General features: G+C 45.3%; 4 protein-coding genes, 2 non-coding genes and 1 pseudogene across 6 annotated transcripts; 2 read left to right on the top strand and 5 right to left on the bottom strand.

Annotated features, from left to right (window-relative positions):
• Window positions 1-5,836: 5,836 nt before the first annotated feature.
• LOC141042551 (polyubiquitin 11-like) lies at window positions 5,837-7,889 on the top strand. Its single transcript, XM_073511304.1, has 2 exons — window positions 5,837-6,449; window positions 6,951-7,889. The coding sequence occupies exon 2, from the start codon at window positions 6,952-6,954 to the stop codon at window positions 7,627-7,629; it is 678 nt and encodes a 225-aa protein (XP_073367405.1). The 5' UTR covers window positions 5,837-6,449; window position 6,951; the 3' UTR covers window positions 7,630-7,889.
• A 2,176-nt stretch (window positions 7,890-10,065) lies between these two features.
• On the bottom strand, window positions 10,066-14,381 carry LOC109763161 (polyubiquitin 11). Its single transcript, XM_020322017.4, has 4 exons — window positions 14,248-14,381; window positions 12,998-13,110; window positions 12,771-12,879; window positions 10,066-10,958 (listed from the first exon to the last, which is right to left on the bottom strand). Exons 2-4 carry the CDS (start codon window positions 13,095-13,097, stop codon window positions 10,277-10,279), a joined length of 891 nt encoding a protein of 296 aa, XP_020177606.1. The 5' UTR covers window positions 13,098-13,110; window positions 14,248-14,381; the 3' UTR covers window positions 10,066-10,276.
• Window positions 14,382-21,239: 6,858 nt separating this feature from the next.
• LOC120962072 (polyubiquitin 11-like) lies at window positions 21,240-24,390 on the bottom strand. Its single transcript, XM_040385968.3, has 2 exons — window positions 24,307-24,390; window positions 21,240-22,269 (listed from the first exon to the last, which is right to left on the bottom strand). The coding sequence occupies exon 2, from the start codon at window positions 22,257-22,259 to the stop codon at window positions 21,585-21,587; it is 675 nt and encodes a 224-aa protein (XP_040241902.1). The 5' UTR covers window positions 22,260-22,269; window positions 24,307-24,390; the 3' UTR covers window positions 21,240-21,584.
• A 10,712-nt stretch (window positions 24,391-35,102) lies between these two features.
• On the top strand, window positions 35,103-38,866 carry LOC109763160 (polyubiquitin 11-like). Its single transcript, XM_045233945.2, has 2 exons — window positions 35,103-35,229; window positions 37,878-38,866. The coding sequence occupies exon 2, from the start codon at window positions 37,888-37,890 to the stop codon at window positions 38,560-38,562; it is 675 nt and encodes a 224-aa protein (XP_045089880.1). The 5' UTR covers window positions 35,103-35,229; window positions 37,878-37,887; the 3' UTR covers window positions 38,563-38,866.
• A 20,698-nt stretch (window positions 38,867-59,564) lies between these two features.
• Window positions 59,565-59,643, bottom strand: LOC120962198 (small nucleolar RNA Z199; annotated as a pseudogene).
• A 173-nt stretch (window positions 59,644-59,816) lies between these two features.
• On the bottom strand, window positions 59,817-59,901 carry LOC120962194 (small nucleolar RNA Z199). The gene has a single exon (XR_005753040.1). It is a non-coding gene; the product is annotated as a small nucleolar RNA Z199 (small nucleolar RNA).
• An 85-nt stretch (window positions 59,902-59,986) lies between these two features.
• LOC120962202 (small nucleolar RNA R64/Z200 family) lies at window positions 59,987-60,083 on the bottom strand. The gene has a single exon (XR_005753045.1). It is a non-coding gene; the product is annotated as a small nucleolar RNA R64/Z200 family (small nucleolar RNA).
• Between the last annotated feature and the right edge of the window lie 11,535 nt (window positions 60,084-71,618).

The following is a 71,618-nucleotide window of genomic DNA, read 5'->3' on the forward strand; positions in this document are numbered from 1 at the left end:
ACATGGATTGGATTGAAGTAAAGGCAACATGCATGTGGTGCATGTCGAAAGTAGTACAATCCAAACTTGATCAAGTTAGGATTAGTATTACTTTCGACATGCACCACATGTTGCCTTCACTTTAATCTAAGCCATGTTTAGGCATAGCAGTATCGTTGGTAAACCAAGCACGGAGATAAGAGAGGACACTTCTCTCTATTAGCTAGCTAACAACCTAAATTAACCCCAAAACCCCAAAACCACCCCCTTTCAAAAAAACCTCAGATCCTATCAGCTGCTGACGCGTGGATGCCTATTGGTCCCGGTTGGTGCCACCAACCGGGACCAAAGGCCCTCCTGCCTGGGCTCGCCGCAGCGGCCACGTGGAGGCCCATCTGTCCCGGTTCGTGTAAGAACCGAGACTAAAGGCCTAGGGCTTTAGTAATGACACTTTAGTCCTGGTTCCTCAACCGGGACAGATGGGCCTTACGAACCGGGACAAATGGCCCTTTTTCTACTAGTGCGTCGGCGCATGGGAGTTGGAGGGGGTGCGACCGGATCTAGACCAGTGGTGCCACGGTTGGTGCTGGTGTTGGTGGTGCTCGGGGTCGAGAGTGAGGCTCGGCGCGCTTATCTCTATGTACATCGGTGTGCCTGGTCTGCACATCATCAAGGTCATGGCTGCTACGTGGCTGTCCGTCAGAGTGGTGTGACTAGTTCCTGGTCATCAGTGCCGACAATTCCTGGTCTTGCCGGAGCTGAAGGGGGAGGGGGGGTGAAACTGCAGCTTTTGGCCATGGAGGAGGTGGAAGATGGGCTGCGTGTTCTCGGCCGTGTGGGGTGTCGGTGTTCTGCGACGTTATGGGCTCGATGGTGAGGTGCTGCTACAGCGGCGGTGTGACCCAACATAGATTGTCGCCCCAATCCGGTGGAGGGGTTGGAGGTGTGTGACGTTACAGATGAAAATCATGTCCGTCTTCAGTCGGTGATGCATCGGCGGCGCCCGTGGGCGTCGTTCCCCTCCTTGGAGGTGTCGCTCAGGTGTATCGGCATCTCCCCCTCTTACTTGGGTTGAATCTCCGGGGGAAAGCCTAGGTCCGTGCTGGATTGTTGATGGCAGATACTCGTATTAGTTTTTTTAGGGAATACTCGTGTTAGTTTTTTTAGGAAAACTCGCAAAGCTCTTATTAAGTTGTCACAACATTTACAGGGACTATTAAAAAATCACCGGGTTGGCTAACCAAGCATGGCGGCCAGCCCGTAGAGAAAGTACGTGCTTTGCTAGGTTGTGAACCTCAACTCGACATCCTATATATACTCATCATGACTAAATAAACAAGAAGTAAAATTGGTTTGGTATTTTTAGAAGAGCCAACCTCTGTTAATTAAAGTTTACAAGATTTGTGATACATAAAATATCATGGGTTTGACCCAATCAAACGTTGCGTTCTTGATCTTTTCTTTGGCACAACGTGCCCTTGATATAATGAACTAGACAATATCCCGCATGTTGTAGTGAGATGGCAGTGTAAATAAATAACTAAATCTTATGATTTTGAAAAAAAACTAAATCTAATGAATATAAAGTATAAGCTTGAAAAACAATTAAAAAATGTGTCTAAAAATAGAATAAAAACTTTTGAATTACAGTTAAAAATGTCATTTAAAAAAAGTGAAGAATGGCTAACATGAATATGCGATGTGGTAGCATTACATGCATAGACAAATGAAAAAATAATTGTAAATGCATGACTTGCTTATGTGGCAGATTTTGCTTGGCTTAGTGGGAGAGAAGACTTAAATGCATTGCTTAGTGGGACGTTGAGGTGGACAATTTGCATGTTGAGGGAATTGTGACCAACTTCTTAAAAATATACTTGGCTAGCAATTTGGTTTAGTGCCAAAACCCGATATTTTTCCACGGACCAGTATCGGCCCACTGGCTAACGTGGCTTGGGCCACTCCCTTTCGGCCTGCCTATCGTCGCCGATATGATAAATGCAGGCGGCCTAAGCTGTTATCCGTCCTAATGACAACCGATCAACCGCGGGACCTGATTGCCAAATAGCCGCCACGTCGCCGAGGAGTTGGGGACGAACCCCTCCTTCTCCGATGAGGAGCTGTCCACCGCCGCGACGCGCCGCGGGCCTGGAGCGCGGAGTTCTTGGCCGCCTCCACCGGGAGCGTCGCCTCGCCGTGGCTGGGCTTCGCTCTGGAGGCGCTGCCGGGCCGCGCGGGGAGCGTCGCTAATCCACGCGCCGGGGGCGCCGGCCTTTAGTCACGGTCGCTAATTGCCAACGGGAGCAAATGAATCAGCAGCGTAATCTTCACTGATGATGAATCCATGAGCATGGATTAGCTCGGATGAAGCTAAGCCTAACAGTAATCAATCGCTTCTGTTTCCTGTAGCTGCAGGCAATCTCTGCGAGGGGAGTCGGCCCACATTGCCGGCGCGGAAGATTTCACGAGCCCGTCGCTCTGGGCCTCGGGAGAGGCTTGCTCTGCTCTTGCGACCGACTGGGCGGACCAGCTATAAAATGCCGGCGAATTCCCAACCCTAACCCTCGTTCCATTTCCGATCCTTCTTCCGGCGGCAGCAAGAAGCTTCTTTCAAGGTACGGTGCTGTTTTCCTGCGCCCCCAATGGTTCATTTTCGGTGATCTTGTAGCTAGAGCTCACTCCCTTTATCAAGTAGGACTACATTGGAGTGGAATCACAAATATTGTACTAGTTCTTCGCCATTTATCTTGTGGGTGAGAGGGGGGTTGTGGTGGGGGACAGAGTGCGTGGCGGCCATACAGGGGAGACAGAGCTGGGGCCGGGATAGGCAGACGACCTGTTGGAAGCTAGTCGTTGAGCTTTTTGTGTAAAGTCAGTGTCTTGTTAGCTGATTTCATTTGGGATTCGCCTGTTGTTGGTTCCATACCAGTAGAAAATGGAAACTGAGGATGGGCAGGCGACCTGTTGGAAGTTGCTTGTTGAGCTTTTTCTGTAAATAAAAGCTAGCTCGTTGATCTGCTGTTGAAGATTGCTCCAAAAGTGGATTTCCCCTCCGACAAAGCACCAGAACAGGCCTTCGGATTACCGCTAGAAATAAGCGGGTAGCTATCTCAGAAAACAAAAACAGGCCTTCGGATTGGATCTTAGTGGAATGGAGATGAGGTGAGGCGGCAAAAAAAAACTTGATCTGAAATTAGAGGGTTTCGGAGCAATATATTAAGGCCTAGGCGTCAAGAGACGGTAGAACATAGCATTGGGGGGGGGGGGGGGGGGGGGGGGGCGGTCACCCCCCTCGCCACACCGCCTGGCCGCGTGGGGCCCATAACCATAAGGGCTCGCCCAGGTGGGGCCAAGGCCTTCCGGAAGCTTCCCAATGCAAATCTTTTTCTGGATTTTTTCCGAGCCTCGGGAAGTTGATTTTTCTGAAAAGTCCAAAACAGCAGAAAAACATAAACTATCTCTAGGCACTGAGTTAATAGTTTAGTCCATAACAATAATAAAATTGATATAAAACGTATGCAAAACTGTTATTATAATAACATGGACCAATCAAAAATTATAGATACGTTTGATACATATCAGCATCCCAAGCTTAATTCCTGCTAGACCTCGAGTAGGTTGACGATAAAACAAACACTTTTTTTATTATTAATGCAACCCAACATGAATTTGATCAAATGATGCAATAAATGTTGAAATCAAAGTAAAATGATTCAAGAAAAATGTCTATAGTTAACACTGAGAAAATAATAGAAAAACACACAAGTAAACAAATCTATTGTCTTTCATGAATCAATGTGTTGGAGATATGTTCTCGTACCAAGGGCAAGAAATATGTCAATATTATGTAAGAATCTAGCATTGCTCCATCTTTCATGGCAAAAAGCAATCTTATCATAAACCAACCAGGAGTAAAACCGAATTCTAATGATATGCTTTTCTCTCGTCAACTATTCAACATCCACACAATACTTGAGATTGAGTCCTGGCTTTAGCACTTAAATGACAAAAGAGAACAATGATGAAAAATTAAGAGAAGACAAAAAGGAAGAAAGTCTCACATCAACACAGTTGATCATTAGGCAACAGAGAGGCCTTATAATCGATGTGAATGTCAAGAGTAGGGATTGCCATACAACAGATGCACTAGAGCCATGGAATGTATGAAAGCTCTCCAATGGGCTAGTGGGGTGCGCATCCAACTTGCTTACTCATGAACACCTAGAGCATTTTGAGAAAGGTCGCCATTGAAGTATATACAAGCCAAGTTCTATAATGTAAAGGTACCACTAGTGTATACACATAAAGTACATAAAAACTATCTTTGAAATACATGGTGCTACTTTGAAGCACAAGCGTATACGAAAAGGGTAGTAGTGACGTCTCCTATCTCTCCTTTGTCTCATTTTTTCTCATTCATAGGGGAGACACTCTAGAAATTATAAACATAACACTTTTATTTAACCATAACTCAAACTCATTAGCATGATGAACTCAAATGAATACCTCTGGCACTGTATCAAGATGTACAGTGACCTAGTGTAACATATATGAAATGAAGATAGTGGTTATGCGACTTATGCCACATCAATATCATGTCATCTCTGTATGACCATGCAAAGCAAAATGACTGTGAAAGAACACATCTAGTCATGTAATCAAAGGGTGGATGTTGCGTGACAATATTTCTTGGAATTACTATAAAATGTCATAATAGGTAGGTGGTTGTTTTGAGGAAGGAAGGTGTTTTATGTGTATGGCAACAAGCGTAATCATCGCGCCCCTAAGAGGGCAGTTTGGCGCTACAAGTTTGTTACGCACCCTCGATCAAAGCCACATGATTAGCACATTTGCGATCACTTTTTACTCAGACATCATCATAATACTTCGGGCATTCCCAAATTAAGTTGTTTAATGAAGAAAAGTATGGTTCCATCAATTTTAATAAAATATTTCCACTAATTAAAGAAAACCCATTTACCATCATGTTCAACTATTACTCCCTCAGTATTTCAAAAAGATTGCAATGAATCAAATCCTCAAGTTTGCGATCTACAAATTCATGCAAGTTTTTTTTTGTTATACCACCAACGAATACCTATTACTTTCCAGTACTAACATGTTATCCCAATTCGACAACCAATTATTATTCAACTCTCTAAAAATACGCCAAAGACTTTGGTAAAGAGGATGCAATTGGGCTGGAGCAATGATGTTGTCCTTTTTTCACTCGCACGAACATTACCAATAATGTTTCTTGAAAGCGTCTTGACTCGCCCATCCGAAAAGATGGGAAGCCTTGATGGATGAACGCACTTGCGCCAGGATGATCCTTTGAAGTGCGGGCCATCGAATCACGATATCTTCACGATGGTGTCGATGAAAGATTTCACATCCAGAAAGAATCAAACCAACTAAAAAAGCTTGGCACATCAACATAAACTCCTCGGATCTGCGAGGACAGAAAACTCTCTAAGCTCATGGCACCATCAAAAAACGAGAGTACTTTCATTCTCATAAAATACGCAGCGCCAAGATGGCAGCCGGAGGCGAGGGGACCAAAGATCCCTTGCGGCGGCGGCGGCGGCGGCTATTGCGCCGTTCACGAAACCCTACTGGAGATGGCATAAGGTAAGATTTTTCTGGGAATATTTTGTTGTTAGTATTAGTTTAGTTTTTTTTTTTTTTGAGGCAATAGTAGTATTAGTTTAGTTGAACCACTGCCAAGACACGATTATTACTTTATAAATCGCCTTCTGTGGACCACTATCGGCCCATTGCCTTGTGCCTATCGGCCCACTGGCTTGTGCCGGGGCGAGTCGGCAGGCGGAGCAGCCCAACGTGGCTTGGGCCACCCTCTTTCAGCCTTCTTGTTTCCCCGATATGTTAAAGAGTCGGCGGCTAGGGTTGGTTATCACTAACGACAGCCAAAATAGCCGCCGCGCCGCCGATGAACCCCTCCTTCTCCGATGAGCGCCGCGGGCCAGGGGAGCGCGCGTTTTTCGCCGCCGCCACCGGGAGCGTTGCCGCACCGCGCGGGGGGAGCCGATGAATCAGCTGCCTGATCTTCACTAGCGATGATTGAGGTCTTTATACAGTGCTCCGATGGATTAATCCTTGAGCATGGATTAGCTTTACTTTTTCTGGAGAAGGAGCATGGATTAGCTAGGATGAACAGTAATCAGATTTGGTTCCTGTAATCCTTGATTGATTAATCAGATTTGATGAACAGTAATCAGACATGGTCGGCAGCAAGATAGGCCCACATTGCCTGCGCGGAGGATTTCGCGAGCCCGTCGCTCTGGGCCTCGGGAGCGGCCTGCTCTGCTCGTGCTACCGACTGGACGGACCCTAGCTATAAAATGCCGACGAATCCCCAACCCTAACCCTCCTTCCATTTCCGATCCTTCTTCCGGCCGGCGGCAGCAACAACACCCACTGGCCGAGCCTAGCAAGAAGCTTCTTTCAAGGTACGGACCTGTTTTTCTGCTCCCCAATGGTTCATATTCGGTGATCTTGTAGCTAGAGCTCACTCTCTTTATCAAGTAGGACTACATTGGAGTGTAATCGTTGCTCATCTCACAAATATTGTAGTTCTTCCCCATTTATCTTGCGGGTGAGAGGGGGGTTGAGGTGGGGGACAGAGTGGGTGGCGGCTATACAGGGGAGACAGAGCTGGGGATAGGCAGCCGACCGGTTCGAAGCTGGGGATGGTTGTTTTGATGTTTTTGTGTAGTAAGTCGGTGTCTTGTTAGCTGATTTCCGATTCACCTGTTGTTGGTTCCACCATACCAGTAGAAAGTGTTGGTCAGTTCATTGAGAAGTACATATTCACTTTAGGCATTGTTCTGTAGAAACAAGGTATTTATGCAGTAGATTTTTGTTGTTTCTTCTTCCAACTTGTTGGAATCATCGGTGTTAAATAACAGTGTACAAGAAAATAATTGGTGATGTTTGTTTTGCTCATTCAGAATGGATGTCCTCATCAAGAACCCCACCGGCAGCACGACCCCCCTGAGGGTCTACCCATCGGACACCGTGCGTGATGTCAAGGCAAAGATTCAGGAACAATACCCCCTCTTCTTTGGTGGGGTGCAGCTGGATGACAGCCTTACACTGGCCAATTACAACATCCAGCATGAATCCACGATCGACCTCCGCGAGAAGATGAACATGAAGGTCTACGTGACAGAGACGGTGGCGGGCAGGACCATCACGATCAACGTCAACAGTCTAGACACCGTCGATAACTTGAAATCCAAGATCCAGGACCTTGAGGGCTTCCCGAAGGCTCAGCAGTGCCTCGTCTTTGCCAGCACGCGGCTGGATGACGGGAACCGCACCATGATTGGCCACAACATTCGGAATGAGTCCACCCTTCTCCTTGTCCTCCTCCCGTGTATTCCGAGAGGAGACATGATGCAGGTCTTCGTGAGGACGCTGGATGGGAAGACCATCACTCTTTGGGTTGGTAGCTTGGACATGGTCGGCAGTATCAAGGTGAAGATCTACGAGATGAAGTACGGCCCTTTCCCTAAACAGCAGCGTCTCATCTTTCAAGGCAAGCAGCTGGAGGACGGCCACGCATTGGCGGACTACAGCATTCATAGGGATTGTACCCTTCATTTGATGATCCGCCAGCATTCATAGGGAGTCTACACTTCATTTGATGCTCCGCTACCTGTTTGGTTGTTGAGATGGATTGCCTGAACAGCGATTGAACCACCAGTTCTATTTTGCTGCCGTCTTACAGTAGCGGTGTGTCATTTGTAGTACCACTAGTATTGCTCCACTCTGTTACCAAGTAAAACTACCATTCTTGTACGTTAATGTGTTGAGTAGTTCTTGTTATCTGTAAGAGAAAACACTAATATACTATCAAGATTCCTAAGTCTATCGTCTTGGCATCAGCAAGTTGATTTATTTAGAAATACATCCAGTTGCGGACAATAGACTCATTTATTTCCTTCACACAAACTCAGTCTGGTTAATTTCTGTGTTTATACATGTTTTCATCTATATAGGTCAAAGTAATGAGAATCCTAACACCATGATGGCAATGTTTTTAGATACAATATTGTTTGTGGAGTATTAAATTATTTCCAAGTGATTTAACCTACATGTACAGAATAGACCATGATATAATTTGTATATTCCGTGTTGCATATTGGAACTGCTCAGGACAGTTAGCCGAGGCCTGATTAGCACCAGCACAAGAAACACTTATATGTTGTGCTACAGATAAACAAAGTTTCCAGTCAAGGTAGAAATATCCAAAGGTTTGCACTTTCACAAAAAAGAATGTTTCTGAAACTCCATATGCAGCAGAAGGTGTTTGCTTTGTGGAATATATTTAATAGGAAATATAATGCCCTAACTTGAAAGAACATTGGATATAACATATATGTGTCGTTTCCCACAAAAAAAATCATATAAGTGTAATGCAGGGTAGCTTTCTTGCTTGACTTTACCAAAAAAACATTCAAATAATAATGTTGACAATGGCTAGCCATCTATGATGACACTACAAACTTTGCAATGATAACTTTATCTCCTGAATAGTTAGATATGACTTGTAATTAACTACTTGATTCTTGATTCACTGGAAGTAGTCATCAAATTAAACAGAAGGTATGCTATGTTCTTCGATCTCCTGAAGAATACACAAGGAAACTAATAAAACACGTTAGTAGAAATCAGCAGCCCGTCAGACTTAATTGTAAAGAGTATAACATCGCAATTAAGAAAAAGGAAGAAGATTATTAAGAAAAACTACTTTAACTTGACCACTTCGTATTGTTCCTTCATTTGTGTAGCAGACGAATGTCCTTAATTGCAGAGAGTATTACCATCACTGTTAAGAAAATATAGACGAATGTCCTTCATTTGTGTATAAAAGTACTTTAACTTGACATCTTTGTATTGTTTCTTCATTTGTGTCGCAGATTGAGCTAGCAGCTCATCTTGACATATATATATGATCAAAAAAAGGGCAAAATCGCTCAAGTTTAGTGGTAGTACAATTCAGATAGAGAGACCATTTACTTTAAAATGTTGTGAAATATTTAGCCTATGGTCATGAAAGTTATATACACAAAGTAAAAACATAAATAGGCAAGAACTGAGAGCTCGCGGCTCATTTTGACATATGGGATCTAAAAAGGAAACACAAAATAGCTCAAATTTAGTGGTAGTCTAATTCAGCTATAGAGTTCAGTTGCTTTGAAATGTTATGAAATATGTAGCATGTGGTCATGGAAGATATATATGCCGAAAGCTAACATAAATCAGAGAGCATGAAAGAACAAAAACTATAGGGTTCATGGATGCAGAGAAGGTTCATTGGTTCCCCAAACCATATACACAATAAAATGATGTTGACCTCATTTGTATCCTCTAATACCAGATGGAGTGGCAAAATTACCTAGAGAATCTGAAGGTACCATGGGTGTGTGTGAATTCAGTTGCAGTCTGATAAAGATCACATATATTTTTTGGACCCCGCTATAAATCTGATGCTAGCTTTTTAGACATGGAAAATCGAATGTTTTTATGGAAAATGCGTGTAGCAAGCCCAACAATTCCCTTTAGCAAGATGACAAATCCTGGCATTATTCAGTTTTTCTGCAAGGATTTGTCGTGCTTGCTGAAGGGAATTGTCATGCTCACGACACATAATTTGTTATAAAAAAGCTTGATTTGCCATGCTTAAAAATTCCTGGTCGGATTTTTAGCATTTCCGTTGCTGCCTAGTTCCTGTCTTCGCCGCTGGCCACGAGCACACCACACTGCGGGGTGCGACCATGGTGACGAGTGCGCCCCAGCTGCGCAGCTCCCCCATGTATCAGCCTGACGGGTGACGCGCGGGAAGTCAAGGTAGGGAAGAGTTAGTAGAGAGAGGAGGGGAATGTGCGAGCTCTGGGCAGGAGCTCCCCATGGCTGACGATGAGGGAAAAAGGAGAAAGAAAGATGCGGGAGGAAAGAGATAAATGATGGACGGGCGGAGCATGGACCCTTCACCGGGCTGTGACCAAGAGTTTCTCTATCCAACCGCGCGCACGAGCGATCGGCGGAAACTTCATCCGGTTAACACACCCAAGGACACTTAATAGATAAGAATTTACTCAGCACATCAACGTACTAGCAATGATAGTTTTCCTGCTAATTAACACACCACTACCAGAACAACGGAACAAGAGTGGAGCAATATTAACGTAATAGAATGATGATAGTACACCACTACTGGAGGAAGGCTCTAGCAAAATAAAACAGGTTGTTGAATGACAGGCCATTCAGCTCAGCAACCACAAAGGCGGTACACCAATTGAAAGGTATCATTGCTCTCAGTATTGTAGTCCGCCAGGGTGCGGTGGTCCTCCAGCTGCTTGCCAGCAAAGATGAGGCGCTGCTGTCGAGGAGGAACGCCGTTTTTCTCGTAGATCTTCACCTTGACACTGTCGACGGTGTCCAAGCTCCCAACCTTAAGGGTGAGGCTCTTCCATTCCGGCGTCTTCACAAAGATTGGCATCACACCATCTGGCCTACACGGGAGGAGGATGAGGAGAAGAGTGGACCCTTTACAGATGTTGTGGTCAGCCAAGGTGCGCTTGCCGTCCTCCAGCTGTTTGTTGGCAAAGATGAGGCACTGCTGGACCTTGGGGAAGCCCTCGGTGTTTTCGATCTTGGCCTTCACCTTGTCAATGGTGTCTAGGCTGTCCACCTCAAGAGTGATGGTCCTGCCTTCTAGCGTCTCTGTCACGAAGATTTGCATCTTTTCTTGGAGGTCAAGCGTGAAATCATGCTTGATGCCGTAATCCGCCAATGTACGGTTGTCTTCCAGCTGCACCCCATCGAAGACGAGGCGATACTGCTCCTGGATCTTTGCCTTGATGGTGTAAAGGGTGTCTGTCAAGTGGACACCCCTGAGACAGATTTTCCTGCCAGCGGGATTCTTGACAAAGATGTGCACTTTGGATGGACTAGCAAACAAAAAAAATCACCAATTGTTAGACAATATTTAGGCGGTAGAACAATACACAAAAAACATCAGCAATTCCAGCAGGTAGTACAAGCAGCTACATAAATAAAAAACAATATACTCTGTAAATACCTCGTTTATACAAAACATGGTATCACACTAAGCCTAGCATGCAAACATTTCAAGACTTGAGCAACCATAAAAATATACATGCATGGTTCACTCGGTTCTGTACATTGAAGAGACTAGCTAGGTGCCCATGCGTTGCTAGAAAATAAAAGGGAACATATAGAATTATTCATCAAGTCATACTTCTATTCTGTTAACACGCTTGTCAAGTGAGACACGTGTTGTTAATCGTGTAGCAACATCTCCATCTTTCTCTACCCTCCCCCTCTACAGGCACCACCATGTGTGGTGTTGTCTTGCTCCCCATTAGGCATCTCCATCTTCTACTTCCTCAAGTGAGAAGACAATCTCTTTCCTCACCTCTCTCTGCCCAAAACTTACCACACTACAGCTGCGTCATCACCCTCCGCCCCCCCCCCCCCCCCCCCCCCCCCCCCCCATCAGTCTCGCAGTTCCGTTATGCTAATGGTCCGCTCCTCCACAATTTCATCCCACTCCGATGTCATGTGCGTGCCCAGCATATCTCTAGCATGTTGCCAATCACCACCAGAAATGGATGGTGGCATCTTAGTAACTCATATAGGACAAGCGGCAACTTCAACACATGTCCTACTGTGTGGTAACAAAGGTGCATCATTTGATTCGTGCGGCAGTGGCAAACAAGGTTCTTCTCCAAGTATGATGCCTAATCTTCAGCAAGCTTTGCTACCTATCGTGTCGGGATAAACATCAAGTTTCTCCAGATTTCCTCCTTGTCAATCATCGCACACTCCTACACCTCTATTCCCTCTCGTCACAATTGTATTCAAAATATGATGATGCATATCGTCAGATGTGCTTGAGGTGAATTTACATGCGACTAACCAAATCAAAGGAGAAAGCTATTTTGTTGATTATCCTCCATATATAAAAACAAAAGGTACAACTAGAAACAAAGACAGCTCACAAATCCCACACTTTAACAAGATAAGAAGCTAAAAGCACACATGTAGAAACCATCTCTGGTTTTAATCCAATGGACCAACTATTGCTTGTTGCTCTGACAAATGTTCTTCATTGTGAACAGGAAAGATGAAACAACAGTTCAGTATAACGAAGTAATATTCTGGCCAAAAAAATTTACCAACTAATAGACATAACCTTGTTCCTGTGTATATAACAAGCAAATCACAATAAACGATTAAAAGGTTTGATTACAGCTTGCATTGATAGCAAGGTTCAAGATCAATAAACAATTTATAAGCACTGACTAACAAGAAAATCAAATCTTCCATTACCGATTGGCATATCAATTACTGATTAAAACTTTATAGAACAGTTACAAGTGTTCTGTGATATTTTAGTCCCTTTTTCCTCATATTTATAATGCTCAGGTGTTCATAATGGGACTATTAGCACCTGAGTACTTGAACACTGGAAACTCATATTTGACAGACCGAAGAAGTGTCGATTTGATATTTTGATCCAATTAGCGAGCTGAGGGATATAAGCTGACAAAGTATGTGTTCCAGAATCTGATAATAGAGTTTATCCAGTGAACAAAATGATTTCCTAACAGGATAATGCACTGATCGTAACAGCAAATGAGGGGCTGACTTGCACCTCGCAGCTAGCTAGTATTAACTGCAGGAGACATGCATACAAAATAGAAAAACTGTCTAAAAAAAGAACTCCGATCACTTACTCGTCCATGTCGGCACCGTCAATCTGCGATGAATGGCTGCCACCGTCGTCTTCGTTGTTCCCGCGGCTGCTGCCGCTGTCGCCAACTTCCTCCTCTTCCTCCTCGGAATCTGCTAAGTGCATCAAACACGCAAGCCACTCAACGACCCCGCACAGAACAAAGAATGTGATGAGTATGCATCGTGCACATTGCGAGCAGGAGTCGGTAAAAATCAGCATGCATGCTACCTTCCGTGCCAGAGGTAGAGACAGCAGGAGCAGCTTCCTCGACATGGTCTTCCAGCTTGGGACCAGCGGGCGACAGGTGCAGGCGCTTCTTCGGGGGCATTCTGGCAGGCAGTCTGTCAAGGATTTCATTTTCATGTTAGTAAAGGATTCTGCACAGGCATCTCTGTGACAGTCAGTAATTGATATGCCAATTAATTGCTAATGGAAGATTTGATTTTTAAGTTAGTCAAAACGTGATGCAGGTGCGGCAAGTTGGGGGGGGGGGGGGGGGGGGGGTGTACAATTGGAAAGAGAAATGGCATACCTTCATCACCAAAAAGTAAACATAAAGTTCTCAATTAACTTACTAAAACCTTCTAGAATAGAACCACCAGCTAACAGGCAAATGCTAAATCAGCCAACAAGACTCACCGTTACATAAGCTAGCTAGCTAGAGAGCACCCTTCAGAGTTGCTACACTACAATCTACAATACATCGATCTTAATAGGAAAACAGAATAGTCAGGTCTAGTAACTAAAATTAACAGCATGCACATGCTTCCGTCCAGCTTCTATATTTACACAAAAAACGTCAACACTTGCAAGTTGCAACAGGTCGTCCAAGCAACGGCAGAAATATCTAGTCACAAAGGCTAAAGAATACATATGATGATTCTTTGATGTTTACCTTGTGCATATAAACAAAACAGAATTTTAAAATTATCAGATTCTGTAGTGTGAGGACATACATATAACAACAACTGCCATGTATATCACCGATCTCTAGATGAAGAGATTCGTCCGCGAGAAGCAATTTGATGGACAATTATAATCCTAAGATCTAGTAACATATAAGATGATACGAGGTTAGCAACAAATTCCATGAGGATCCTACGTGATACTGACAGTAGGATCTAGAATTCACCCAATCCATATGCGAATAATTGCACGGCAGTAGATCTGACGGGTGAAATTTGGTTACATCCATAGTGTGGTGCATCAACTACAATAGCATCAAAAAACAACTACTGTGAGGAACACAGGCACCACAACCAAAGCAGCAGGGCTGGTTTTGAGGGGGGTCGAGCCATCGCAGCAAACAATAGAGCGGGGAGGAGCGGGTGCATCTCGCTAGCCTACACTAGAGCAGCAGGGCTCTCAGGAACACCGTCTCTCTCGTCATCGGAGTCGGAGCTAGGTCAGGCGGGAAGGGTTTCGGCGTCGGCTTGCTCGGGGAAGATGGAAGGGAGAGGGAGCGGATTAGGGCTTACCGAGAGGAGAGGAGGAAGATCTTCGCTGGGCTCCGGTAGGAACTGCGTGCGGGCAGTGCGGCGGCGGCGGCGGCGGCGGCGGGGGAAGGAGAGCGGGCGAAGCGAGAGACAGAGAGAGAGAGAGGGGGGATAGACGAGGGTTTCTTCTCTCTTTTTTTTATAGTGAAGAAGAAGAGGAGAGGAGAAGTTATTTTTAGGGGGGAAAAGAGGGGAGAGTTTTTTTTTGTCGAAATAACGCACTTTATTATTTATTCAACCAAGTTTGTATGCGGGTTTAGAGCATCTCTAGCAGATCCTGTATAACCTCGCCGGAGTGTGTTTTTCCGGCAGTTTTACGGGACGGCCAAAAAAGAAGACCCTAGCAGATACGGTAAAAACGGCCCAACCCGGTAAACATTTGTGGGAGGCCCGTAAACCGCCCGCAATTTTGGTATATATGCCAGCTCCGGGTTGATTTAGGGTTCGCATCCGGCTTTTTCCACATCCGCCTCCGCCGTGTTTCCTCTCCTCCGGCAAGAAAATCCCGCGAACTTCGGCCTCGATCTGCGGCACATTTACCCTCCCGAACTTGTTGAAGATGTCGTCGGCGGATGCCAGCCAGGGTTGGCAAGGGGGCCCAGCGGCCGTGGCCATGCCAGAGGCCTCGGGACACGAGCAAGAGCCTCCGCTGGAGGCCACCAAGACAGGGGCAGGTAAGATTTGTTGACTCTGTTTTCCTTTGTTACTTACGTGGTAGGGTGTTATCTTAGCTTTGCTTATTTAGTGGTGTTAGTTGCTTTAGCTTCCCTTGTCGTTCCGGAGACCACCGACGTGGTTGTGCAATGTTCCAAACCTTGTTGTTGTCGTCGAGGTGGGGGTTTAGGATCATGCGGCTCCCATGCATAGCCAAGAAAGTTGTCGCCGTTTGCGTCAACAAGGAAGTTGGGACCAGCGCTCCTGGAGCTGTGGAGACGCCTGAGGTGGTACGGACGGTGGAGACCACGATCAAGGCCGTTGTTGCCCTTATACCTCCGTTGAATCCTGCCGCCCATGCCTCAAAGCCCGATGCCACTAGCCTGGATATGAGGCAAAAGAAGAAGAGGAAGGTGGTGGTAGATTCAGTCATGGTGTCATTGTCGTCTATCTTCCCAAAGGGGAGCGAGTTGGGGCCGGATGTGGCAGAGGAGACCACGGTCGCCATGGGCGGGGCCGTCAAGGAGATGAAGCTCTTCTAATCCGCCATCCGAAAGCTTGGCTTGTCGGTGGAGCCCAGGTTCACGGTGAGTCATTCATGTCTTTGTCAATTGGAGTAAATTGTACGAAACCACCACTTTGAAGGCTGGGTTTGCAAAAAACACTACGCTACACTTTTGTTGCAGAAAACACCACGTCTTGTGTAATGGATTTGCAAAAACCACTAATGGCGGATTTGGTTCTGCTAAGTGAGATTATGACAGATGGGATCCGCCAGTCAGGTTGACGTGGCACCGCTTAACATATCACATGGAAGAGCGATGTTTGTTAGCGTTATCATCATGTGCGGCCCTATGGGGGCCATCTGTCATTGAAAAAAAACATTGGTTCATCTTATCACTGCCGAGGCAGAGGCCTCCGCCGTCGTCGTTGCTGCCCCAGGTCAACACAGAAGCCCGCCACCCTTCCTGTACCCGGCCAAGGCAGAGGCCCGCTGCTGCGTTGCTACACTAAGGACGAGGCAGCGGCCGCCGCCGTCCCGCCCTCGCCCCCGGCCGAGTAGCAACCTTCCACCACACGCCGGTGAGATGGCCTATGTGTCTCGGTCATGACGGAGCCGGAGCTCGCCCCCCCCCCCTCCCGCCCCCCGGACCAACCGCCGCGTTGCTGCATCGAGGACGAGGCAGTGGCCGCCGCCGCCCCGCGCTCGCCCCCGGCCGAGTAGCAGCCTTCCACCACACGCCGGTGACATGGCCGATGTGTCTCGGTCATGACGGAGCCGGAGCTCGCCCCCCCCCCCCCGACCAACCGCCGCCGCACCTTCTCAACGCCGGGAATCACCTCGCCGCCGTCCCGTTCGTCCAGATCCGATCGGGATCGGGGCATCCACCGGTTCCACACCTCAAACTCGGACTCGGTCCCTGCCCACAGCCAGCGAAGCTACGGCTCGCGCGAGCGTCTGCAGGAAGCAGCACACCTGTGGCTCCCACGACAGGTGAGGCCGCACCTCGACCTCCTGCAGGACGCCGCCGGCCTGGTTGATTCCCGCCCTGGCTGCGTCGTGAGCAGCACCCGCCGCACCATGCGTTGTCCCTGCGGCGTCTTGCGTCGCATGGCCGGCCGGCTGCATCGTCGACGCGCGCAGACCCTCCGGCACCGCATCCTTCTTACCCCGGCGCTTGGCTGAGACACGCGACGGCGGCCGCACGGCACTTCTTCCGCCGATCTGTGTGCTGCACACAAGGTGCTCGATGAAATGGTGAGGAGATGAGTTTTTTTTAAAAAAAGGGGAGAGAGGAGTGTTACGTAGACAAGTGGGCTCCATGTCCAGCAAAACGATTTAATGTAACGGCGTGAGAAATTTGTGTCACGTCATCCTGGCTGGCGGGCCTCATCTGTCATAATTTCACTTAACTGAGCCATATCCGCCGATCAGTGGCTTTTGCAAAACAATTACGAAAGACATGGTGTTTTCTGCAACAAAACTGTAACATAGTGTTTTTCACAAATCTAACCTTTAAACTGGTGGTTTTCTGCAATTTACTCTTGTCAATTACTTTGTGTTTATGGTAGTTGTATCCCCGAGACTAAGTGTGGATCAGGCTTAATTTCTGTTGAACCGTGCATTCCGCTTTATCAGGGCCCTTCATTCTTTTCGCACGGGTTGGCAGACAAGAACCGCAAGCCGGCCGCCGAGACTTCGGAGCTGCGCGAACAACTTGAGGTTCGGCGGTGGGCCAATAAGCACTCATGTGCTAATTCTATCCGTAAGCTCCCGTCCTCCTTTTCCATATTGTTCTTATTCCTTTTTTTTGAAAAACTCCACCCATATCTATATCTATATTTATATCTATATCTATACCTACTATTAAAGGAAGGTGATATTCTTGGTTTCGTCCAGCTTCATTTGGTTCCGCTTCAGTTAATTTTACGTATGCTATTTAGTTTCTTTACTTGCCACCTCTTTTGGCCTAACGGAGGAAGCCCACCTGGCGGCGCACTGTGGCCCAGGGCCGGAGAGCTAAGCCGGCCACGCACAATTTGTCCAACTGACTTAGCTAGTGATATGAGAGGATTTGTTTTTCTCCCTTTGCAACGCACGGGCCATTTTGCTATTGTTGATCAAATAACAATAGTCTTACAATCGTTCATTACATAATTAGCCACGCAGGGCGAAACAGAATTACACAGTATACCATCGGACATGGTATCAAAACTAAATTTTGCTATCTTATGCGTCGCCTTGTTAGCCAGCCTATCAATCTTAACAATCTTGAGATCAACAATAAACTTGGAGGCGCTGATCGCTTTCATTTTTAGATCCACATAAGGTGACCTGTCAATAGTTTCTTTCGCTAGGAAAGATGCAGCAAAGGAGCAGTTAGTTTTCAAAATAATTGATTTGTGAAGAGTAATACCAAGGTATAGCCCGGCGAGACACACACGAAGTTCCGCCTCCTCCGCTCTGGAGCACACTCGAATAAAATCCCAAGAAGACACCAGGATTTCTCCCAGATGATACCTAGCGACAACCCCAACGCTAGCAGATCTCAAACTCTCCACAAAACTAGCATCAACGTTTATCTTAATATACTCCCGCTCCGGAGGCTTCCAAACAACACGATCATTTTCTTTTTGTGGGCTAAGATTCTCCCCATTCCCCATCACCCCCTTCCCTTTGGTGCTTTGGTCCACTTGCACACGAGCGTTGGAAGTGGAGAAAGTCTTCCAATAATTTTCCACGAAGGTAACAGACAGATAACAGACGCATTCACTGATTCTTCCCCTCTTCCAAAAATCAAATCGTTTCTCAGATGCCAAGCTCTCCAGAACATAAATAATACTTGTTCGCGTACCAGAGACCCCAACTGGTCAAGGAGGATGAGAAGCCAGTCTGGCCGCGTATATCTAAACAACTCCTCCCTCGGAATATTCCACACATCCCCCAAGGCGATACGCAAAGCACGCGCCTTAGGTCAGGTCACCAGAGCGTGGAAGATATTTTCATCCTGAACTCCACATATAGTACACATACTGGAGACCGTTTGATGGTGAGTTACTCTATTCACCTGGACCGCCAAACGGTTGGTCGCAGCTCTCCAAGCGAAAATTCTAATTTTTTGCGGAACCTTAGCCTTTTAAATAACGTCCCACAGTCTTCTTTCCTCATTAACAGCAGCACTGGATATTCCCGTCTCGCCCCTGTTGTCCTTGAGATTTAAAGCCAGTTTGTACGCACTTTTCACAAAGAACATACCACTTTTCTCATAATGCCAAGCGACTAGATCACCGTCTCCCACAGCCTGAATGCGTAAGTTTAGAATCTCTTCGGCATCATGATGAAAGATTGAATGCCTAATCAAAATTTTCATCCCATCTTCTCATCCCACTCATGAACAATTCTGACACCCATTTCAGTCTAGTTCGATGCTTTTTAGCTGTAATTTTTAGTCCCAAAATTCTTGGGAGCCAGTTGTCTCTCCAAATGTTAACATTTTTACCATCGACCACTCTCCATATGATCCCTTGTTTTAAAAGTTCCAGACCATGCATGATACCTTGCCAATTCACGGACATGGCTTGCGGGAAAACTGTATCCAAGATGTGACCATTGCGATAATACTTTGCCTTCAAAATCTTAGCACACAATGACTCTGGGTACACCAATAAACGCCATGCCTATTTAGCTAAGAGCACTTGGTTAAATAACCTTAGGTCACGGAACCCCATGCATCCCTGTCCTTTTGGTTTTGTTAGCTTGTCCCAGGCTAACCAGTGGGTTTTCCTCCTATCCTCTTCGTCTCCCCACCAGAAATTTTTTATAATCTGAGCTAGCTCCTTACATAACGAGACTGGAAATTTAAAAAGTCTCATGGCATAAACTGGCAGCGCTTGCAAAACAGTCTTGATTTAAGATTCCTTAATACCAGTAGAAGCATACTTTTCAATCCAATCTACGCTCTTTTTAGAGCCTTATCGGTCGCCTTCTATTCTATTTTATTCTATTCTATTCTTCTTTTGTACCGAGCTCTGGTTTTTGGCTGCCGCCCCCAAGAAAGTGGCGTGGCTCCGACAGACTTTGGAGGATGCCCAGCATGTGAGTGACGAGGCCAAGGATGCCGCACCTGCTAACGAGGAGGAGGCCAGTGTTCTGAATGAGAGAAGCCAGTGTGAAAACTCCTGAGAGTTTTGCCATCGATGATTGCCCTCACCGTGGGCCATTTGTGCAACCCTCTTCTTGGCCACCAGCCACTTACCCCACTGTTTACTAGCTAGTCATTCCCCTACAAAGTTTGACAACTCCAAGATTTACCCCGAAACTACTATTACTCATTTAGTTCAAAGTTGACCAAAATAGTATTTATCCCCAGACCCTACCTATCCCTCTAAAAACCGGCGTCGTTCCACTTGCCTAGGCCACCCCATGGCCCTCTAGCCTCTCCTCCTCCTATAAATACCCTGTCGTCGTCCCCCGAAACGCCAAACCACCTTCAAACCCTAGACGCTACCCCCCAAATCCCCAATGCCACGCCACCCACCCACCATGGTCTGCAATAAAGGTGACTATGCTCCCAATGCTCCATGGTGGCTGAAGTGGGCCTATTCGTTTTTTCACGAATACGCAAAGCTTGTGTATTATTTCATTGATAGAAGAAGTTAGAACAAGTACAAGGCGAGATACAACACATGACATGGACGCAAGAGGCGTGAACATGGTACCTGAAGCAGAGAGACATGGGATGCTCGACCCAAACAAGAAAAGAAACACAGCTAAACCCGCCAACCTAAGAAGTAGCTCAGACCAACAACACGACGACCAATATCTTTAGATCTAGCCATGAGGATACCGCGAGCAACCAAGACAACGCCTTCAGGAAGGAGTATGACGCCGAGACACCGTTGTCGTCCGATCGGGAAAACCGGACCTAGGGTTTCCCCTAGTGCTCGAAAAGGGGCCCAGGAAACGGCCGTGACAACGCCTCCAAGAAGGAGACGACCACCGCGGGGTGTCATCGCTGCCAGCATAGAATGCAGGGACTTCTCTCTGGCCAGAGTCTGAGCAGTCCCAAGCCGTTGGAGCATGAGTCAGATATGAGGAAGTCGGGCATAGGTCGGAACCACGCTCGCCGACAAAGAGGCAACGGGCGCCGCTGGAAGCGCGAGCAACAGAGCGGCTAAGGGACAGACGAGGCACGAAGGTGGATGGGTGGGCGGTGAGGAATTGGACGATGGCCGGAGGCCCGCATCCGGAGGGTAGCGCAGATCTGGGTCAACGGGGCCGGAGCAACAAGGATGTCGGCGAGCCGTAAAGGGGGGGTGCAGCTCCCGTAGTGCACCGCAATCGAGGATGCATCGAGATGGACGACCACCAAGGACACCAGCAGGATGGGGGAGCGGAGGAAAGAGCGCAGCTTCCAGGCCACGCCGAGTCCGGAGCCACCCCGGTCGGCCATGGACACTGGACCACATGGCCACCGGAAAGAAGACACCCCTGTCGGGGTGTGGGGGGATGGTGGAGGACGGTGCGCGCACAGCCAGGTCGCGACAAGCGCACTGCAAGAGGCAGCCGCGCCCGCGGGGAGGGGGGTGGGGGGGGGGGTATCGCTGGGCTTATTCAGTCAAAGCCTCCTTCTCATCCTCCACCACTCCCCGTCGCGGTCCTCCCGCTGCCGTCCTCCTCCTCCAATGGCAAGGACGAGGATAACTTGATTCCAGCTCAATGTGGCATTCATGTGGTTCTTCAACTTTTGACTGTGATGTCATAGATGATCGAAAACATGGAGACAAATATTTGGGTATGCAGAAGGGAAATAAATAAATGAGAAAAGAAAGGAAGCTATTTGTCGGTCAAACTGCATACAGACTGTATTCTCAATCAACTAATGACAATACAGATCCAGGGACTCTTAATAGTAGTTCGGCATGATAGATGGATAAACAGACTCAACACACTAACAAACTCTAACAAACTGCTAAATGATACTGCTAGTACGTAGTTTTGCTGATAACACTCCACACTTCTACTGTGAAGGAACAATACCGGAGGATATATATATATATACTACCGTACAATACTAGAATGATAGTTTACTGATAAACGCACCACTACTGGAAGGAAGGCTCCTGCAGAATAAAACTAGTTGTTGAATGGCAGGCCATCCAGCTCAGCAACCACAAAGACGGAGCACCAGATCAACGGTAGACTCGCTCTGAATCTTGTAGTCCGCCAGGGTGCGGCCATCCTCCAGCTGCCTGCTAGCAAAGATGATGCGCTGCTGTATAGGGGGATAGCCATCCTTCTCGTAGATCTTCACCTTGACACTGTTGATGGTGTCCGAGCTCCTGACGTCAAGGTCGAGGGTCCTCCCATCCAGGGTCCTGACAAAGAGGTGCATCATCCTACTTTCTCCTGGCCTACACGGGCGGAGGACAAGGAGGAGGGTGGACTCCTTCCAGATGTTGTGGTCAGCCAAGGTGCGGTTGTCGTCCTCCAGCTGTTTGCTGGCGAAGATGAGGCACTGCTGGCCCTTGGGAAAGCCCTCCATGTCCTGGATCTTGGACTTCACGTTGCCGATAGTGTCTAGGCTGTCGACCTCGAGGGCGATGGTCCTGCCTGACAGCGTCTCCGTCACGAAGATTTGCATCTTTTCCTGGAGGTCAATCGTAGAGTCGTGCTCGATGCCATAATCGGCCAATGTACGGTTGTCTTCTAGCTGCAACCCATCAAAGACGAGGTGGTACTGCTGCTGGATCTTTGCCTTGATGGTGTATAGGGTGTCTGATGAGTGGACCTTGAGGCGGATTGTCCTGCCGGTGGGGTTCTTGACAAAGATATGCATTCCGGATGAGCTACATACACAAACATCAACAATTGTTAGACAATATATTTAGGCTGTAGAAAGAGCCCATTATTGAAACAGTAGAAGCAAGAAGAGAAATCTACTGCATAAATACTTTGTTTATACAGAAAAAGGTGCCGCACTAAGCCTAGCTTGCAAAGTTAAGTCTTGAGCAGTCATTAATAATATACATGCACGGTTCACTCAGTTCTGTAAATTGAAGAGACTAGTTAGGTGCCCGTTAATTAGTTGCTAAGAATAAAACAAAACATATGGTATTATCAATCAAGTGATACTTCTATTTGGTGAACATGCCTGTCAAGTGCAGTTTTTCACAGGGTAGCAACAAACGTTGCCGTTTTTCTCTACTTTCCCTAATCACATCAGTATATATACTCGCCAAATTGTATTATACCCTGCGTAAACTTAGTGATACACTAAAGGAGAATATTGCTGCTGTTTTTTGCTAAATATAAATTTCTAGTTTCAGTTTATATCAGTAGCAATATATAACTTAAAGAACAACAATCTATGTGTGAGCTTATGAATTTTAGTAGGGAGGAAACATTCACTGAAACAGCTCTGAATTTCAGTACCAGGGAAAGATTTACAAAGACAGCTGATGAAAGGTAAATCGTGCATAATCACGTGGATAAGAGAAATGAATGCACAAAAGTGATTTAAGGCACCAGCTTAAGAGCTATCCGAGTCATGGGGGTCAGGATAGGAACAGTAGAACCAAATAGATACTGAGAGCATGACAGGACAATTCATGACCAAGAAATTTGCGGACACTTGAAGAGGTTCCCAATCCAGACGAAGGTGGCCTGTTATGGAACTGATAACCCAACCGGAAGAGCTTACATGGGCTGGATGGTCATGATTCATGAATGATATTTGCCATGAGAGCATGGCGTCTCCACAGAACCTTTGACAACATGAACACAGGTTTACTGGAGGCAGCAGGCTGACCAGGGAGCCCACGTGGACGTCAGCCTAGCAGCAATTGGTACTGGAATTTTTTTTTTCATGTTAGTCAAGGCACTATAGGGTTGTGGCATGCTGGGTTGAGGGGAGGGGTAGAATTGGTATCGACAGTGTCAGGCGAATGCCAAATCAGCCAACAAGACTCACCGTCATAGAAGCTTAACTAGCTAGAGCACCCTTCAGAGTTACTACCCTACAAGGCATCAATCTTAACCAAAAACCAGAATATGCATCCTTACTAACTAAAATTAACAGCATGCAGATGCCTAAGTCCAGCCTTTATTTACAAAAAAAAAACAGTAACGTTTGCAACAGGTAACAAGAGAGATGTAGTCACAACACATGTAACGATTTTGGACTATCTTTGCTGTTTATCTTCTTATTAACTTATTATTTTTTCATTTATTATTTATGTATATAAACAAAAAATAAATTATTTGATTCCATGGCGAGGACATACATATAACGAGAACTCGATCAGGTGTATCTGACATGATATATACTCCATCGATTTGTAGATAAAGAATTTCATGATGAACAATTATAATCCTGTGATCTAGCAGAAGATGATGAGGTTAGCAACAAATTCCATGAGGCCAGGCAACCCTCTAATGTAATATTCCTAGTTACCTGACACTGACAGAAGGCTCTACAGAGGGCTAGAATTCACCCAATCCATATTGACTGGATGGGGAAAAATCATGAAAAGATAGCCACGCTTCATCGATCATACAGTTGTGCCGCAACCACAATAGCAACAGAAGACGATTAATTGTTACCAGGAACACAGGGCACCGCAAGCAAAGCAGCAGAGCTGTTTTTGAGGAAACACGGGCAGGGGGGTCGAGACATCGCAGCAAACCGTAGGGCGCAAGAGCAGGGGAGCGGCGGATGCATCTCGATAGCCTACACCAGAGCAGCAGGGCCCTCAAGAAGACCGTCTCTCTCGTCATCGGGCTCGGAGCTAGGTCGGGCCGGGTTGCTCGGGGAAGGATGAGGATTCGAAATTCCACGGCGCAGACGAAGAAGATGAAAGGGAGATGAGCGGGTTAGGGCTTACCGAGAGGAGAGGAAGAAGATCTTCGCTCGAGTGGGCGGGCGGCGGCGGGTGGAAGGAGAGCGGTCGAAGCGAGAGAGAAAGAGAGAGGGTTTTCTTTTTTATTTATATATATATAGGAAAAAGAAAAGGAGAGGAGAGGTTTTTTTTAGGGGAAGAGAGGAGAGGTTTTCTTTTGTGGGGAAAGGAAACCAACTGCAAATAGAGTAATTGCCATCCATATTTTTCCTTTTTTGTCCCTTGTCAAGGGTGTTGCCAAGAAATCTGGCAACCTTGTTGAGGCGGATTATCCGCACCCAAAGTGCAAAGCTGGACTGCACCGATTTTAGAATTTTGTCGTGCCTCGGAAGGGAACATCTGCTCGGTGAAGCCACTCGGGTCGGAATTTTGTCGTGGATGGACACGAAACATCTACTCAAGCAAAGTCACTCGGAATTTTGCTGCGTCTCAATGCGAAACATATGCTCAAGTGAAGTCACTCGGAAATTCATCGTGCCTAAACACAGAATATCTACTGCTCAAGTGAAGTCACTTGGAATTTTTCATCGTGCCCAAACACGGAATATCTACTCGAGTGAAGTCACTTGGAATTTCATCGTCCCTGAACATGGAATATCTGCTCGAGTGAAGTCACTCGGGATTTCATCGTGCCTGGGCACGAAATATTTGCTCGAGCCAAGTCGCTCTAAATTTTATCATGCCAAAACACGGAATATATGCTCGAGTGAAGTCACTTGGAATTTCATCGTGACTAAACACGGAACATCTCCTCGAATGAAATACAAAATATAGGAGGTTCAAATTATTCTTCTTCTTGGTCACTGGAAGTCTGATCAGTGCAGCCAGTGGGTGTAGTCCCCGAGCCTCTGTCAGACTGTATAAGTCTGCCAAAGGTTCAAGTTCTTCTTGGCCACTCAAAGTCCGATCAGTGTACCTAGTGGGTGTAGCCCCGAGCCTCTAACAGACTGTGTGAGTTGGGCAATGCCTGTTAGGCGAAGAGAACATAGTAAAATTTGCTACTACATCTCACCAACTGCTTGCGATGTCGAGTGAACATTAATATGCATGTTTAATTCATCTTAAATTGCTTTGATGCAGCCCCCTAGGTGATTTCTCAAGGAGATCAGAGATGATGTAACCCGGATATGACCTTAGACAGATCATGTTAGCGCGGTGGGTGCCATAACTTCACGGTGGATATTCAAACAAAAGTTGGACCTCACCCGTTGGTCCCATAGGTTGAAGCTTGGTACTCTGAGGGATCACGCCGGGCTGTGGTGATGTGGTCTGAGTTGTGAAGCGACGACACGACGAAGCGGAGTCCTCGAAGGAATCGACCGCGGAGAACACAGAGTCGGTGATGGCCAAGTCGACGTCGGTCGTGTTGCAGCCGGAGTCGGCTGACTGTTTGAAGTCGACGTAGCGACGAGGCCGGTATAGCGAGGTTGCTGTGTGATAAGATCGGTGCGGCGAAGCCGGATTCCGCGGAGCGACGAAGTCAGCACGTTGAGTGACGAGGTCGTACGCCAGAGTGATCATGTGATCTGTGTACACAAAAGTAAGTACAATCCAAAGTAATAATTTATTTAAATAAAATACGTGCTAAAATAATTGGAGTAGGCAGCACCCGTAGTGTTTGAGGAGCAAGTTGGGTTGGAACCAGCAGGAACCCGGGCTCCACAGACAAGCCAAACACTAGTAAAAAACAGGGCTTTGGTTCGGGCATGGCAAACTCATTAGTCCCGGTTCAGTCAAGAACCGGGACCCATCGGGGCATTCGTCCCGGTTCGTGAGCCCAGGGGGCCGGCTGGGGCCTCGTGGGCATTGGTCCCGGTTCGTATGGACCCATTTGTCCCGGTTCGAGGCACGAACCGGGACCAATGGGCCTCGCTCCTGGCCCACAACCATTGGTCCCGGTTATTGGCTTGAACCGGGACAGAAGGCTGGCTTTCGTCCCGGTTCCAGCCACGAACCGGGACAAATGAGTTGCCTATATATACCCCATCGCCACGGCAGAGCACTTCACAGTCCTCTGTTTTTTCTGGCCGGCGAGGGGAGGGCATTTGGGTGCTCTAGCTCACCTCCTATGCACATGAGGTGTTCGACGAAATGTCTGAGCCACACTAGTTAATCTTTCTCCTTTATCTAGGAGGTGGTTGAACCGGAAATTCCAATCGACCCTATTGTCGAGAGGTTAAGTTTAGTTGAGAAAGAAAACAATTACTTGAAGAAAAAATAAAAAAAATTGAGGAGGAGAAGATGATATTGGAGTTGCATGTTGCGGATGTCGTCGATGATCACAAGATCAAGATGGATGCAATACGGTTAAAGATTAGAAAGATTAGAAAATATGCCATTCATACCGAGGCTTGGTATCATTATGCAGTTGGATCAATTGTTACCTTGGTTGCGATTATGATCGCATTTGTTGTTGCATTGAAATGTTTTACATAATTTCAGTGTATGGTTTAGTTAGATGCTCTAGAGAGCTATATGTTGTTCAATAAGAACTATGTGTACTTTGGTAAAAATGTGATGATGAACTTCTATTAATTTGTCCGTTTTGTACACGAAGTGCATCCAGTTTTTGCCGTAACCCTATCTACTTTCTTGCACATGCTATGTGGGTCAAATGATGATACCATGCCAACTTTCAACCTTTTCAGAGTTCATTTGAAATACTTTTCAATTTCAGGGTCTTATAGCTCAAAATAATCAGTAAATGCATGAAAAATAACAAATGAAGTCAGAAATGGTTGAAAATTGATGATGCGGCGTTAAATGGTGCGTTTTGAGCACAGAAAAACTATGGAGTTCAAATAAGTTCAAAAAAAAGAAATTCCTTTGTAACATACGAGTTTCCGTATAAACCATGATACTTCGAAAGAGATTGTCCGTTTTGTACACGAAGTGCATCCAGTTTTTGCCGTAACCCTCTCTACTTTCATGCACATGCTATGAGGGTCAAATGATGATACCATGCCAACTTTCAACCTTTTCAGAGTTCATTTGAAATGCTTTTCAATTTTAGGGTCTTATAGCTCAAAATAATCAGTAAATGCATGAAAAATAAAAATGAAGTCAGAAAGGGTTGAAAATGGATGATGTGGCTTTGAATGGTGCATTTTGAGCACAGAAAAACTATGGAGTTCGAATAAGTTCAAAAAAAAAAAGAAATCCCTTTGTAACAGACGAGTTTCCGTATGAAACCGTAATACTTTGAAAGAGATTGTCCGTTTTGTACATGAAGTGCATCCAGTTTTTGCCGTAACCTCTCTACTTTCTTGCACATGTTATGTGGGTCAAATGATGATACCATGCCAACTTTCAACCTTTTAAGAGTTCATTTGAAATGATTTTCAATTTCAGGGTCTTATAGCTCAAAATAATCAGTAAATGCATGAAAAATAAACTTTAATAAAATAAATAAGTAGAAACAAAATAAATTTTAATAAAGTAAAATAAATAAACTTTAATAAAATTAATAAAAATAGCAACAGTAAGTTTTTTGTTGTAAGTAGAAACAAAATAACATAAATAAAACAGCAAAAAAATAAAAAAAGTGCCACCCACTGGGCCACGATGGCCTGAATACGACTAGAAACCCAACTATGGGCCAGGATTCAGGCTCGCAGGAGGCCCAGTTGGCCCACAAGCACATCGTGACAAATTAGGCCCGCAAGCCTGTAGTTGAGAGGAGTTCGAGAGGGTTAGCGCAGCAGCGCTTATAAACCACTCTCGAGCTCTCTCAGCTAGCGAGGTGGGACTAAAGTTTTCGCCGCGAAGCGGGCGGCACAGGGCCTTTGGTCCCGGTTGGTGCCACCAACCGGAACTAAAGGGGTGCATTGGTACCGGTTCGTGGCACCAACCGGGACCAACGCCCCCCCTTTAGTCCCGGTTGGTGCCACGAACCGGGACCAAAGGCCGCCGCTTCCCGCCCTTTGGGCTGCCGAAAACTGACCTTTGGTCATGGTTGGTGGCACCAACCGGGACTAAAGGTGGCATTGGTCCCGGTTGTTGCCACGAACCGGAACCAATGCTCTGGGTATGTAAGCTGGACTTGTGAAAATTTCACAATTTCATCGTCTATTCGTGCCCGACGCCCCAGCACTGCTCCTCGTCGTCGTCGCCGTCATCGCCCCTGCCTCTGACACCATCGCCGCGCCGCGCGCCCCTGCCTCCGACGCCGTCGCCGCGCCGCCCCTGCCTCTGACGCCGTCGCCGCGCCGCCCCTGCCCCGCACCCGAGCCCCTTCCCGCGGCCCGCCCCCGCTCGCCGGCGCCCTCGCCTCCCCCACCGTCGCCATCGCCAGATGCCCCCGCTGTGAGCCGTCGCGCCGGTCCGGCTCTGTTTTTTATTTTGTATTAGATTAATTTTTTTCATATATATAAAATGTATATTTATATGTATGTGGCTATATGTAAGTTTAGAGCATGTTTTTTATTAGATTAATTTCTTATTAGATTTATTAGATTAATTTTTTTGTTCAGAGCATGTTTTTGTTCATATATGTATTTTTTTGTTCATATGTGTATTAATGTTTTTGTTGCATATATGTAATTTTTTTCAATGTATATATGTATGTGGTAGCTATATATGCATGATGAGGGGGGTGGGGGTCGATATACCCCCTCCCCGATAATTTCAACATGAGGGGAGGTCGATATACCCCCTCCCCGATAACATTTTTTAGAAATTTTTTATATATCTAGCTAGGAAGAAAGGAAGAAGGAAGAATAAGAAGAGGAAGAAGAAGAAAAAAAAAGAGGAGAAGAAGAAGGAATAAAGGAGAAGAAGAAAAAATAGACTCTACGTCCTCTTCTTAATTTTTGTCGGGAACTCCGTTCCAAAATAACTTCGACATGATGGGCGATCGATATATATACCCCCTCTCGACCGTGATAACTTATACCACCGGAGCACCCCCCGGCCCTCTCGCTCGACCAAAACTCTCGAGGACACTCAAACCCTAGAAAAAAAACGATGTCGGTCTCCTACCCCCTCCCGCCGCGCCCCTACCCGACAAACTCTCTCGAGGCCACCCAAATTTACCAAGTTAAAAGAGCGTTGCCGTCGAGGCCACCCCATACCCTTGAAGCGTTGTCGAGGCCACCCCAAACCCTTGAAGCGTTGCCGAGGCCACCCTAAACCCTAGAGAAGCAGCGTTGAGGCCACTAATATGATTCCTTATTGTGATTAATTAGCTAGCTAGTTCTACGTTTGCCACTAATATATCCATCTGTCATGTTTGAATAATAACTGCCATGTTGTAAATATTTGCAGAAACTATGGACCCCCGAGACGAAGCAACAGAAGCGGTGTTGGGGGACATAATCGCACATGGAAGTGATGCCGTCTTCTCATTTCTCAATGACACCGATGGTCTGGAAGGACAGGGTGAAGAAGCAGGCTATGATTATGATGGCTCCGGTGACCCAATGCCGGTGCAAGAAGGAGACCGTGATGACGGCTCCGGTGACCCAATGCCGGTGCAAGAAGGAGACCGTGATGACGGCTCCGGTGACCGAACCGAGTCCGGCCAGGTATATATATTAGTTAAGCCTGTGCTGACTAGCTAATTGATGCCTTCATTGTTTTGGTATATGTACACATATTAATGAACTCTCGTCTTTCTTCTTTTTTCTAGCCCTTTGGATCGAGCACAACTTCGGTAAAGAGACGAGACCCGAAGAAAAACAAGCATTTCATTCTTGTAGAGTAAATAATTGGATTTTTCAATCAATCCCTCTTATTAGATTTCTATAGAAGAGATAAATGCGCTCAGATGAAAGGTTTGAGATCACAGCAATCACGCGCGATGGCCAACCGATTGAACCCATCCGGACAAAGGAAGCATTTGTTGCTCAGTGCGGGGTTCTTGTTAGGGACAAGATCCCGATCAGCATCCACCAATGGTTTAAGCCAGCTAAAGAAGACCCTGAGGTGTCTTATGTCTCCGATATGCAGAAAGATGATCTTTGGACTGCGCTGAAGGCAAATTTCACCCTACCGCCAGAGGAGGATCCGGAGAAGCCAGTTAAAGAGCAATTGATCAAGTCTCATGCTCTTAAGAAGATGGCAGAACTATTCAGGACGTGGAAGAATGAGCTGAAAAAATTTATCGACAAAGAAGAGACACCAGAATTCATCGGCCGGTATGAGAATATCAGAGATCACTGGCCCGCATTTGTGGCCCACAAGACATCGGACAAGAGTAAGAAGATGTCAGTGACAAATAAGAAAAATGCTGTGAAGAAGAAGCTTTACCATCGCACGGGGTCAGGTGGCTACCTCAAAGCCCGGCCGTTGTGGGCCAAGGCTGAGAATGACCTGCTTGATAAAGGGCTCGAACCAGAGACATTGAGGTGGCTAGACCGTTGCCGTACTTGGTTCTTCAGGGTTGGCGGAACCTTGGACCCTGTATCAGGGAAGTGCGTTTGGACGGACGAGCAACTGAGAATACCAATCACGAGGCTTCAGGAGTATATCGATGCAGCCCAGCAAGGGACGTTCATTCCAGACAGAGAGAACGACGAGCTCACAATGGCCCTCGGGAATCCTGAGCACCCTAGACGGACACGAGGCACGCCAGGCTCCGTTCCGTGGAAGGTTGGGTTTCCGGACGCAGGCGGTTACAAATGCCATGAGAGGAGGAAGAAAGTGGAGCATACCCAACTGCAGGCGCTGCACGCAAGGGTACTAGCGATAGTGGAACGAGAAGCAAATTGTAGCAAACGACCTGCCGAAGCTTCCCCCGAAGCTACCCCGCCATCTCAGCGGAGAAGCAGCGTGGCTTCCACCGAGCTGCTTCAGCAGGAGCCTGTCTTCACGGTCCTGCTAGCTACCCCGTGGATGCTATCACGGGGTCTCAACATTGCCACCTTATGACGCAATGGATGAAATTCAAAGTCAAGGCGGCTGGTGGCTCTGTTTTACCTACTGAACCTGGCTCAACCTACCACCGTCGGCCAATTCCAGAAGGATATGCTAGGGTGATGGTGGATGAAATAACAGACGGATTTGAGGACCTCGAGCTTTACCACCCTACGGGTGATGGGGAGACTCGGCTGGGTTCTTCTCTGAAGACTCCATGCCTATGACGGAAGGAGCTCATCAACCTTCCGAACTGGACGCCTCCGCCTCCTTCTCCTCCGGCGAGTCAGGGCACTCCGCCTCCGCCTCCTCCTCCGGCGAGTGATTATGGCACTCAGCCTCCTTCTCCGGCGCGTGGCGGCACTCCGCCTCCTTCTCCGCCTGCGTCGGCGCCCGAGCAACCAGCCTCCTCCTTCTCTGCCTCGTCGCCAAGGGCGGAAGAGACCCGTCGCCGCTCCGGCTACTCCGGCGCGTCGTAGTCCTTCTCCTCCGCCTCGTAAGCAAGGAAAGAAGACAGCCGCAACCGCTCCGTCTGCTCCGGCGTCTAGCAGTACAGCCAGAGGCGGGAGGTAATACAGATTCGGTCCTTCTCTGAAGACTCCAGAGAAGTTACCATACGAGAGGACCGAGGAGGAAACCAGGAAGATCGTGCGAGCCGAAGTGACGAACTTCTTTGAAGGGGTGAAAGCAAAGGGAAACATCCACCTCCGGAGGAGAAGATAGATCCGGTGAAAGCGAAGTGCACTCTGGCTACCCTGAAGAAACCACCAAAGTCTCCGCCGAAAGGCAACTATGACCGTGTTATTGAAAAGTCATTTGTCGAAGCGGATCGGTCGGGAAGGACTATCAGTGATCAAAGGTTAGCAAAACGACGAGTTGGGAAAATAATTGCCCAGCTCGGCGAACAAGCGAACCAATCGTTCCCCCCGCTCCAGGTGTCTAGCGATATCGTCGCTAATGATCCGGGGATGGTGCCCGGTTATACCAATCTTGGAGATTACCTGCCCGACGATGTACATTATGATTTCTTGGAGGTGGACGAACACAGATACGAGTACGGGAAGCCTCTCGTCAAAGATGAAAGATCTCTAACAACGATGATGCGAAGATTCCATGATTGGTACATGAAAACCTGCAGAGAGTCTGGGGGGACGAATACTTTGACGCTGAGAGTTAAAGAGGAGCATGACCTCGTTGGAATTGATCTGTTGAATGTTCCGTTTGAGGAGTTCTTCGAGTTTTTCAATCAAAAGGCCCTCGATAAATTAATGGTCACTTGCTACTATCTATAAGTACTACTTCTGTCATTAAGTCTCTATATATAGGTCAGCTCTTTCATTGCATGTATATATAATTATCCTCACTATATTATGCAGGTTGAACATCGCCGAATTGAAGAAAAGACAAATCGGTGATATTGGGTTCATTAACACAAAATCTCATAGATGATTATTAGGTTGAAAAACATGCCAAAGACACCGAGGCCAACTTGCTACGATCGTTGGTATTAAATCAAAACAAAGCTATAATACTCTTTCCTTACAACTTCAAGTGAGTGTTACTGTCTTTTGCATATTCGGTTTCCCTTATTACTCGAGGTTATAGTAATGTAATTCATGAGTTATGCATGCATGGGCAGCTTCCACTATATTTTCCTGGAGATTAAGCTTGAGCAGGGACTAGTAACCGTCTTCGACTCGAGACGAAAAGATCCCCAGGAGTATGCGGACATGACTGAAATGCTCGAGAAGTAAGTTAAATCGATCATTATCGCACCATATCGGCAACTTTGTTCATTTCCTGATATCAAGTAATTGTTTTCTTTGTCTGGCAGGGTTTGGAAAAAATTCACCTCAAAAGCTCCGGGACTGCCGAAGAAGCTGCAATTTAAACACCCGAAAGTAAGTACTACTAGCTAGTTCCGCGCATCTCCTAGTGATTCAAGCGGTAGTTTTATCAATACCATTTAGTATGCTTGCTTATCAGTTTGATTGACCTCTATTTCTTGTAAAGTGGTTGTGGCAGGAAGCCGGGACTAATTACTGTGGATACTACGTTTGCGAGTGCATCCGCCACACGACCTATGAACGGGGCTACTCTGACAAACAATATGAAGTGCGTAAGTAATAATATTCACAATTTTATTTTATTACCATCATTTGTGTTGACTTTCATTCATTCATATATATGTATTGACCCCCTTCTTCAAATTTAGGTGTTTCGGATGCGGGACGAACTCCTACCACCAGATCGCATGCGAGGAATTCAAGAGGAATTGGCGGCATTCTTTCTTGACCACGTGATCGATAAAGATGGAGAATACCATGTGGACCCTAAGTTCGTATATAATTAGGGGATTATATTGTAAGAGATACGGAAACTTGTTGTTCGACCAATCTCTCGGAGAAGGAGAGGTCGATATCACTTCTCTCTGTATGCATATGTTCATGACGATCTTCTATTTCCTCCATTTGCTTAGTAGCTAGCGTGTCGAGTCCTCTCTATACGTATAGTACGTACCGTCGACCAAGCAAAGGAGATAAGAGAGGACACATACTTCTCTCTATTAATTAGCTAGCTAACACAATATATGAAACACCTAAATTAACCCCCCAAAACCCCTAACCCCTCCTTAAAAAAAAACAAAACCCCCAGCCTCTGAAATGCTGATGCGTGGACGCTTATTGGTCCCGTTTGGTGCTACCAACCGGGACCAAAGGCCCTCCTGCCTGTGCTCGCCGCAGCGGCCACGTGGAGGCCCATCTGTCCCGGTTCGTATAAGAACCAGGACTAAAGGTACATGGCATTAGTAACTACCATTTAGTCCCGGTTCCACAACCGGGACAAATGGGCCTTAAGAACCGGGACAAATGGTCATTTTTCTACTAGTGCAAGCTTCCGGATGCCTGAGGAGAAGAGCTTCCTCTTCTCAGCAGAGCTGGTCTCCTCCAGACATTTGGCCCCAACTCGCTCCCCTTTTGGAAGAGAGATGACAACGACACCATGGCTAAATCTGCCGCCGCCTTCATCTTCTTCTTCTGCCTCATATCCAGGCCAGTGTCCTCGGGCTTTGAGGCATGGGTGGCAGGCTTTGACAGAGGTACCAGAATAACAACGGCCTCAGTCGCGGGCTCCGCCGTCGACACCACCTCAAGCGGCTCCACAGCGCCAGGAGCGCCGGTCCTAGCTTCCTTGACGCCATCGGCGGCAACTTTCTTTGCTAAGGGAGCCGTGGGATCCCAAACCCCCATCCCGACGACAACATGCGGGTTCAGAACCTTTACCCTTGGCACACCCACATGGGCGGCAGGAGCAGGCGAAGCAGTTGAACACCACCAAAGAAGCAACACTAAGATAGCATCATACCACGCACAAGTAACAAAGGAAAATAGAGTCAACACTCCTACATGTCCCCGGTGAGCTCTCAGCGGAGGCTCCTAGTCGTGTTCCCGGACCTCTGGCATGCCGGGCGTGTGGGTTCAGGCATTGACGAGGGCATGGACAAGCTCCCCGGGTAAGGTTGTCCTCCTTGTTGGACCGATCGAACCTGAAATCACCAAGGCTCGAGAAGAAACACCTAAAGTTACTATCCAGGAACAAAGCCAAGTCACGAGCGGAAGACTTACCAGCCTTGCACAAGGATGTCGCATTTCCTCTGCGGCCTCACCACCGTGACGGGAATCACCATTAGTGAAGACACCTCGAAACCCCCAACAGGTTCACAGACCCTCGACGAGTCCTACTGCTCATCTCCCTACCCCCGGGGTTGTCCTAACTATAGTTACTATCCCTCCAAACAAACATGGTTGAATATAAATAAAGTGCGTTGTTTCAGCTAAAAAAAAAAAATCCTCTATCTTCATTTCCCTAAAAAAAACCTCTCCTATCTTTTTCTCTATTATATTATAGAAAAAGAAACCCTGTCTTCTCCACTCTCCCTCTCTCGCTTGGACCGCTCTCCTTCCCCCGCCACCGCCGCCGCCGCAGCGCCGCAGCGCCGCCTGCACGCAGTTCCTACCGGACTCGAGCGGAGATCCTCCTCCTCTCCTCTCGGTAAGCCCTAATCTGCTCCCTCCCCCTTCCATTTTCTTGGTCCGCGCCGTGAAATTTTGAATCCCCATCCTTCCCCGAGCAACCCGTCGCCAAAACCCTACCCGCCTGAGCTAGCGCCGAGTCTGATGACGAGAGAGACGGTGATCTTGAGAGCCCTCCTGCTCTAATGTAGGCTCGTGAGATGCATCCGCCACTCCCCCGCTCTAGTGTTTGCTGCGATGGCTCGACACCCCTCAAGAACAGCTTTGGTTGATCAGATCTGCTGTTCCCCTCACCCGCCATTCCTCACAGTAGTTGTTTAACCGATTTTCCAGCTCGGATTTACCGCTGTACAATTGTTCGCATATGGATTTGGTGAACTTTAGGTTCTCTAGATCCTACTGGCGGTGTCAGGTAGGATTGTTCGCATATGGATTTGGTGAATTCTAGCCCTCTATAGAGCCTACTGTCAGTGTCAGGTAGGATTGTTCGCATATGGATTTGGTGAATTCTAGCCCTCTATAGAGTCTACTGTCAGTATCAGGTAGCTAGGATTACATTGGAGGGTTGCGAGACCTCATGGATTGGGTGAATTTTAGGCTCTCTAGATCTTACTGTTGGTGTCAGGTAGGATTACATTGCAGGGTTGCCTGGCCTCATGGAATTTGTTGCTAACCTTATATCATCTTGTATGTTAGATCTTAGAGCTATAGGATTATAATTGTCCATCATTTCTTTTCACAGAAGAAACTCTTCATCTAGAGAACAATGGAGTATATAAGTTAGACACTTTATTCTTTTCAAATTTTGTTTTGTTTATATACAAAAATAAAACAATAATAACAAAATAAACAGCAAAGATAATCCAAAATCGTTATATGTGTTTGTTAACCTTTGTGACTAGATCTCTCTTGTTGTTTCTATGACCTACCTGTTGCGCAAGTGTCTGACATTTCTTTATGTAAATAAAAGCTGGACGGAAGCATCTGCATGCTGTTAACTTTAGTTATTAAGCCTGCATATTTTGTTTTCCGATTAAGATCGATGCATTGTAGTATAGCAACTCTGAAGGGTGCATATTCTGTTTTTCGGTTAAGATCAATGCCTTGTAGGGTAGCAATTCTGAAGGATGCTCTAGCTAGCTAGCTTCTGTAACAGTGAGTCTTGTTGGCCGATTTGGCATTCGTCTGTACGCTGTTGGTACCAATTCCACCCCCTCCCCTCAATCCAGCATGCCACACCCATATTGTGCCTTGACTAGCATGAAAAATAAAATCTTCCATTACCAATTGCTGCTAGGCTGACGTCCCTGTGAGCTCCCTGGTCAGCCTGGCACCAGAACACCCGTGTTCAATGTTGTCAAAAGGTTCTGTCGAGACGCCATGCTCTCTTGGAAAATATCATTCATGACCATCCAGCCCATGTAAGCTCTTCCGGTCGGGTTATCAGTTTTGTAACAGTCCACCTTCGTCTGGATTTGGAACCTCTCCTTATTTCATACAGTGCATTGGAAGTGTCCGCAAATTTCTTGGTCATTAATTGTCCTGCCGTGCCCTCAATATCTATTTGGTTCTACTTTTGTGCATTCATCTCTCTTATTATCCATTTGAATTCGTGATAGTGTATGTTTTACCTTTCATCAGCCGGCTTTGTGAATATTTCCCCAGTACTGAAATGCAGAGCTGTTTCAGTGAATCTTTCCTTGCTACTAAAATTCATAAGCTCACACATACTCCCTCCGTTCCCAAATATAAGTATTTCTAGAGATTCCACCAAGTGACTACATACGGAGTAAAATGAGTGAATCTACACTCTAAAATATGTCTACATACATCCGTATGTTGTATTCCATTTGAAATGTCTAAAAATACTTATATTTAGGAACGGAGGGAGTAGAACATTGTTCTTTTTAAGACAGTTTTTCCATTGTGTATGCCATAGAGAAGTTATAGTGCTATTGATATAAAATGAAACTGGAAATTTATATTTAGAAAAAAAACAGAGGCAATATTCTCCTTTAGTGTACCACTAAGTTTGCCCAGGGTATAATACTATAATTCAATTTGGTAAGTATATATGCTGAGATGAATAGGGAAAGTAGAGGAAAACAGCGACATTTGTTACTATTCTGTGAAAAACTGCACTTGACAGGTGTGTTCACCAAATAGAAGTATCACTTGATTGATAATACTATATGTTCCATTTTATTCCCTGGCAACTCACGGGCACCTAACTAGTCTCTTCAATGTACAGAACTGAATGAACTATGCATGTACTCCCTCCGTTCCTAAATGTAAGTCTTTTTAGAGATTCCAATATGGACTACATACGGAGCAAAAATTGCAAAATGAGTGAATCTACACTCTAAAATATGTCTATATACATCCGTATGTAGTCCATATTGAAATCTCTAAAAGGACTTATATTTAGGAACGGAGGAAGTATATTATTAACGATTCCTCAAGACTAAACTTTGCATGCTAGGCTTAGTGTGGCACCTTGTTCTGTCTAAACGAGGTATTTATGCAGCAGATTTCTCTTCTTGTTTTTACCGTTCTTTTATTTAAGTAATGGCTCTTTCTACTACCTGGAATTGTTGAAAAACGTTTTTTGTGTATTGTTCTAGAGCCTAAATATTATCTAACAATTGGTGATGTTTGGTTTGCTAGCTCATCCGGAATGCGTATCTTTGTCAAGACACCCACTGGCAGGACAATCTGCCTCAAGGTCCACTCATCAGACACCCTGTACACCGTCAAGGCAAAGATCCAGCAGCAGTACCGCCTCGTCTTTGATGGGGTGCAGCTAGAAGATAACCGTACATTGGCCGATTATGGCATCGAGCACGACTCTACGATTGACCTCCAGGAAAAGATGCAAATCTTCGTGACGGAGACGCTGTCAGGCAGGACCATCGCCCTCGAGGTCGACAGCCTAGACACTATCGGCAACGTGAAGTCCAAGATCCAGGACATGGAGGGCTTTCCCAAGGGCCAGCAGTGCCTCATCTTCGCCAGCAAACAGCTGGAGGACGACAACCGCACCTTGGCTGACCACAACATCTGGAAGGAGTCCACCCTTCTCCTCGTCATCCGCTCGTGTAGGCCAGGAGAAAGTAGAATGATGCGCATCTTCGTGAAGACGCTAACTGGAAAGACCATCACTCTTGAGGTTGAGAGCTTGTATACCATCGACAATGTCAAGGTGAAAATCTACGAGAAGGATGGCACTCCCCCTATACAGCAGCGCATCATCTTTGCTGGCAGGCTTCTGGAGGATGGCCGCACCCTGGCAGACTACAAGATTCACAACGAGGATACCCTTGATTTGGCGGTCCGCCAATGTGGTTGCTGAGCTGCATGGCCTGCCATTCAACAACCAGTTTTATTTTGCAGGAGCCTTCCTTACATGGTGCGTTATCAGTGAACTATCATTCTAGTACTCTATGGTAGTATACATGTATGCTCCGGTATTGTTCCTTCACAGTAGATGTGTGGTGTGTTATCAGTAAAACTATGTACTCTCATTTAGTAGTATGTTAATGTGTTTGAGTAGTTTCTTGTATTCATCTATCAAGAGGAACTACTTTAAAAGTCCCTAGGTCTGTATTATCATCGGTTGATTGAGAATACAGTCTGTATGCAGTTTGGCCAACAAATAGCCTCATTTCTTTCCTAGTGCGGTTAATTTCTGTATCAATGTTTTCGTCTATGTCATCACAACCAAAAGTTGAAGTGATGAGGATCGTATCACTGTGATTGCATGTCTTCTACAAAGAAAATTTATTATCGCATATTGTGAACCACATGAATGTCACATGAGTTGGAATCAGGACTGCAAATAAGAGTTGAAATCAAGTCGACCCTGCCCTTGCTGTTGGAGGAGGAGGATGGCGGCAGGATGACCGGGGCGTGGCGCAGGAGCGGTAGAGGAGGACAAGGAGGTGTTTGCCGAATAGCCCCCCCTCCCCCCCTCAGCTACCATGGAGCATTAGGGGCATGTCACCTTGCTGTGGACCATGGTGGGCGGCATGGCATTGGGGGGATTTGGGAGGCAGCGTCTAGGGTTTGAAGGCAGATCGGTGTTTCGGGGACCGATGACGGGGTATTTATAGGAGGGGAGGCTAGAGGGCCATGGGGTGGCGGAGGCAAGTGGTACGCCGACAAAGGATAGGCAGGGTTTCCGAATAAAGAATGTTTTGGTCAAATTTGTTGGGAAATAGTTTCAGAGGTGGGTCTCTGAGGTGTTTAAGCTTTGTAGGAAGGAGTAGACTTGCAAAAGGTCAAAAGCGGTTTTTTGGGAGTTAAAAGGAATTTGGAAAAATGGTTAGGGATGTTCTTACTGAGCTACACCTTGGGGATGTGCTGAGTCCTATGAAACGGTCCCTCTCATCCATCTCAGGATTAACAAGCAAGAGATTACGTTCCCTCAAAGTGGGACTTAGGATATGTTGGTAGAAGGTGCTAAGCTAACAAGCCAGCTCTTCATAACTTCTCAGGAGTACATTTTCTGCTAACTATTCCACCATAGCTGAAAAGGGCAGTAAGTTGTCCTCTATTTATACCTCACTATTTTCAGGAAAGTTCGACCACACTGTGATAAACATGTTCCCTTGGATCCATATTAATTATCGTTCAAACGGATGTATCTACCATTGAAATACGTCTAGGTACACCCGTTTGAGTGACAACTAATATGAATCGGAGGGAGTAGCTTATCTGCACTACTTAAGTTTGACATGTCAAATGGATATGCACGATTCCCATTAGATTGATCTAATGTAGGCCAAGCTTTCAGTACATCGGGAGTTCACACCGCATTTTATTACTCCCTCCGATCCATATTAATTACTTGTCGCTAAAATAGATGCAAGTAAGAAGATTATATTGTGTGAATAACCAACAACACAAGGCTAGTTTGGGAACAGCAGTTACCAGAATAACCTATTTGCCTTAGAAGGAGCCGACAGGGGCGAAGCTAGGATTCCTCCCTTGCTCCCCCCGCCGCCGCCGACAACCCTCGCTCTCCCCCGCCGCCGGCCGCCGGTCGCGCCCCCTCGGCCCGCCTCCCTCCCCCCTCCTTCCCCCCATCCCCCTGCGCTCCCGTCGCCCCCAGAGGCGGCGAAGCGCCCCCTCTGCTCCTCCCGTCTCGACCCGCCCTCCTCCTCCTTCCTCCTTCGCCGCTGTCGGCAGCGGCCTCCGGCGTGCCCGGGTGGCGCCGGCGGCGGCGGATGTCCCTTCCCCGCGCGCCCGGAGGGGAAGTCGGGGCTCCCTCCTGCCCGGCGGCGGTGCTCTTTGGCTGACGGCAGTGGCGCTCGGCTGCGGAGTCCGGCGGGCCTCGGGTGCCCTCAATGCGGCGGGGTCGTTGGCTGCGGGGTGGCGCCGTGGGCTGCTGGCCGGCGGCGCCCGCTCGGCCCAGATCTGGTCCCTTTCGAGCCCCATTTGGGCTGGGGCGGGCCTGCGGGTCGGGGCGCGGTAGCGTGGCTTCTTGGTGGTGTGGCGAGGCAGCGGTGGCTGCGGTGGTGATGGCTCCAGTGGTCGGCGTGCTGCAGCGTGGCTGCAGGGACTATCCGGACTCGTTTGGGTCCGGTAGGGCCGCTGGTGGCCTGGCAGGTCCCTGTCGCTACGTCCGGTCAGCTCCGCACGGCGGCGGAGGTTGTTCCCTCCTGCCGGCTGCGGTGCGGTTGCCCCCGAGCCCGGTGTCTCCTCGTCCTGCCTCCAGGTCTCGTGTTGGTGGCCTAAGTGAGACGGTGAAGATGGTGCGATGTCCGTGGTGGCACAGGCTGGTGGGCGGCATGTTGGGCGGTGCACTTCCGATCGTCTGGGGTGACGGTGGTGGGTTCGGGGCGGGAGAAACCTCTGGCGGCTAATTCACCACCGGTGCGACGGCGCCCGTGGGCGTTGTCGGACCCTCCTGAGGGGCGCCGGTGATACCCCTTCCCCACTGCCATCCGCGTACCGGGGGAAACCCTAGGACTTCTATGGGCAGCAGCGGCGACGTCGTTGCATTCCTACATGAAGGTGTTGCTTGGTACGCGAGACTTCGAAGTGCTTGGCGTGCGGTGGTACTTCTCCGGAGGGTGCAACGTGTCTCGGCCATCTTCACTTAGTTGGGCTGCCGTCGTCGGCATTTGTTTCTTTTTTCTCTCTCTTCCTTTTCTTTTGGACTTGTTTGTGCTGCAGCCCCAACGAGCTGGTTGTATCGGTTTGTTGCTTTATAATCTAAAGCGGGGGAGACCCTTTTTCTTAATAACCAACAACTAGAATAACAACATTTCTTCCATAGCCTTATATGACCGACAACTATACAAACTACTCCCTCCGATCCAAAATAAGTGTTGCAGTATTAAAATTGGGGTTAGTTCAAAACTTCAGCAGTTATTATGGATCGGAGGTACTAGATGATTGCCCCGTGCGTTGGCGCAAAAAATATTGTAACCCAGAAATGTGTATCAAACTTGACAACATATTGGGTTTCCATTCATACAGTGACAAGTAGCCACACGCGCCCGCTTCTTTCACAATTGCAGCAGATGTGTGCCTATCTAGCACTCTTTTTGTTGACCAATATAAGACGTATTAGACTGAACACACAAGTCTCTGAAAACATCGTATATTAATAAACAGAGAAAGTATATATATGATAAAAAATAGAAAGGCATCAAAATACATACTCAAAAGTCCTATGAACAATACCTCTTGGTGTAGAACCGCTTGTTACCGCTGCCGCCGTCACATGCACAATACCTTTTTTTTTACAGGAAAAACTTCCGATCTATTCATCAACTGTCGAGGTAGTACAAAAGCACCAGAAGAGGGGTTATGATGAAAGACAACGAAGAAGAAGAGGATGATGACAACTATGTGCCCCCTGAATACGATGATGCTGCAACGGGGGAATCTGAAGATCAAGAGGAACCAGACGATGTGCCCGATGATGGTCTTCGCCGGGTCATTGTTGATGCAAAGAGACAATGCGAAAGTGAAAGGAGAAGCCGAAGTTCGATCGCATGTTAGAGGATCACAAAAAAGGGTTGTACCCCAATTGCGAAGATGGCAACAGAAAGCTCGGTACCACACTGGAATTGCTGCAGTGGAAGGCAGAGAATGATATACTTGACAAAGGATTTGGGAAGCTACTGAAAATATTGAAGAAGAAGCTTCCAAAGGATAACGAATTGCCCGACAGTACGTACGCGACAAAGAAGGTTGTATGCCCTCTAGGATTGGATGTGCAGAAGATACATGCATGCCCTAATGACGAGGATTTGAACGCATGCCCGGTATGCTGTGCACTACGGTATAAGATCAGACGAGATGACCCTGGTGATGTTGACGGAGAGCACCCCAGGAAGAGGGTTCCTGCCAACGTGATGTGGTATGCTCCTATAATACCATGGTTGAAACGTCTGTTCAGAAACAAAGAGCATGCCAAGTTGATGCGATGACACAAAGAGGACCGTAAGAAAGACAGGAAGTTGAGAGCACCTGCCGACGGGTCTCACTGGAAAAAAATTGAGAGAAAGTGGGGGTACTTTGTAGGTGACGCAAGGAATGTATGATTTGGTTTAAGCGCGGATGACATTAATCCTTTTGGGGAGCAGAGCAGCAATCACAACACCTGGCCTGTGACTCTATGTATCTATAACCTTTCTCCTTGGCTGTGCATGAAGTAGAAGTTCATTATGATGCCAGTTCTCATCCAAAGCAAAGTATGATCATATGTCAAAGTTTGACTTTTGACATAGATTTATTAAGAATGCCTCCATTATGGATGTGCACAAGTTGATCCAATTTTTTCTGATCTTATATATAGGACAAATGTTTCCTACAAGCAGTGGTAGTTACCACCACTTGCGTTTTGTATGTTGTATATAGTATCCGTCGAAATCGAGAGTATGTACGTGTAGTATGTAGTATATAACAATGATTAGGTAGTATATATACTATTTTTTAGGAAGTATATACCATATTTCGAGTATGCTTTTTTTTTACGTACAAATATGTACGTATTTCACAAATATAACAAAAACTATGGGCTCATATGCAATTTTTTTATGTAACTTGTTTTGAAATATCTTAGATATAGTATACGAATATATTTAAAATAATAAAGTAGTATATATAGTACCATATGATAGTATATAAGACATATGGGGTAACTACCACCGGGTGGTAGGATGGTATATCCTCAATATACCTCATATACATATTAATTATACCTCTTTATCATTCTCAATATACTTCATTAAATATTTTAAGATACCCCAATACGAGTTTTGTTGAAAAAATATCATCTGTGATGTACTTTTGTAATATACATTTTTCACGTACAAACGCATCAGTATATACGTAAACATTTAAAAATATGTAGACTCACATGAATTTTTTCATAAAACTCATTTTGGGGTATCTAATAATTACTAATGAGGTATATTAAAAATAATAAAGAGGTATAAAAGATTCATCTATGTGGTATATGAGGAGCGGGAGTACGTACTCCCAGGAGTACACAACCATTTTCCTATATATATATATATATATATATATATATATATATATATATATATATATATATATATATATATATATATATTCTTCTATATATGAGGTTGTCTGTCAAAGTATTGAAAAAATCCATGGCTACATTATTAGCCAGAAGTAACATGCGTATGATGCTGCGAAGCTTTTCAAAGTTGTTTTGGAACGGAGTTCCGGATAGAATAATTTGCCTTTTGGTACGAATTTCAGCAAAGGCCTTTCAAATAGCAATATTCGGAAGGCTCTGGCTGAACTTCGTACCAAAAAGCTAATTATCCTATCCGGGACTCCGTTCCAAAACAATTTTGGAGAGCTTCGTACCATTATGCGCCTGTTACTTCCAGCTAATGATGAAGCTATGGTTTTCTTGAATCCTTTTACACTAGACAACGTGACATATAGAAGGCTAGATGAGATCAGGAAAAATATGGACCATTTTTTGCACATCCAGAATGGCCCCATTTTGTTAAATCCCTTGTTTGACATCTATGAGAGGCGGTCCGGACGTCGGACATTCATGAGAGAGGCGGTCCGGTCCGGTCGCTGGACATTTCATGTGATAGGTATTTTTGTTGTTCATATAAAACTCCGGTAACTCTTCAACATGAGGGGGGACGTCGATCAACCCCCTCTCGCCCGACCAAACCCTAGAAGCGTCGAGGCCACCAAAATTTACCAAGTTAAAAGAGCGTTGTCGAGGCCGCCCCATGAAGGAAATTTGCCCTAGAGGCAATAATAAAGTTGTTATTTATATTTCCTTATATCATGATAAATGTTTATTATTCATGCTAGAATTGTATTAACCGGAAACTTAGTACATGTGTGAATACATAGACAAAACAGAGTGTCCCTAGTATGCCTCTACTTGACTAGCTTGTTTATCAAAGATGGTTATGTTTCCTAACCATAGACATGTGTTGTCATTTGATAAACGGGATCACATCATTAGGAGAATGATGTGATGGACAAGACCCATCTGTTAGCTTGGCATAATGATTGTTTAGTTTTATTGCTATTGCTTTCTTCATGACTTATACATGTTCCTCCGACTATGAGATTATGCAACTCCCGAATACCGGAGGAACACTTTGTGTGCTATCAAACGTCACAACGTAACTGGGTGATTATAAAGATGCTCTACAGGTGTCTCCGAAGGTGTTTATTGAGTTGGCATAGATCAAGATTAGGATTTTTCACTCCGTGTATCGGAGAGGTATCTATGGCCCTCTCGGTAATGCACATCACTATAAGCCTTGCAAGCAATGTGACTAATGAGTGAGTTACGGGATGATGCATTACGGAACGAGTAAAGAGACTTGCCAGTAACGAGATTGAACTAGGTATGATGATACCGACGATCGAATCTCCGGCAAGTAACATACCGATGACAAAGGAAACAACATATGTTGTTATGCGGTTTGGCCGATAAAGATCTTTGTAGAATATGTAGGAGCCAATATGAGCATCCAGGTTCCGCTATTGGTTATTGACCAGAGATGTGTCTCGGTCATGTCTACATAGTTCTCGAACCCGTAGGGTCCGCACGCTTAACGTTCGATGATGATTTGTATTATGAGTTATGTGATTTGATGAACGAAGTTTATTCGGAGTCCCGGATGAGATCATGGACATGATGAGGAGTCTCAAAATGGTCGAGAGGTAAAGATTCATATATTGGAAGGTTGCATTCGGACATCGGAATGGTTCCTAGTGATTCAGGCATTTTTCCGGAGTACCGGGAGGTTACCGGAACCCCAGGGAAAAGATATGGGCCTTATGGGCCATAGGAGGGAGGCTAACCAGCCCACAAGGGGCTGGTGCGCCCCCACAAGGGAGGAGGTCGAATTGGACTTGGGGAGGGGGCACCACCCCCTTTCCTTCTCCTACTCCCCCTCCTTCCCTTTTTCCCTCTCCGGTAGAAGGAAAAAAGGGTGGGGCCGAATCCTACTAGGATTGGAGTCCTAGTAGGACTCCCCTCTCCCTGGCGCGCCCCTTGTTGGCCGGCCTGCTCCTTCCGTCCTTTATATACGGGGGCAGGGTGCACCCCAAAGGCACAACAGACAATCTCTCAGCCGTGTGCGGTGCCCCCCTCCACAGTTTTACACCTCGGTCATATCGTCGTAGTGCTTAGGCGAAGCTCTGCACCGGTAACTTCATCATCACCGTCACCACGCCGTCGTGCTGACGGAACTCTCCCCGGCCTCAATTGGATCAAGAGTTCGAGGGACGCCACCGAGCTGAACGTGTGCAGATCACGGAGGTGCCGTGCGTTTGGTACTTGATCGGTTGGATCGCGAAGACGTTCGACTACATCAACCGCGTTACTAAACGCTTCCGCTTTTGGTCTACAAGGGTACGTGGACACACTCTCCCCGGTCGTTGCTATGCTTCTCCTAGATAGATCTTGCGTGATCGTAGGAAAATTTTGAAATACTACATTCCCCAACAATGGCATCAGAGCCAGGTCTATACGTAGATGTTATATGCATGGGTAGAACACAATGAGTTGTGGGCGATAATAGTCATACTGCTTACCAACATGTCATACTTTGATTCGGCGGTATTGTTGGATGAAGCGGCCCAGACCGACATTACATGACCGCGTTCATGAGACTGGTTCTACCGCCGTGCTTCGCACATAGGTGACTAGTGGGTGTCTGTTTCTCCAACTTTAGTTGAATCGAGTGTGACTACGCCCGGTCCTTGTTGAAGGTTAAAACTGCACACTTGACAAAAAATCATTGTGGTTTTGATGCGTAGGTAAGAGCGGTTCTTGCTAAGCCCGCAGCAACCACGTAAAACTTGCAACAACAAAGTAGAGGATGTCTAACTTGTTTTTGGAGGGCATGTTGTGATGTGATATGGTCAAGACGTGATGAGATATAAATTGTTGTATGAGATGATCCTGTTTTTGAAATTATCGGCAACTGACAGGAGCCTTATGGTTGTCTCTTTATTGCATAAGATGCAAGCGCCATGTAATTGCTTTACTTTATCGCTATGCGATAGCAATAGTTGCAAAAGCAATAGTTGGCGAGACGACCATATGATGACACGTTGATAGAGATCATGGTGTCATGCCGGTGACGATAGAAATCATGACAGTACTTTGGAGATGGAGATCAAAGGCACAAGATGATGATGGCCATATAATGTCACATATTTTGATTGCATGTGATCTTTATCTTTTATACATCTTATTTTGCTTGATTCAGCGGTAGTTTATTAGATGATCCCTTACTAAAATTTCAATGTATAAGTGTTCTCCCTGAGTATGCACCATTGTGACAGTTCTTCGTGCTGAGACACCACGTGATGATCGGGTGTGATAAGCTCTACGTTCACATACAACGGGTGCAAGCCAGTTTTGCACGTGCAGAATACTCGGGTTAAACTTGACGAGCCTAGCATATGCAGATATGGCCTCGGAACACTGGAGACCGAAAGGTCAAACGTGAATCATATAGTAGATATGATCAACATAGTGATGTTCACCATTGAAAACTACTCCATCTCACATGATGATCGGACATGGTTTAGTTAATATGGATCACGTGATCATTTAGATGACTCGAGGGATGTCTATCTAAGTGGGAGTTCTTAAGTAATATGATTAATTGAACTTTAATTTATCATGAACTTAGTCCTGATAGTATTTGCATAACTATGTTGTAGATCAATAGCTCGTGATGTAGCTCCCTGTTTATTTTATATATGTTTCTAGAGAAAAATATGTTGAAAGATGATAGTAGCAATGATGCGGACTTGGTCCGTGATCTGAGGATTATCCTCATTGCTGCATAGAAGTATTATGTCCTTGATGCACCGCTAGGTGGCAGAACTATGGCAGGAGCAGATGCAAATGTTATGAACGTTTCACAAAGCTCGGTATGATGACTACTTGATAGTTTAGTGCACCATGCTTTACGGCTTAGAACCGGGACTTCAAAAACGTTTTGAATGCCACAGAGCATATAAGATGTTCTAAGAGCTGAAATTGGAATGTCAGACTCATGCCCGAGTCGAGAGGTATGAGACCTCTGACAAGTACTTTGCCTATAAGATGGAGGAGAATAGCTCAACCAGTGAGCATGTGCTCAGAATGTCTGAGTACTACAATCACTTGAATCAAGTGGGAGTTAATCTTCCAGATAAGATAGTGATTGACAGAGTTCTCTAGTCACTATCACCGAGTTACTAGAACTTCATGATGAACTATAATATGCAAGGGATAACGGAAACAATTCCCAAGCTCTTCGCGATGAAATCAGTGAAGGTAGAAATCAACAAAAAGCATCAAGTGTTGATGGTTGACAAGACCACTAGTTTCAAGTAAAAGGGCAAGGGAAAGAAAGGGAACTTCAAGAAGAATGGCAAGCAAGTTGCCACTCCTGTGAAGAAGCCCAAAGCTAGACCTAAGCCTGAAACTGAGTGCTTCTAGTACAAAGGGAATGGTCACTGGAAGCGGAGTTACCCCTAATACTTGGCGGATAAAAAGGATGGCAAAGTGAACAAAAGTATATTTGATATACATGTTATTGATCTGTACTTTACTAGTGTTTATAGTAGCCCCTCGGTATTTGATTCTGGTTCAGTTGCTAAGAGTAGTAACTCGAAACGGGAGTTGCAAAATAAACAGAGACTAGTTAAGGACGAGGTATTGATGTGTGTTGGAAGTGATTTCAAGGTTGATAAGATCACCATCGCACACTCCCTTTACCTCCAGGATTAGTGTAAAACCTAAAATAAATGTTATTCGGTGTTTGTGTTGAGCATGAATATGATTGGATCATGTTTATTGCAATACGGTTATTCATTTAAGTCAAAGAATAATTGTTGTTCTATTTACATGAATAAAACCTTCTACGGTCATACACTCAATGTAAATGGTTTATTGAATCTCGATCGTAGTAATACACATATTCATAATATTGAAGCCAAAAGATGCAAAGTTAATAATGATGGTGCAACATACTTGTGGCACTGCTGTTTAGGTCATGTTGGTGTAAAACGCATGAAAAACTCCATACTGATGGACTTTTGGAATCACTTGATTATGAATCACTTGGTACTTGCGAACCATGCCTCGTGGGCAAGATGACTAAAACTCCGTTCTCCGGAACAATGCAGCGAGCAACAGACTTGTTGGAAATAATACATACTGATGTATGCGGTCCGATGAATGTTGAGGCTCGCAGTGGGTATCATTATTTTCTGACCTTCACAGATGATTTGAGCAGATATGGGTATATCGACTTCATGAAACATAAGTCTGAAACATTTGAAAGTTCAAAGAATTTCAAAGTGAAGTGGAAAATCATCATAACAAGAAAATAAAGTTTCTACGATCTGATCATGGAGGAGAATATTTGAGTTATGAGTTTGGTCTTCATTTGAAACAATGCGGAATAGTTTCGCAACTCACGCCACCCGGAACACCACAGCGTAATGGTGTGTCCGAACATCGTAACCGTAGTATATTAGATATTATGTGATCTATGATGTCTCTTACCGATTTACCACTATCGTTTTGGGGTTATGCATTAGAGACAACTGCATTCACATTAAATAGGGAACCATCTAAATCCGTTGAGACGACACCGTATGAACTGTGGTTTGGCAAGAAACCTAAGCTGGCGTTTCTTAAAGTTTGGGGTTGCGATGCTTATGTGAAAAAGTTTCAGCGTGATAAGCTCGAACCAAAATCGGAGAAGTGCGTCTTCATAGGATACCCAAAAGAAACTGTTGGGTACACCTTCTATCACAGATCCGAAGGCAAGACATTTGTTGCTAAGAATGGATCCTTTCTAGAGTAGGAGTTTCTCTCGAAAGAAGTGAGTGGGAGGAAAGTAGAACTTGATGAGGTAATTGTACCTTCTCCTGAATTGGAAAGTAGTTCTTCACAGAAAAATGTTCTAGTGATTCCTACACCAATTAGTGAGGAATCTAATGATGATGATCATGAAACTTCAGATCAAGTTACTACCAAACCTTGTAGGTCAACCAGAGTACGTTCTGCACCAGAGTGGTACGATAATCCTGTTCTGGAGGTCATGTTACTAGACCATGACGAACCTATGAACTATGAGGAAGCGATGATGATCCCGGATTCCACGAAATGGCTTGAGGCCATGAAATCTGAGATGGGATCCATGTATGAGAACAAAGTATGGACTTTGGTGGACTTGCCCGATGATCAGCGAGCCATAGAGAATAAATGGATCTTCAAGAGGAAGACGGACGCTGATGGTAGTATTACTATCTACAAAGCTCGAATTGTCGCAAAAGGTTTTGGACAAGTTCAAACTGTTGAATACGATGAGATTTTCTCACTCGTATCGATGCTTAAGTCTGCCCGAATCATGTTAGGAATTGCCACATTTTATGAAATCTGGCAAATGGATGTCAAAACTGCATTCCTTAATGGATTTATTTAAGAAGAGTTGTATATGATGCAACCAGAAGGTTTTGTCGATCCTAAAGGTGCTAACAAAGTGTGCAAGCTCCAGCGATCCATCTATGGACTGGTGCAAGCATCTCAGAGTTGGAATATACGCTTTGATGAGTTGATCAAAGCATATAGTTTTATACAGACTTTTGGACAAGCTTGTATTTACAAGAAAGTGAGTGGGAGCACTACAACCTTTCTTATAAGTATATGTGAATGCCATATTGTTGATCGGAAATGATGTAGAATTTTCTGGAAAGCATAAAGGAGTGTTTGAAAGGATTTTTTCAAACAAATACCTCGGTGAAGCTGCCTACATATTGAGCATTAGGATCTATAGAGATAGATCAAGACGCTTGATAAGATTTTTCAATGAGTACATATCTTGACAAGATTTTGAAGTAGTTCAAAATGGAACAGTCAAAGAAGGAGTTCTTGCCTGTGTTGCAAGGTGTGAAGTTGAGTAAAGACTCAAAGCCCGACCACGGCAGAAGATAGAGAGAGAATGAAAGTCATTCCCTATGCCTCAGCCATAGGTTCTATAAAGTATGCCGTGCTGTATACCAGACCTATTGTGTACCTTGCCATGAGTTTGGCAAGGGGGTACAATAGTGATCTAGGAGTAGATCACTGGACGGCGGTCAAAATTATCCTTAGGTACCTAAGAGGACTAAGGAAATATTTCTCGGTTATGGAGGTGATAAAGAGTTCGTCGTAAAGAGTTACGTCGATGCAAGCTTTGAGACCGATCTAGATGACTCTGAGTCTCGATATGGATACATATTGAAAGTGGGAGCAACTGGCTAGAGTGGCTCCATGCAGAGCGTTGTAGACATAGAAATTTGCAAAATACATACGGATCTGAATATGACAGACCCGTTGTCTAAACTTATCTCACAAGCAAAACATGATCACGCCTTAGTAATCTTTGGGTATTAATCACATGGCGATGTGGACTAGTTTATTGACTCTAGTAAACCCTTTAGGTGTTGGTCACATGGCGATGTGAACTATTGGTGTTGAATCACATGGCGATGTGAACTAGATTATTGATTCTAGTGCAAGTGGGAGACTGAAGGAAATATGCCCTAGAGGCAATAATAAAGGTTTTATTTATATTTCCTTATATCATGATAAATGTTTATTATTCATGCTAGAATTGTATTAACCGAAAACTTAGTACATGTGTGAATACATAGACAAAACAGAGTGTCCCTAGTATGCCTCTACTTGACTAGCTTGTTTATCAAAGATGGTTATGTTTCCTACCCATAGACATGTGTTGTCATTTGATAAACGGGATCACATCATTAGGAGAATGATGTGATGGACAAGACCCAACCGTCATCTTGGCATAATGATCGTTTAGTTTTATTGCTATTGCTTTCTTCATGACTTATACATGTTCCTCCGACTATGAGATTATGCAACTCCCGAATACCGGAGGTACACTTTGTGTGCTATCAAACGTCACAACGTAAATGGGTGATTATAAAGATGCTCTACATGTGTCTCCGAAGGTGTTTATTGGGTTGGCATAGATCAAGATTAGGATTTTTCACTCTGTGTATCAGAGAGGTATCTCTGGGCCCTCTCGGTAATGCACATCACTATAAGCCTTGCAAGCAATGTGACTAATGAGTTAGTTACGAGATGATGCATTACGGAATGAGTAAAGAGACTTGCCGGTAACGAGATTGAACTAGGTATGATGATACCGACGATCGAATCTCGGGCAAGTAACATACCTATGACAAAGGGAACAACGTATGTTGTTATGCGGTTTGACCGATAAAGATCTTCGTAGAATATGTAGGAGCCAATATGAGCATCCAGGTTCCACTATTGGTTATTGACCGGAGATGTGTCTCGGTCATGTCTACATAGTTCTCGAACCCGTAGGGTCCGCACGCTTAACGTTATGACGATTTGTATTATGAGTTATGTGATTTGATGACCGAACTTTGTTCGGAGTCCCGGATGAGATCACAGACATGACGAGGAGTCTCGAAATCTTCGAGAGGTACATATTCATATATTGCAAGGTTGCATTCGGACATCGGAATGGTTCCGAGTGATTCAGGCATTTTTCCGGAGTACCGGGAGGTTACCGGAACCCCCCGGGGAAAGATATGGGCCTTATGGGCCATAGGAGGGAGGCTAACCAGCGCACAAGGGGCTGGTGCGCCCTCCACAAGGGAGGAGGCCGAATTGGACTTGGGAAGGGGGCGCCACCCCCCTTTCCTTCTCCTACTCCCTCTCCTTCCCTTCCCCCCCCTCCGTTAGAAGGAAAAAAGGGTGGGGCCGAATCCTACTAGGACTGGAGTCCTAGTAGGACTCCCCTCTCCTTAGCGCGCCCCTTGGTGTCCGGCCTCCTCCTCCTTTCCTGTATATACGGGGGCAGGGGGCACCCCAAAGGCACAACAGACAATCTCTTAGCCGTGTGCGGTGCCCCCCTCCACAGTTTTACACCTCGGTCATATCGTCGTAGTGCTTAGGCGAAGCTCTACGCCGGTAACTTCATCATTACCGTCACCATGCCTCGTGCTGACGGAACTCTTCCTCGGCCTCAACTGGATCAAGAGTTCGAGGGACGTCACCGAGCTGAACGTGTGCAGATCGCGGAGGTGCCGTGCGTTCGGTACTTGATCGGTTGGATCGCGAAGACGTTCGACTACATCAACCGCGTGACTAAACGCATCCACTTTCGGTCTACGAGGGTACGTGGACACACTCTCCCCGCTCGTTGCTATGCTTCTCCTAGATAGATCTTGCGTGATCGTAGGAAAATTTTGAAATACTACGTTCCCCAACACCCCAAACCCTAGAAGCGTTGTAGAGGCAACCCCAAACCGTAGAAGCGTCGAGGCCACTAATTAATATTCCTTGTTGTGATTAGCTAGCTAGGTCTATGTTTGCCACTAATATATCCATCTCTCATGTTTGTCTACTAATTTCCATGTTGTAATATTTGCAGAAACTATGGATCAAAGAGATTTAGAACAAGAAGAGTTGTTGGGGGACATAATCCGTGACGGATGTGATGTCTTGTCGTTTCTCAACGACACCAATGGTATGGAAGGAGAGGATGAAGGCTCCGGTGATCGAACAATGGAGGAGGAAAGCATGATCATGATGGCTCCGATGGCCGAATGCCGGTGGAAGAAGGAGACCGTGATGACGGCTCCAGTGACCGTACGGAGGAGGGACCTGTTGCAAATTCCGGCGAGGTATATATATTAATTAAGCCCGTGCTAACTAGCTAATTGATGCATTAATTGTTTTGGTTTGTACATACATTAACTCTTCTTTCTTCTTTTATATCCCTCCAGATCAAGCCAAACTTCGGTAATGAGACGAGGCCTGAAGAAAAGGTTGCGCCAGGATGAAAGGTTCACGATCATAGCAATCGCGGACGATGGCTAACCGATTGAACCCAGGCGGACCAAGGAAGCATTTTGTGCTTAGTGCGGAGCTATTGTTAGGGACAGCATCCCGATCAGCATCCAGCTATGGAATAAGCCTAAGGACGAAGACCCTCAAGTTTCTTATGTCACCGATAGACAGAAAGATGATCTTTGGACCTCGCTGAAGGAAAATTTCACCCTATCGCCGGAGGTGGATCCGAATAAGCCAGTTATAGAGCCACTGGTCAAGGCTTGTGCTCTTAAGAAGATGGCAGATCTATTCAGGAGGTGGAAGGATGAGTTGAAATCAATGTTTGTCAACAAAGGGAAGACTCCAGAATTCACCGGCCGATTTGAGAAGATAAGAGATCACTAGCCCGCATTTGTGGCCTACAAGACATCAAACAAGAGTAAGAAAATGTCAGAGACAAACAAGATAAATGCTACAAAGAAGCTGTATCACCATCGCGCAGGGTCAGGTGGCTACCTCAAAGCCCGGCCGTTGTGGGACAAAGCTGAGAATGACCTGATTGCTGAAGGGGTCGAACCAGAGACATTGAAAATGGCCAGACCGTTCATGGACATGGTTCTTCGGGGTTGGGGGAACTTTGGACTCTGAAACAGGGAAGTGCCTTTGGACGGACGAGCAACTTGCAATACCCGTCAAGAAGCTTTAGAAGTATATCACCGCAGCGCAGGAAGGGACGTTCATTCCCGACAGAGAGAAGGACGAGCTGACTGAGGCCCTCGGGAATCCTGAGCACCCTGGACGAACACGAGGCACGCCAGGCTCCGTTCTGTGGGTGGTTGGGTTTGCCGGCGCAGGCGGTTACAGAAGCCGGGAGAGGAAGAGGAAACAGGAGCTGACCGAAATGCAGAAGATCAATACAAGACTACAAAAGCTAGAGGAACTTGAGAGCCAGCGAGCTGCCGGCCAACCATCTCAGCGGCACGAAGCTACCCAGAAGCTACCCCGCCATCTCAGCAGAGAAGCAGCGTGGCTTCCATGGAGCTCGTTCAGCAGCCTGACTTCATGGCTCCTAGGTACCCCGTGGATGTTATCACGGAGGCTCAACATTGCCAGCTTATGACGAAATGCCAAAACCTCACCTTGAAGGCGGCTGTCGGCTCTATTGCACCTCCTCAACCCGATGGAACTTTTCACTGCCGTTCGATTCCACATGGCTATGCTGTTGTGTCAGTGGATGAAGTAATGGACGGATTTGAGGAGCTCGAGCTTGACCAACCTACAGGTGAAGGGGAGAATCAGCTGGTTCATGCTCTAAGGACTACATGTCTATGGCGGAAGGAGTACATCAAGCTTCCAAACTGGATGCCTCCGCCTCCTCCTCCTCCTCCGGTGAGTCAGAGCACTCCGCCACCTCCTCCTCCTCCTCCTCCGGCGAGTGATCAGGGCACTCCGCCTCCTTCTACGGCTCCTCCGGCGCGTGAGGGCACTCCGCCTCCTCCTTCGCCTCCTGCGGCGCGTCGGAGCAGTCCGCCTCCTCCTCCGCCTCGTCAGCAACGGCGGAAGATAGACGCCACCGCTCCGGCTCCTCCGGCGCGTCGGAGCACTCTACCTCCTTCTCCGCCTCGTAAGTAACAATGGAAGAGAGACGCCGCAGCTCCGGGGGCTAGCAGTACAACCAGAGGCGGGAGGCGGCAATTCAGATAGGATCCATCTCTCAAGACTCCGAAAAAGTTACCATACGAGAGGACGAAGAAGGAAAACGCAGAGATCTGTGAAGCCGAAGTGAGGGAATTTTTTGCAAAGAAACCCCCACCTCCGAAGGAGATGATAGATCCGGTGAAATCGAAGCACACTATCGATGCCCTGAAGCGACCACCACCACCTCCGCTGGATTCCAACTATGTCCGTGCTCTTAAAAAGACATATGAAGATGCGCGGTGGTCGGGAACTACTTCGAGTGATAAAAGGTTAGCAGAACGAAGAAGTGGGAAACAATTCCCCAGCTCGGCGATTAGACGAACCAATCGTGCCCCCCGCTCAAGGTGTCTGGCGATATCGTCGCTAATCTGCCAGGGATGGTGCCCGGTACCAATCCTGGTGATTACCTGGGCGATGATGTAGAGTTTGAAACAATGGAAGTGGACGAATTCAGACACAAGTACTGGAAGCCTCTCGTCAAACCTGATCATCCTCCTCCTATAACAACGATGATGCGAAGATTCCATGAATGGTACATGAAAACCTGCAGCGAGTCTGGGAAGGATTCTTTGACGATGAGAATTAAAGAGGAGCACGACCTCATTGGAATGGATCTGTTTTCTGTTGAATTTGGCGAGTTTTTCCAGTTATACAATCAAAAGGCCCTCGATAAATCACTCGTGACTTGCTTCTGTCTATAAGTACTACTTCTATAATTAAGTCTCTATATATAGCTCAACCCTTTCATTGCATGTATATATAATTATCCTCACTATATTATGCAGATTGAAGATCGTCGAATGCAGAAAAGCACAAATCTATGACATTGGGTTCATTAACCCGAATGTCATACATGAATGGACGGTTAAACACAATGTCACAGAAACCGAGGACAACTTGCTACAATTGTTGCTTAAAAATCAAAACAAAGAGAAAATACTCTTTCCTTACAACTTCAACTGAGTGTTACTGTCTTGTGCATATTTGGTTTCCCTTATTACTCGAGGTTATAGTAATGTAATTGATAAGTTATGCATGCATGCACAACTTCCACTTTATTTTGCTAGAGATTAAGCTTGAGCGGGGAGTAGTAACCGTCTTAGACTTGAGACGAAAAGATCCCCAGGACTATGCGGACATGACTGAAATGCTCTAGAAGTAAGTTCAATCGATCATTATCGCATCATATGGGCAACTTTGTTCATTTCCTGATATCAAGTAATTATTTTCTTTGTCTAGCAGGGTTTGGAAAGAGTTCACCGCAATTGTTCCGGCACTGCCGACAGAGCTGCGATTTACACACCCAAAAGTAAGTACTACTAGCTAGTTCCGCGCATCTCCCATTGATTCTAGTTTCATCAATACCATTTATAATGCTTGATTATCAGTTTGATTGAACTCTATTTCTCGTAAAGTGCTTGTGGCAGGAATCCGGGAATAATTATTGTGGATACTACGTTTGCGAGTTCATCTACAATGCCATGACCTCTAAGAGGGGCTACTCTGAAAAACAATATGAAGTGCGTAAGCAATAATTTTCACAATTTTATTTTATTAGCATCATTTGTGTTGAGTTTCATTCATATATATGTATTGACCCCCTTCTTCAAATTAGATGTGGCAGATGCGGGATGAACTCCTACCACATGTTCGCATACGAGCAATTCAAGAGGAATTGGCGGGATTCTTTCTTGACCACGTCATAAATAAATCCGGAGAATACCATGTGGAATTTGACATTAGATGTTAGGGATTGTAAGAGATCTTATATTGTATATATGTAGCTGGTAGCATCGGATAGATATACGAAAATTTGTTGTTCGACCAATCTCTCGGAGAAAGAGAGGTCAATGACTTCTCTCGGTATATGTTCATGACGATCTTTTGTACTTAATGGTTCCTTCATTTCCTTACTAGCTAGCGTGTCGAGTTCTCTCTATACGTATAGTAGCTATCTTTGACCAAGCAAGGCGAAAGAGAGGACACTTCTCTCTATTAGCTAGCTAACACAATATGAGACCCCTAAATTAACCCTCCAAAAACCCCTAATCCCCCCCTTTAAAAAACACCCCAGCTACTGCCAGCTGCTGACACGTGGATGCCTTTTGGTCCCGGTTGGTGTTACCAACCGGGACTAAAGGCCCTCGTGCCTAGGCTCCCCGCAGTGGCCACGTGGAGCCCCTTCTGTCCCGGTTCGTAAGCGAACCGGGACTAAAGGATTTGGGCTTTAGTCCCGGTTCCAGAACTGGGACAAATGGGCCTCTGGAACCGGGACAAATGGGTCATTTTCTACTAGTGGTCGTGACTATGCCGATGAGATATCAGATCTCTCTAATGCGCTCGAGGAAGAGCGTGGTCATTGTTTGGCTCTTGAGGAGTCACACAATGATGATCATGCTAAATTAAAGAAAGATCTTGATCATGCTCTTGTTGTCTCTCGTGTGCTCAATTCCGAGAATGCCAAACTTGGGGTTGACCATGCTAGACTCAAGGAAGAGTTTGATCTACTTGACAAGGCTCACAAGGCCTTCAAGAGTTCTCATGCTAGCCTCAAAGAGTCTCATGATCAACTCCAAGTGAAGCTAACCAAGGAAAAAGCCACATTTCCTCATATGGTTTTAATTGATAATGCAAATGCTACTAACCCATGTTGTGAGCATGTGCATCTTGTGGAGGAGAATGCCAAGTTGAAGGAGCAACTTGAGAAAGGCTTTGTGTCTTGCATACAAGGTGAGAAGAACCTCAACGACCTTTTGAGCAATCAAAAGGAAGTTGTGGGCAAGGAGGCACTACAAGAAATATGTCAACTTGCGACCATCACTATTGGTCACTGAAAGGTCATTGTTTTTCATTTGCGACCTTTTTGTGACAAAAAACAGATGGTCAAAAGCTGACGGTCGTAAACTAAAATTAACGACCTTCTCTGTGAGAAGGTCGTGGAAGGCAAGGACCAAAACAAAAGGTCATTGATTCTATGACCTTCTGTTTTGGTCGTTAGTTGTCTGCCCAGGCCACGTCGGATCCGACGTGGCAAGTTGGCGTGGCAAAATTGCGACCAAATGAAAAGGTCGTTGATAAGAATCAGCCCGGTCCAGTTCGATGTTTTACATGGGCCGAGCCCAACAATTTAGCCTATTTGTGTTTTTTCTGTCAATTTTTGGTTGGGTTCATGGGCCAAGCCCAATATTGTAGCCTTTTTGTTGTTAGGCCGTGGCCTTCTTACCATCAATTGATTTTCTATTTTTCAATCATTTTATTTTAGAGCTAGTCCCACTAGTCAGATGGGTCCCACATGTCAAAAATTTCAAAATTTCTTAGATTATATTCATAAGTGGGACATAAATTGGTCCCGCTGGTCAAGTTTCCATTTCACATCTTTTTAACATACACAATCACTATTTCAAATAGGATGGGACAAATATAATTCATCAAATAACACTACATTAGTCTTTTACAATCTGTTACAATATTACAATTTACAGTCAGACAGATCAAAAACTCTTTGCTGAATAGGGCTTCACTGCTTGCTTGGCTTCATGGCTTCACACTCCAAAAAGAATAGGCAGGGAGCTCCTGTAAGAGAGTGAACATAAAGGCTACCAACATTAGATTGTACTGCTGGTGAGACCAGAACCAAACAACTTGAATGGCAACACTAATGTAAGTAGTAGAGCAGATCTAAAAAGGTAAACAAAATATGCGTTATGGTACACTTAAGAAGATGTGATAAATGTTTAGCAAAATTGTTCATGGAAGTAACCTTAGTCGTTCAAAATCAGAGTTGAAAATGGAAGGAAATTAAGTTACATAAGATAAATTAAGTTACATAAGACAATTAGGTATTCTATGTACGCATCATTGTCAACAACAAATACAATTCTCTACGAGCGACAAAATTCGTTTTCTTTACATCCTTAATCCAACCAAACCATAAGCTTTCTGGTTATTAAATACTTCGAGTTTCCTTGATGGTAATAGCTAGTAAATGTCATGGTCACGTAACAGCCATGATCATGATCAAAAGAAGTGATCATTGGTAGTTAAGACAACACATTCGGAAATGATCATGGTAGAAGTCAGAGAAGACAAGTGAAACAATATTGCAAAACAGAAGGCAAAGGAAAATTTTGGATAGAGAAATCAAACAGAAAACTAGTACAAAACATGGCCCTGTCATATTGCTGCAATTTATTCAAGAACACCAGACTTAGAAATTGCATCAAGCAATTCGTAAGAAAACAAGAACGTGAGAAGAATTGCATTTCACAAGACAAGGTTATTCGGAGATAAGAAATCATTAGACTTTAAACTACGAATCGCAGGAAGGTAACTCCTGTCATGTTGTTGCAGTTTCTCATCATCACTTGAACCACAAATGAAATCAGGCAACACTTTAGATTGGAACTACAATGGTAAGTATCTTTGTTGTGGAGATAGTTCAATTTATAAACTCGTTCAAGAAAATTTATATTTGTTGTGAAGATAGCAGGACTTCCTTCAGTATGTGGACAACATAGAAAGCCACAAACATATCAGGGTGTTGAGGTATCATCAGAGACTTAAATACTAAGAATCAGAGCAGCATAGCTCCATCATATTGTTGATGGTTTATTACTCATCACTTGACCCTCAAACATATAAGCATGCATGGACAGCAAGAAAAAAAGGCTATAACAATTTATAGTTTGGCAACTATCGGTATGAAATGCAAACATTATTGCTCAGAATATGAAATATCTTCTCATCAATGCCAAATGGCATCTCTGAAGTCTGACATACATTGTAGATTTCATGATTCATCACAGCGTTTTGCAAACCGCGGAAATGGCACCGAGAAACCAGATGCAACCGAGGATCTCGTGACCACAGACATCACCATTCACTAATAATTTCCAGTGGGAGATCAAACTATGCATCCAACAAGCTACAACAGCAGGGAATGCAGAAAAATTATGACCCGAGATGACGAATCAACTGGGTGCATCTCAATTCGAACAACCACGGCAAGACAACAACCACATACTAATGCGGCGAATCAAATCTACACACAGGAGCAGCGCCATTTGTGGCATCCACATGAGGACGTGCAACATCAAGAACATGGCGCATGATAGCAACAGACCTAGAGATCTAGAACAGAGGGATGGGGAGCTTACACTTGCGGATGCGGGCGGCCGGGTAACCGCACGAGGAGCAGGTGCTCTTCTGGAGGTGGAAGTTGCGACGGCCGCAACGGATGTAGAATAGAAGAGGGTCCTCATGTAGCAGTAGCAGCAGTAGCATGAAGAATTGAAGACCGACCAACAGAGCCTGCAATGCAAACACATAGGCGTGAGGACACTGAATCCAATCACATCAAATCAAATCAAGCTGCTGCACCTTGACCTTGAGGAAAACAAACCTCATCTCATCTCATCTTAGGGAAGAATAAGAAGAAGAAAAATCCATGGCTGATGCTCCATGACCATGACCTTGAGTTGTTGCTGCTGCACCAGATAGAGGAAGAAGAAGACCTGTAAAAAAAAGAAATAACTAGAAATGTACAAGCATGAATTCATGGAAGGATGGATGCAAGGCCAAACATCCAGCATACTGTTTCTTAATGCCCCAACTACTTAAAAACCCATGGTAGTTCTAACCATATTAAATTAAAGGACAAAGTGAAGTCATGATGAATTGATAGTTCCGTCTTATAAAGCTCTCTGTTTAGCATATCCTAAATCACAGTCTGTCTACCAATATATGAACTCTTTAGTTTTCAGAACCGAGGCTCACATATTTGGGCTGATTTGTACACAACCAAGAAAAACTTCTTACAAATAAATTCATGGAAGCATATCATCCTTTCAGTCCCTCACCCATATCTCCTAGTAGTATTACAGACAAACTAAATTTTACATAGGGAGGTTCAGATTATCTTCACTATATTTTCAGTATTTTTGTTTTACTTGAGACAAACTAAACGCTAACATCAATGACAATAAGACTTGAATAGAAATAGCTATTGAAGAAACACATTTATGAGATAGAATGGAAATGATTTACACCACAACATATAGTTCACATGTACTGGAGCTATCACAGAGACTACAGAACACACATAATCACACATATGCGAACATGGTACTACACCATGGTTCAGGTTACACTAATAAACAAAATTATACAAGCGAGAAGACTAGTATCACAGATCTACAGAGTAGTACTAAACAACTAAAAATAAGTAGTAGAAGTAACTAGTACAGGGAGCATGTACTCTTAAAATCTGAATCTTACAGACTACACATCTCAAGCTACGGAAAATTCAGAGAAGAAAGGGAGAAAGAGAGATTGCAGGAGGAGGTTGAGGATTATGCAAATTAACTGCCATGTTCCTAGTGGACCCCAGCCTGTCTCCTCCTATATTCTGTTCCTGTTATGGATTCATTGATCCAACAAAAATCTAGGCGCTCGTGGTCTTGGCTGGCTGCTGCCATCTAGGCGCTGGGCCATGTAGGCAGTATGCATGGTGAGGGGAGGAGCAGCAGAGGTGGCAGCGGGCAGTGGGAGTCGCGCGGGGCACCAGGCACAACCGCCCCTCTGTCTGGTGGGAGGCGTGGTCTGAGGAGGCTGGTGCTGATGGCGGCGGTGGCTGGAGATGGTGACGCTGGTGGAGTGGTGGGTGGAGGGGTGACGGAGGCGGCTCACCTCTCCTGGCCGGAGCTGTCGTCCTCCTCGAGCATGGTGATGTGGAACTCCTTGGGGGTGAAGGGTAAACATTCAACATATTAACCACATATAGTTTGTTAAAATGAATGAATATTGTGCAGATGCCTGTATCTTGTGATGACAAACAATGTTGATATGGGGAGTTTTCATTTTCATTGCACAAAAGAGACCTTTTCTATTTTTCGAGTGCCCGAAATGGTTTTTTTAAGAACCTACCAAATCTTTGTTTCAAATGATCTCATTTTGTGCACAAGGGTGCATCTTGGAATGGCAAAGAATTTTTCCCTAAGGAAGTTTTTGATTTTCTTTTGACGAAAAAATCACTTTCCATTTTTCAAGTGCCTAAAATGAGTTTTTTTGTAAAGGACCTACCATATATTTGTTGCAAAATTTTACCAAATCGATTTTCTAAAATATTAGGCCATATTTAATGCACAGTTGATCAACTGGTTGCGTTTCAAAAGCTTTGATCCACCTCTCATGAAAAAGACAAATTTCTGCCAATTCAGCAGGAAGCGGTCAAATTTGAATAGCAGCTGCCTTATAGTTTATTCTATTTAATCACAGAAACACCAAAAGTTTTCCAAGATTCAACCACTAGCTAGGAACGGTTATGTCCGCTGTTTTAACCACATTTTCAAACGGGCATAAAAAATTCAAAAAAATGCAAAACCTTTGCATTGTGTCATTATATGTGACCAATTTACCAGGAAAAACAATAAACTTGTAATATGGCACTTCTTTCAAAAAAGTGTTCTCAGAAATGAGCTATCATGTGTGAAGGTTCATGTCTTTCAAGCCAAATGATCTATCATATGGCCGCATTCATGGCATAGTTTGTTCAAATGATATCATATTTTGCACATTGGTGCATCTTGGAATGGCAAACAATGTTGCCTAAGAAACTTTTCATTTTCTTTGGACAAAAAATTCATTTTCCATTTTTTGAGTGCCCAAAATGAGTTTTTTTTTGTGAAGGACCTACCATATATTTGTTGCAAAATTGTACCAAATCAATTTTCGAAAATACTAGGACATATTTAATTCGCAATTGACCAAATGGTTGGGTGTCAAAAGTTTTGATCCACCTCTGGTGAAAAGGACAAATTTTCACGAACTCAGGAGGAAGCAGGTCAAATTTGAACTGAAGCTGCCTTATAGTTTGTTGTTTATTTAAAAAAAATCATTTCTAGGTACATAAGTATCTATTTAATCACAGAAACACCAAAAGTTTTCCAAGATTCAACCACTAGCTAGGAACGCTTATGTCCGCCGTTTTGACCGCATTTCGAAACGGGCATAAAAAATCATAAAAAATCAAAAAAATGCAAAACGTTCGCATTGTGTCATTATATGTGACCAAGTTAGCAGGAAAAATAATAAAATTGTAATATGGTAGTTCTTTTAAAAAAGTGTTCTCAGAAACGAGCTATCATGTGTGAAGATTCATGGCTTTCAAGCCAAATGATCAATCTTATGGCCGCATTCATGGCATAGTTTGTTCAAATGATCTCATATTTTGCACAAGGGTGCATCTTGGAATGGCAAACAATGTTGCCTAAGGAAGTTTTCATTTTCTTTGGATGAGAAATTCCATTTTTGAGTGCCCAAAATGAGTTTTTTTGTGAAGGACCTACCATACATTTGTTGCAAAATTGTGCCAAATAAATTTTCAAAAATACTAGGACCTATTTAATGCACAATTGACCAAATGGTTGAGTGTCAAAAGCTTTGATCCACCTCTGGTGAAAAAGACAAATTTATGCCCATTCAGTAGGAAGCGGGTCAAATTTGAACTGCAGCTGCCTCATAGTTTGCTCTTTTTTTTCAAAAAATCATTTCTAGGTACATAAGCATATATTTAATCAGAGAAACACCGAAAGTTTTCCAAGATTCAACCACTAGCTAGGAACGGTCAAGCCCGCCGTTTTGACCGCATTTTGAAACAAGCATAAAAAATTCAAAAAAATCAAAAAAATTGGAAAACCTTCGCATTGTGTCATTATATGTGACCAAGTTTCCAGGAAAAATAATAAACTTGTAATACGGAAATAATTTAAAAAAAGTGTTCTCAGAAATGAGCCATCATGTGTGAAGATTCATGGCTTTCAAGCCAAATGATCAATCTTATGGCCACATTCATGGCATAGTTTGTCCAAATGATCTCATATTGTGCACAAGGGTGCATCTTGGAATTCCAAACAATGTTGCCTAAGGGAGTTTTCATTTTCTTTGCACGGAAAATTCATTTTCCATTTTTTGAGTGCTAGAAATGAGTTTTTTTGTGAAGGATCTACCATATATTTGTTACAAAATTGGACCAAATAAATTTTATAAAATACTAGGCCATATTTATTTCACAATTGACCAAATGGTTGGGTGTCAAAAGCTTTGGTCCACCTCTCGTGAAAAGACAAATTTCCGCCGATTCAATAGGAAGCGGGTCAAATTTGAACTGCAGCTGCCTCATAGTTTGCTCTTTATTTTTTCCAAAAATCATTTCTAGGTACATAAGTATCTACTTAATCTGAGAAACATTAAAAGGTTTCCAAGATTCAACCACTAGCTAGGAACGATCAAGCCCGCCGTTTTGACCGCATTTTGAAACGGGCATAAAAAATTCAAAAAAAATCGAAAAATGGAAAACCTTCGCATTGTGTCATTATATGCGACCAAGTTTCCAGGAAAAATAATAAAATTGTAATATGGCAATTATTTTTAAAAAGTGTTCTCAGAAACGAGCTATCATGCGTGAAGATTCATGGCTTTCAAGCCAAATGATCAACCTTATGGCCACATTCATGGCATAGTTTGTTCAAATGACCTCATATTGTGCACAAGGGTGCATGTTGCCAAACAATATTGCCTAAGGGAGTTTTCATTTTCTTTTCACGGAAAATACATTTTCCATTTTTCGAGTGCCCGAAATGAGTTTTTTTTGTGAAGGACCTACCATATATTTGTTGCAAAATTGGACCTAATAAAATTTATAAAATACTAGGCCATATTTAATGCACAATTGACAAAATGGTTGGGTTTCAAAAGTTTTGGTCCACCTCTGGTGAAAAAGAAAAATTTCCGCCGATTCAGCAAGAAGCGGGTCAAATTTGAACTGCAGCTACCTTATTGTTTGCTCTTTATTTTTTTTCCAAAAATCATTTCTACTTACATAAGTATCTATTTAAGCATGAATACATGGTTTGGTGGCGATACGTCGAGGTTTGGACGGTGGCCCATGGCCCCAACTCCAAAGCGCGTAAACTCGCATGCCCGCCGCGCGGTCACCGCGTGACCTTGGCGTTGACATGCATTCTGGGAGGCCTAGGCATGTCTAGTGGGTCGGGCACTCCCCAGGTACGTGCTAGGAACAAAATTACAACAGAAGAATCTCACGAGGAGACCGAACTATGCTCAAAGAGGAATTAGCAGCCAAGTGTTTGATTAGCGGTACGGGAAATGCACATGGCCAATGGGCGTGAGTTCTGGCTGAGGATGATCATCTACTAAGAAGAATGTCTTCACAAATTTTCAGCTCAAAAGGAGGATCCTAGGTGGTACTTGCTTTGCAAAGTACCACACTGGACAAAAATATGAATGTTGAAGCTGGGCTCAAAATAATGAATGGATGGAGCTGAAATTTGGTGGAGGATGGTTATTTGGGCATAGGAAAGCACAGTAGAAAATTGATACCATTTGGACATGCCAAAGTGGTACTTCCTTCACAATGCTCTTCTCTAGATAGAAACTTGGGAAAATTAGCGAGAGAAATTGGGTAAATGAAATGAGCTCAAATTTGGTGTAGGTAAGTTACATAGGTATGGTCATGCCCTAGTAAATTTTCAGATCATTTGGGTAAGCCTAGCTAGTACTTACTTCACAAAGCTTCTATCGAGATAGAAACTTTGGAAATTTTCTGAGAAAAATTTACCAAGAAAATGGAGCTGAATATTATCATGTGGTAATAATTTGGGTATGGAAGAGTGCCCAAAAAGTTTGAGGGTAATAGGAGGGGTCTAGATAACACTTGCTTTGCAATGTGCCAATCTGGCCATGAAATATAAATTGAACCTGGGCTCACATAGATGATTTGACTGAGCTGCAATTTGGAGGAGGGTGATAATCTGGGAATATGAAGGAAATGTATAAATTTCATGTCATTAGGATATATAAAAATGGTACTTCCTTCACAATGCTTTTAGGTGAACAAATTCTTTGGAAATTTGTCGAGGAAGATTTACTGGGCAAATTGAGCTAAATTTTGTCACGAGGCAATGGTTTGGATAGGAAAGAGTGCCCAAAATTTTTGAGGGCAATCAAGAATATAAATAGCACTTCCTTTAGAAAGTGATGTTCTGAACAGAATAGGAAAATGAATATTGTTGAATTATTTTTGAACTAGGCAAGGAAGGATTTTCACATATTTGACGAAGATATGACCCAAAGAATTTATGAGATTTTTTTGGGAATTTTGGGAATGACAGAAATATAGGTTGCTTCACAACCTAGGGCAAAAATTGACACATGGACATGACACATAGGAAAAACTGATGAGGTGGCGCCTAGTCATAGCAATCCACCACAATTGACAAGGTTATGACCATCTATATTGGTCATGATCAGCTAGAAATAAGGCAGCGGACCAGTGCTGTCTGCTTTATGACCATTTTGTGTAAGAAAATTACGACCTTTCTGACCAAAATGGTCGATATAGTTTAGGGTTTGGATCCCCCCAAATAGCTTTTGACCAATTGGTCTCAACTGGTCATAGATTTATGACCAATTCTTCCAGGGTCACTAACAGAAGGTCACAAGTTGACATATTTCTTGTAGTGAGGGGATTGGGTTTGCTCCCAAGTCCAAGAAGAAGAAGAAGAATGACAAGACCAAACAACCTCCTCCTCTCAAGAAAACATTTGTGAAGGAGGGAGAGGGTACTTCTATGGAGATGAAGAACAGTGTGAAGGGTGGTGGTGTCAAGAAGGGAAATGCCACCCCTTCCAACAAAGCCGGCGACTTTAACCCTTCTTATGTGTTATGCCATGCTAGTGATGGGCATGTTTATGCCAAATTTGTTGGTTCTTCTTATGAGTACATTGAATGGTCTATTTGGGTTCCTAAGACCCTTGTTACTAACATAAAAGGACCCATTACAAAATGGGTACCTAAAACCAAGTATTGATCTCTTGTAGGTGTTTACTTCCTGTAGGGGATCATGGTTGCTCAATAGGGGAGCCACAAATCATATGACCGGAAGCAAGAACTTGGTGGTGGACGTGCACAAGGTTTTATCTATGCCCACCAATGTCGAGTTGGGTGATGCCTCATCTTCTAAGGTATTGGGTCTTGGCAAGGTTGTCATTTCTCATGATCTCACGATCGAGAAAGTCATGCTTGTTGAGTTCCTTGCATACAACTTACTTTCCGTCTGTCAACTTGCACTCATGGGCTTTGCCACTTTCTTTAATATTGATACCGTGGCCCTCTTGTGGAGCAAGACTCTTAAAGTAGCCTTTGTTGGGCATGTCGAGAACGGTCTTTATGTCATTAACTTTTCGGAGCGACCCACTAAGACCGCGACATGCCTAATGGCTAAAGATGACGTGGGATGGCTTTGGCATCGTCGTTTAGCCCACGTCAATATGAGATCTTTGCAAAGTCTTCTCAAGGGGGACCATGTCCATGGACTCACAAATGTTAGTTTTGCCAAAGATCGTGCTTGCAGTGCTTGTATCGAAGAAAAGCTACATGAGAAGGCTCACCCACCCACAACTATCATCTACTCAAAGAGGCCCTTGGAGATCCTTCACATGGATCTCTTTGGGCCTCTGATGTCTACTACCCAACTTTATTCTTCTAGACACGTGTTGGTCCTCCAAGCGCAGAGTTCTGTAGGACAGTAGCAATTTTTCCTCAAGTGGATGACCTAAGGTTTATCAATCCGTGGGAGGTGTAGGATGAAGATAGTCTCTCAAACGACCCTGCAACAAAATACAAGAAATCTCTTGTGTCCCCAACACACCCAATACAATGTCAAATTGTATAGGTGCACTAGTTCAGCGAAGAGATGGTGATAAAAGTGTAATATGGATGGTAGAAATATATTTTTATAATCTGAATAAATAAAAATAACAAAGTAGCAATCGATAAAAGTGAGCACAAACGGTATTGCAATGCTTGAAAACAAGGCCTAGGGTCAGTACTTTCGCTAGTGCAATCTCTCAACAGTGCTAATTGGATCATATAACCATCCCTCAACGTGCGATAAAGAATCACTCCAAAGTTCCTATCTAGCGGAGAACATAAGATGGAATTGTTTGTAGGGTACGAAACCACCTCAAAGCTATTCTTTCTGATCGATCTAACCAAGAGTTCGTACTAAAATAACACCAAAGCAAATTCAGATTCATAATATTCAATCCAACACAAAGAACTTCAAAGAGTGCCCCAAGATTTCTACCGGAGAAACAAAGACAAGAACGTGCATCAACCCCTATGCATAGATTACCCCAGTGTCACCTTGTGTGACGCTCGGGTAGTTACGCTACAGTAACCCTCCGCTAATGACGCCACGTCACCTCGATTACTGCCGATAAACTCGCATTAGTTTAAAACCGATTCAAATTCAAATTTCAAAATCATGTCAAACGGTAAAAGTTTTCAAACATTAAAACTAAAATGTTCGGGTTGTGCCAAATAATGCATAGGTAATTTAGGAGGATAAACCACACTTTTATAAGATGTTTAAATACTCAAATGTGAATGAAACAACGGCTTAACCAATTTAATGAATGCCTCTTATTATTTATAAAATGTTAAACTATTTTATATAGTTACCCAAATTAATGTGGCAGTAGTAAATATAGTAATACTAATCTAGGAACCGTTAGTGTATTTTATAAAACTATAAGCATTAAAGAAATAAAAGAAAACAGGAAAGAAAGAAAAAAGTAAAATAAAAAGTTAGGAGAAAGTCTAAACTGCACTGTGCACTGTAGCCCATTGCTACAGTACACATCCAGCCCACTAACCCCCTTATCTCCTACCTCCTGTTCACGCGCCCCGTTGTACGGCCGTCTATCGTCCGTGGCCACGGGAGGCCACACGCCTGCCATCCAGCGCCTCCCCGTGGCAGTTAAGAGCACCCTCCGAGACCCCTGGAACCCTAGCACGTTCCTCATCCCCTCGCCTCGCTCTCTCTCCCTCACAGTACCCCCTCCCCACCGCGACGTAGCCGCCATGGCCATCACCGTCGTCGCGGCCGACGACCTCCTCGGCGCCTGAGAATACATCCATGGGCTCCATCGTCGTCGTCTTCTTCACCCTTACCCAAGGGGTCGAGCTAGGAGGCCCCGTTCGCCCGCCATCGCCGTCGTCTCCCTCGCATACACCTCGTCCGTCGCCAGATGCCACTGCTCTCGACCATCCCCGACCTCCTCGAGCTCGCCCACCGCCTCAATGTGAGCTCCTCTGCCGATTCCCCACCTTTCCCCTTTGATTTGTCGCCGTTTGCCGTCGTCCCCGAGCTCGGTCGACCTCATCCATGGCCGCGTTCGAGCTTCTCGGTATGCGCCCGTGCTTGCCCGCTCCTGCCGGTGGCCGCGCCCTGGCTGCGCCATGCGCGCACCCCTGCTGCAGCTCCCCTGCATGCCGCCCTCGCCCGCTGCACGCTGCTCCCTAGCCGCGCGCCCGCCGTTGCCCGCCTGCTGCTCGCCACCCCACCTCCACGCCCAACGCCGCCCCCGCGCTACTCGCCGCCCCGCAACCCCCCGCTGCTTCAGCCGTGCCCGCCGGAGCCTGTCCGCGCCCGCCGGATGGCCCCGCCCGCCAGGGCCGCCGCCGCCCGAGGCCTCTCCCTGCTCCCCGCCCACGTTCTCTACTGGGCGAGGCCGCCGACGCCTTGTGCCCGCGCGAGCCCAGCCCGCCCCCTCTGTTGACTTGGAGGGGATAACCCCAGTTAGTTTAGCGCTAACTTTTTCCCCACTGTCACTGCCAAGCGGGTCCCGCCCCAGTTAATTTGTTAAACTAATTAGGTGCTAGTTACCCCTAAAACAGTCACTGACATTGGGTCCCACCGCACTTAATTGGTCCCTGGTTTATATTCAACTCTGAGTAGTATATCACCCAATGACATGTGGGGCCCCCATGTACTGTTCATTTGGATAAGGTCACACAGTCAGCCATTAACTTTGACTCCGGGCCCACTGCCAGCCTCACGTGCAAAAGTGTGGGTACACTTTCTGGTACCCATAACATTTAGATATTAAAATGATTTTCGAATTAAAGTAAATCTATAATTTCAGAAAATGTTTAAATCTTTGTAAATCCATGTAAAATAAACGGTAGCTCGGATGAAAAAGTTTTCTACATGAAAGTTGCTCAAAACGACGAGACGAACCTGGATACGTAGCCCGTTCATCCGCCATGCGTCCCTAGCATAGAGAACATGGAACTTTCCCCTTCGGTCCGTCTGTCCGAAAACGCGGAACACCCGGAAAACTTTCCCGGATGTTTCCCCTCCCTTTGCCGGTATCACCTATCCCTACGTTAGATCACCCTGGCACCGCGTATTGCCTTGTTATATGTTGTGATGCTTTGTTTGCTCCGTATTTACTGTTTCTTCCCCCCTCTTCTTCTCCGGTAGACCCCGAGACTGGCGCTGATGCCACTGAGTACGACTACATCACTGACGACCCTTCTTCCTGTGCAACAGTGCTTCCAGGCAAGCCCCCCCCTTGATCACCAGATATCGCCTATTCTCCTCTATACTGCTTGCATTAGAGTAGTGTAGCATGTTACTGCTTTCCTTAATCCTATTCTGATGCATAACCTGTCCTTACTACTACTGTTGTTACCTTTACCTGCAATCCTACATGCTTAGTATAGGATGCTAGTATTCCATCAGTGGCCCTACATTCTTGTCTGTCTGCCATGCTATGCTATCGGGCCGTGATCACTAGGGAGGTGATCACGGGTATATACTATATACTTTATACATGATACATGTGGTGACTAAAGTCGGGTCGGCTCGTGGAGTACCCGCAAGTGATTCTAATGAGGGGGCTGAAAGGATAGGTGGCTCCATCCGGTAGAGGTGGGCCTGGGTTCCTGACAGGCCCCGACTGTACTTTGTGGTGGAGCGGCATGGCAGGTTGAGACCACCTAGGAGAGAGGTGGGCCTTGCCCTGGTCGGCGTCCGCGGTTACTTCAAAATAACACGCTTAACGAGTTCTTGGTATTTGATCTGAGTCTGGCCATTTGGTCTATACGCACTAACCAACTACGTGGGAAAGATATGGGCACTCGACGTCGTGGTATCAGCCAAAGACTTCGTGACGTGAGCGACTGAGCGGCGCGCGCCGGATTGGACTGCGTAATGTAACTTCCTTTGTAATGGAGGTTGCTAGGTCTGTTTCCGGCCGCCCACGCAACGTGCAGGTGTGCTATGGGCGATGGGCCCATAACCCCTGTGTGCTTAGGATTAGACCGGCGTGCTGACCTCTCTGTTGTGCCTAGGTGGGGTGCAACGTGTTGATCTTCCGAGGCCGGGCATGACCCAGGAAAGTGTGTCCGGCCAAATGGGATCGAGCGTGTTGGGTTATGTGGTGCACCCCTGCAGGGAAGTTTATCTATTCGAATAG

This window comes from Aegilops tauschii, chromosome 3 (assembly GCF_002575655.3).
Source record: "Aegilops tauschii subsp. strangulata cultivar AL8/78 chromosome 3, Aet v6.0, whole genome shotgun sequence".
Classification (NCBI taxonomy): Eukaryota; Viridiplantae; Streptophyta; class Magnoliopsida; order Poales; family Poaceae; genus Aegilops; species Aegilops tauschii.

Excerpts from the sequence above, each read along its gene's own strand:
- LOC141042551 (XM_073511304.1), top strand. The coding sequence starts at position 6,952 with ATGGATGTCCTCATCAAGAACCCCACCGGCAGCACGACCCCCCTGAGG.
- LOC109763161 (XM_020322017.4), bottom strand. The coding sequence starts at position 13,097 with ATGCCCCCGAAGAAGCGCCTGCACCTGTCGCCCGCTGGTCCCAAGCTG. Across the intron at positions 12,880-12,997 it reads CTCTACCTCTGGCACGGAAG|ATTCCGAGGAGGAAGAGGAG; the intron begins GTAGCATGCATG and ends TGCACTTAGCAG. Across the intron at positions 10,959-12,770 it reads GACGGTGCCGACATGGACGA|TCCATCCAAAGTGCACATCT; the intron begins GTAAGTGATCGG and ends TTTGTTTGCTAG.
- LOC120962072 (XM_040385968.3), bottom strand. The coding sequence starts at position 22,259 with ATGCATATCTTTGTCAAGAACCCCACCGGCAGGACAATCCGCCTCAAG.
- LOC109763160 (XM_045233945.2), top strand. The coding sequence starts at position 37,888 with ATGCGTATCTTTGTCAAGACACCCACTGGCAGGACAATCTGCCTCAAG.